This window comes from Salmo salar, chromosome 03 (assembly GCF_965601325.2).
Source record: "Salmo salar chromosome 03, fSalSal1, whole genome shotgun sequence".
Lineage (NCBI taxonomy): Eukaryota > Metazoa > Chordata > Actinopteri > Salmoniformes > Salmonidae > Salmo > Salmo salar.
Window position 1 is genome coordinate 102195023 of NC_138293.1, and position 72089 is coordinate 102267111.

General features: G+C 42.2%; 2 protein-coding genes across 2 annotated transcripts in view; both read left to right on the top strand.

Annotated features, from left to right (window-relative positions):
- The first annotated feature begins 7188 nt into the window (after positions 1-7188).
- Positions 7189-39750, top strand: LOC106591455 (NACHT, LRR and PYD domains-containing protein 3-like). Its single transcript, XM_045713995.2, has 13 exons — positions 7189-7323; positions 8196-8384; positions 13673-13789; positions 14468-14584; positions 17925-18041; positions 18828-18912; positions 19042-19270; positions 19650-21441; positions 21725-21898; positions 35560-35733; positions 36223-36396; positions 36728-36774; positions 37366-39750. Exons 2-13 carry the CDS (start codon positions 8212-8214, stop codon positions 37887-37889), a joined length of 3723 nt encoding a protein of 1240 aa, XP_045569951.2. The 5' UTR covers positions 7189-7323; positions 8196-8211; the 3' UTR covers positions 37890-39750.
- A 27426-nt stretch (positions 39751-67176) lies between these two features.
- Positions 67177-72089, top strand: part of LOC145877520 (NLR family CARD domain-containing protein 3-like) — a 17656-nt gene continuing 12743 nt past the window's right edge. The window contains exons 1-2 of the mRNA XM_082973143.1: positions 67177-67665; positions 68373-68489. The gene's annotated coding sequence lies outside the window, so the exon portion shown is untranslated. The remainder of the gene's footprint in view (positions 67666-68372; positions 68490-72089) is intronic.

Here is a 72089-nt window from a genome sequence, read left to right on the forward strand (position 1 = left end):
ATGTGACGTTCAGAACTAGCATACCCCCCGCAAACTTCCGGGGAATTCGCTAACATTTTACTAAATTACTCACGATAAACGTTCACAAAACGCATAACAATTATTTTAAGAATTATAGATACAGACCTCCTCTATGCACTCGATATGTCCGATTTTAAAATAGCTTTTTGGTGAAAGCACATTTTGCAATATTCTAAGTACATAGCCCAGGCATCACGGGCTCGCTATTTAGACACCCGGCAAGTTTAGCACTCACCATAATCATATTTACTATTATAAAAATGTCATTACCTTTTGTTGTCTTCGTCAGAATGCACACCCAGGACAGCTACTTCAATAACAAATGTTGGTTTGGTCCAAAATAATCCATCGTTATATCCGAATAGCGGCGTTTTGTTCGTGCGTTCCAGACACTATCCGAAATAGTAAAGAAGTGTCACGCGCTTGGCGCAATTCCTGACAATAAAATTCAAAGTATTCCATTACCGTACGTCGAAGCATGTCAACCGCTGTTTAAAATCAATTTTTACGTCATTTTTCTCGTAGAAAAGCGATAATATTCCGACAGGGAATCTCCTTTTCGGCAAACAGAGGAAAAAATCCCAAAGGCGGGGGCGGTCGGGGTCACGCGCATAAGCTAGTGTCTCTTGATGGGCCACTTGAGAAAGGCGATAATGTGTTTCAGCCTGGGGCTGGAATGACGACATTCTGTTTTTTCCCGGGCTCTGAGAGCCTATGGAAGACGTGGGAAGTGTCACGTTAGAGCTGAGATCCTTAGTAAATGATAGAGATGGAAAACAAGTTCAACAAATGGTCAGACAGGCCACTTCCTGTAAAGGAATCTCTCAGGTTTTGACCTGCCATTTGAGTTCTGTTATACTCACAGACACCATTCAAACAGTTTTAGAAAATTTAGGGTGTTTTCTATCCATATGTAATAAGTATATGCATATTCTAGTTACTGAGTAGGAGTGGTAACCAGATTAAATCGGGTATGTTTTTTATCCAGCCGTGTCAATGCTGCCCCCTAGCCCTAACAGGTTAATCTTCTCCTTTCCCCCTTCTGATAACCAGGTGGCGAATCGCATCTCTGCATGTCTGGTAGACATATCATTGTGGATGACGGATCACCACCTCAAGCTGAACCTCAGCAAGACGGAGCTGCTCTTCCTCCCGGGGAAGGACTGCCCTTTCCATGATCTCGCCATCACGGTTGACAACTCCATTGTGTCCTCCTCCCAGAGTGCTAAGAGCCCCCTACCTCTGCGGAAGCACAGTTCCCGCTCAGCCTAGTCAAAACTGTTCGCTGCTCTGGCACCCCAATGGTGGAACAAGCTCCCTCACGACGCCAGGACAGCGGAGTCAATCACCACCTTCTGGAGACACCTGAAACCCCACCTCTTTAAGGAATACCTGGGATAGGATAAAGTAATCCTTCTAACCCCCCCCCACCCCCCAAAAAAAGAAATAAAGAAATTGATGTACTATTGTAAAGTGGTTGTTCCACTGGATATCATAAGTTGATTGCACCAATTTGTAAGTCGCTCTGGATAAGAGCGTCTGCTAAATTACGTAAATGTAAATGTACCATAGTGTCCTCCCTGGTCCCATTGCATGTTGACAGGCTACAGTATACCATCTACCATTGTGTTCTCCCTGGTCCCATTGCATATTGACAGGCTACAGTATACCATCTACCATTGTGTCCTCCCTGGTCCCATTGCATATTGACAGGCTACAGTATACCATCTACCATTGTGTCCTCCCTGGTCCCATTGTATATTGACAGGCTACAGTATACCATCTACCATTGTATCATCCCTGGTCCCATTGTATATTGACAGGCTACAGTATACCATCTACCATTGTGTCCTCCCTGGTACCATTGCATATTGACAGGCTACAGTATACCATCTACCATTGTGTCCTCCCTGGTCCCATTGTATATTGACAGGCTACAGTATACCATCTACCATTGTATCATCCCTGGTCCCATTGCATATTGACAGGCTACAGTATACCATCTACCATTGTGTCCTCCTGGCTATGCTGACTGCTGTATCTGCTGCTTTCCTGATTCATTGAACAACTTGTAGATCTGTCATACTGCATGTACATGTTGATGCCATTAAACAATCATCTAGGATTATATTGGATCCTAATCATTCTGAACAATGTCTTCATAAAGCACAGACTACACATTGGAAACTGAAGAGGATTTATTATATGGAAATAAGTGGGGGGAGTAGATAGAGAGAGATCCTTCACATGTATTGGTAAAGGAGTGGGACATTTTCTGCCACTGCAATGAAACCAACAACAACAATAAAATGAACACACCACATCAAGACAGGTCAAATGGAAGAATTCAATAAATAACTTTAGTGTTTGATTTTCTTCCTGACTTACATAACTTAAACTCTGACATAGCAGCCTACTTACCAGGAGCATGTCTTCCATCTGATTAAATCTTCTCTCTGCCCCTTTATGTATTAAAACATGTTAGTATTTGAAATCTCTTGCTTTGTGGTTTTTTGTCATTTACAACAACTTTTACTGAATTCACAAATTTACTACATTGACGATGGAATTGACTATACTGACTGTACTTCCTTGAAAATAACTAGGTTCAGGTCAGATAGAGGTCATATGTTGTTACTGTTTACAGAACATCTATATTAACTAGGTTCAGGTCAGATAGAGGTCATATGTTGTTACTGTTTACAGAACATCTATAATAACTAGGTGCAGGTCAGATAGAGGTCATATGTTGTTACTGTTTACAGAACATCTATAATAACTAGGTTCAGGTCAGATAGAGGTCATATGTTGTTACTGTTTACAGAACATCTATAATAACTAGGTTCAGGTCAGATAGAGGTCATATGTTGTTACTGTTTACAGAACATCTATAATAACTAGGTTCAGGTCAGATAGAGGTCATATGTTGTTACTGTTTACAGAACATCTATAATAACTAGGTTCAGGTCAGATAGAGGTCATATGTTGTTACTGTTTACAGAACATCTATAATAACTAGGTGCAGGTCAGATAGAGAGTTAGGGTATGGGTTAGGTAGTGAACTGATTCACTATGGGTAAAGAGTTAGGTAGTGAACTGATTCTCTATGGGTAAAGAGTTAGGTAGTGAACTGATTCACTATGGGTAAATAGTTAGGTAGTGAACTGATTCTCTATGGGTAAAGAGGTAGGTAGTGAACTGATTCACTGTGAGTAAAGAGTTAGGTAGTGAAATGATTCTCTATGGGTAAAGAGTTAGGTAGTGAACTGATTCACTATGGGTAAAGAGTTAGGTAGTGAACTGATTCACTATGGGTAAAGAGTTAGGTAGTGAACTGATTCACTATGGGTAAAGCCCAAACCACATGTGAGCCTTTTTTATTTGTGTGTGAACAAGCATGCTTACACTGGAAATAGAATTCATGGGAGTCAATGAGAGAAGACAGACAGGCTGTGAGCGGCAACTAAAATAGACTGTTTCTGCATTGTTACCGAGTCTGGAATTGTGAAGTGCAGGTTAACATTTTACATCATGAGTCTTGTTCTGGAGGCAGCTCTGCAGAGTAGTGACTAGCTGGCACAAACACAAAGTCATAAAATATGATTTTAAACCCTAACCACAATGCTAACCCTAATGCCTAACCCAAGGTTCTCCAACTGGCGGCCCGTGGGCCAAATCTGGCCCGCCAACAATATTAATTATGAATATTTTTGTTCATTCAAAGAATCAATTAAAAATGTTTTATCTTGGACCTGAGTTGCAAAAAGTCCCAAATGCAATGTCCCAAGAAGGAAGTGACCCTACCTAAATAATGCAAAAGTTACGTTTTAACTTCATTCATGAGGAGAGAGAATGCAGGAGACAGTCAACTAATAAAGCAGGCAGCGGACCATTTAGTGGTGCTGAAATGTAAAGCTGCAACCAAAGCGTAATCAATAGGAGGTGAACAGCACCTGGTGCTGAAATGTATTGCTGCAACAGCAGTGTAATCAATAGGAGGTGAACAGCACCTGGTGCTGAAATGTAAAGCTGCAACCACAGCGTAATCAATAGGAGGTGAACAGCACCTGGTGCTGAAATGTAAAGCTGCAAACACAGTGTAATCAATAGGAGGTGAACAGCACCTGGTGCTGAAATGTAAAGCTGCAACCACAGCGTAATCAATAGGAGGTGAACAGCACCTGGTGCTGAAATGTAAAGCTGCAAACACAGTGTAATTAATAGGAGGTGAACAGCACCTGGTGCTGAAATGTAAAGCTGCAACCACAGCGTAATCAATAGGAGGTGAACAGCACCTGGTGCTGAAATGTAAAGCTGCAACCACAGTGTAATTAATAGGAGGTGAACAGCACCTGGTGCTGAAATGTAAAGCTGCAACCACAGCGTAATCAATAGGAGGTGAACAGCGCCTGGTACTGAAAATATAGATAACTTGTTATGCAGGTGTGGAGAAAACAGATGGAGAAAAACTACACCAGTCGAGTAATTCATTTCAACAATAATCTTCATTTTAATGTGACTTTACAAACAACAAGAGGGCTTAATTGGAGTCTGTGTCTTCAGAGTGAAGGCCCATATAAAATAACTTAACCATCTGAGCTAGGCTGTGTGGGGGCGCAGGCCCATATAAAATAACTTAACCATCTGAGCTAGGCTGTGTGGGGGCGCAGGCCCATATAAAATAACTTAACCATCTGAGCTAGGCTGTGTGGGGGCGCAGGCCCATATAAAATAACTTAACCATCTGAGCTAGGCTGTGTGGCTTAACAGCATCTTTCACAAGAAAACAACACGGCCTAATAGAAGAGGGATTTGTATTTATTTATTAGGCCTACTTACAACTGCAACATGGCCAAAAAGGCAGCATCCTACATAAAACAATCATTTAAAGAAAAAAAGGTGTTGTCTGAATGTCTGTAGTCCTGTATCGGGAGTCTGGGGATAACCTGGATAACCTCAGGATAACCTCCTGTACAGGTTAACCTGCTCCTCTAACGACAAAACAAACAGAAAATACTGGCGGCATGAGACCTAAAATAGTCATGGATAAGCACTAATAATCACAATAATAATAATAATAACAACAATAATAATAACAATAATAATAATAATAATAACAATAATAATAATAAGTCTCTGTTTGTTAAGGTAGTTCTAGACAGTACAGCAACAACAATAATAATAATAATAATAATGATCAAAATAATGTTAGCAGCCTATATGACTATTTATTAAAAACTAAGTTATTTACTTAATGGGAAAAATTGCATTTCCCCTCGGACACGATCTTGTGGATGTCAGGTGAGAGGGATGTGATGTTGATGAGCAGGCAGTCCTCCATTGACTAATGTGAAAGCCGGTTCCTGTCGTGAGTCTTGATTGCATTCATAGAGGAAAAGGAGGACTCTCAGGTGTAAGTCGATCCAAACTTTGTTAGCACATAAAAGGCAAGTATCTTTATTGTGCTGTATTCCTCTGAGCTGCCACCCAAAACGCACACGAGGACTCAGCACTCCTGAGCGCTTCCCTGATTTGGCTCCATGTTTGTAATTCAATCAGATCAGTTTGAATTGAGGCCTAATCCAGTGAGGGTATCATTTTGTTAGCAAGGGAGTTGAATTCTCCACTTGGGAGGACTGTGAAAGGATCACGTACAAACACACTGATATCCTGATGTCCTTGGGCATGCTGTAGTCTTCAGATCTGGTGGAGAAGTTGTCCCTCAGCTGCTTGATGAAATCTTCCAAATTGGCCTGGTACCTCTGCCTGTCGTTTCTTCAGTGTGCTGAAGAGCAGTAACCTTCCAGAGGACAAGTCCATATCAAACAACTCAAGCTTCCTAGTAAAGGCCTCAAGTCCACAACTGTTTTCCTCTTCCTTGTAACTGCAGATTTAAGTTACAGAATGTCGCCAAAAAAGCAACATTAGAGAGGAATTCCTCAGAATACAAAGGTGGTCAGCTACTGCCCTCATTGAGCTTTTTCTGACTAAATCCACAAACTGGTCATGCAGCTCACAGAATGTCTCTGGAGCTTTTCCTTTACTCAGCCAGCGCACGTTGTTGTGAAGCAGGAGATCATCCTGGATGGCCTCTTCTTTAAAGTCATTTCCATGAAAATAACGGACATATACACACAACTGTGCTACATGGGTGTTGTCAGTTCTCTCATCAATAGCCAGGGGAAAATGTTCAACCTGACTGAGCCCCTCCAGAACAATCCTATGTACATCATCCACCAGAGCACGGACACACCGTCCGGCTGTTGTCACAGACAGGGGCACCTGTTTGACAGACACAATTATTCTATCCATAGACTGGTCTGTAGCCAATTCCTCCAAAACTGTCATCATGTACTTTTTAAACAGCTCTGCGTCTGTAAAGGGCATGTTGTGTTTGGTTAGAACCCAGGATGCTTTTAGGAAGCACTTGGACCTTCTGTTGTTGGGTCAGGCCACGGAGGATTCTACTGCAGTGTTTGTAGGTTGTAGTTAATGCTTCAGTGTTTCTGCGTCTGGCCTCTGGGGCGGGAAGTCCACTTGGAAAGTACCATGCTTATATTCATAATGCCGTCTGAGATTGAATTATTTGCAAACAGTGACATTTTCATTGCAAACAAGACACACTGGCTTGGCTAAAGATAGTAAGATGAATGCTTATCTCTCTGTCCGTTCTTCCCTGAAACTTTGATTTTCATTATCCACCATTCTTTTGTTACTTTTTGAGAGCGACATGTTCTCTTGCTATCAAGCTAATTGTTTTGAATGAATGTTGACATTAATAAAGTAGTGTAGACTACAGTAACGTAGACCTGTTTTTCCCCACCAATCAACACACAGAGAAATAAACAAAAAATTCAAATTGAATAGAGATATTGATGATTTTCTGAACTTAATCAGATCTAAATTATTTTGTCACTGAATGTATTATGTACTAACCAAATGTATTAAAATGTTGTAATACTTGTAGTGTTGGCCTATTGATTGTGCTAATATATATGCTAATTATGTTCTGGCCTGCCAACTTTAACTCAGAAAGAAATTGTCCCAAAGCCAAACCTAGTTGACGAACCCTGTTTTATAGTATGCCATGGCCTTTACTGGCCGAAGGTTAAACTGCTGTTATGTTTATGATATACTATGGTGTTGTGTCACTAGACTTTGACCAGATATTATTGTATCCAAAGATCAACTGTACCTAGAACATAGATACAGAGCTACTTGTCATCAGGAAGATTCTCTCTCAGCACAACGGAAAATATCTCAATGACTTGACATGTTCTGGTTGTGAATTCAGGCTACAAGGTAAGAATCTTCCCAGGGATTATTGTAAAGTGTTTAGAGAAATTAAACGTATGGTTTTATTTTAGTATAGTGACTGACAGTAAAACACAGATCTAACAGTCCATTTCACCTGGGAAAGCTACGTAACAGTTCAATCATACAAAATGGTGCTAACTGGGCGTAGGCAAGTCAAATTCAATAACATATTGTTCACTTATCGTATTATACGATTTCTATATCGTGGTTATTTTACAATTTGTAAAAATGTTAATGTATCATAGTTCTAAATCATCTTTCAGAATATCAGAACATGTTGTTTTCTAAATTACAATGAGCTCCTGCTTCCTGTGTAATTTGGTATGAAACCACTGAACATACTTTTCTTAACATTGTTATTATGAACTGAATTCAGTAACAGCATAATAATATCATACCTGTTGAACAAAGCAACACACTAGAATGAGAGAAATTATTAAAAGAGAAAGTGAGACATTATTATTATTATTATTATTAGTTCCACTACATGGAGAAAAGGTGAAAAATATCAGTCACAACTACATGTTCATGTGATGCATTAAATCACCTGACTGTTTGGATGTGTCTGTTAGTAAATGTTTTATTGCTAAGAGATAATGAATAAAATAGAACAATTGACCTTCAATAATTAGTTGTCACTGTGTTAACCACAACCAACATGCTGGATCTCTGTTTAGTTGTCACTGTGTTAACCACAACCAACATGCTGGATCTCTGTTTAGTTGTCACTGTGTTAACCACAACCAACATGCTGGATCTCTGTTTAGTTGTCACTGTGTTAACCACAACCAACATGTTGGATCTCTGTTTAGTTGTCACTGTGTTAACCACAACCAACATGTTGGATCTCTGTTTAGGGGACAGTGCTCTAAAATGAGTCTCTCTGGGGAGAGAGAGGAGGGGGGCCCTGCCTCTAAAATGAGTCTCTCTGGGGAGAGAGAGGAGGGGGGCCCTGCCTCTAAAATGAGACTCTCTGGGGAGAGAGAGGAGGGAGGCCCTGCCTCTAAAATGAGTCTCTCTGAGGAACATGACACCAAAGTTAAGAGGTGAGCTGACAATTTGGTTTAAGAACATTGTTTCTAAAACGTTATATCTACAATTTTTTCACATTTGTTATTTTTCATCAGAAATGATTGCTTATGGGGACCTTCATGTTGTCTGTAAAATATTGTTGTTCTGTAGAATTTAGAGAATTTTTGCATGACACAAACATTTAGCCTCTTAATAACTGCCTAATATGTTGGCATGCATAACCTTTTGACTAATTCTGATCGTTGTTTCAAGCTGAATTCTGACAATATATCCGTTATATCAACACACTCTTCACTCCTGTTTAAACCAAAAAGGGTTCTATCTTGCTTAATATACAGAACCACTAAAGTTCTATATAGAACACTTTATAGGATGTTAGGAAGTGTCTGAGTATACAGTATATATAGAATATATATAGAACCCTTTATAGGAGGTTAGGAAGTGTCTGAGTATACAGTATATATAGAATATATATAGAACCCTTTATAGGAGGTTAGGAAGTGTCTGAGTATACAGTATATATAGAATATATATAGAACCCTTTATAGGAGGTTAGGAAGTGTCTGAGTATACAGTATATATAGAATATATATAGAACCCTTTATAGGAGGTTAGGAAGTGTCTGAGTATACAGTATATATAGAATATATATAGAACCCTTTATAGGAGGTTAGGAAGTGTCTGAGTATACAGTATATATAGAATATATATATAGAACCCTTTATAGGAGGTTAGGAAGTGTCTGAGTATACAGTATATATAGAATATATATAGAACCCTTTATAGGGCTCTTTGATCAGAACTCTAGAGGTTCTTCTTCACTGAATTGATCTTCATTATATCCAAACACACTGGTGGTCAGGGAGGCATCTCTTTGTTTGAATGATGGTCCACTTCAACTCTGGCTGACTTTTTTTTACAATACAATACAATACATACATTACAATACAACTTTGACCATTAGTTACAGCAAACAACAAAAATGTCTCTTCTGCTCCGTTCTTATCACCCCCACCCACCAGATCTCAACATAATTTTGTTTTACATAATAATAATACAAAATGAACATTACTAATGTAACCCACTGTAAATACTGTGTTTAGTTGTTTTGTGTTGCACTGCTCATGTCACGTTCTGGAACTCCCCGTGCCCACGTACGTTGTGGCGCCAAGCATATTGTCCGGTTACGCGCAGAGTGGGCTGAGGTGATCATGGGGAATAACGATGGAGTTCACTACAGTGTTGAAACGCCGAAGTTTATCGTTTAATTTGTGTTTTGCTTTATGGTCAGGGGCAGTATGAGTATAGCCAGATCGTTTTCACTCGCTATCCTCGTTTCATTTTGTGGTTCACCGGATTCGTCATCATCCTCGAGATGAGGAACAGACGAACGACCTGCTAGCTCGCCAAGCTAGTCGGTACAGCTAGGTAAGCTAGCTAGCTACTCTACCAGCAGCATCCTAGTTATCCTAGCTAGTCGGTACAGCTAGGTAAGCTAGCTAGCTACTCTACCAGCAGCATCCTAGTTATCCTAGCTAGTCGGTACAGCTAGGTAAGCTAGCTAGCTACTCTACCAGCAGCATCCTAGTTATCCTAGCTAGTCGGTAGAGCTAGGTAAGCTAGCTAGCTACTCTACCAGCAGCATCCTAGTTATCCTAGCTAGTCGGTACAGCTAGGTAAGCTAGCTAGCTACTCTACCAGCAGCATCCTAGTTATCCTAGCTAGTCGGTACAGCTCGGTAAGCTAGCTAGCTACTCTACCAGCAGCATCCTAGTTATCCTAGCTTCCACTACATCATCACTGGCTGCCTGCATTTCTTGTGGACCGATGGAGCTCCCCGGTTGTTTCTTCCACCTGTTAAATCCCGTGGAGGGCTTCTCCCTCTCTCGTTGATGGATGCTGTAATGCGTTGCGTGCTGGTGGCAGGGAAGTCAGGCGCAGGAGAATGAACTTGGTAAAAATGGAGCTGTTTAATAAACGTCAAAACCTCAGAAAACCAAAGTATACAAAATAACAAATAGAGGGTGCAAAACCCGTCGCACACCAGAATAACAATAAACACCTACATACAACAAACAATCTCCGACAAGGACATGAGGGGAAACAGAGGGTTAAATACACAACATGTCATTGATGGGATTGGAACCAGGTGTGTAGGAAGACAAGACAAAACCAATGGAAAATGAAAAATGGATCAATGATGGCTAGAAGGTCGGTAGTGTCGACCGCCGAACACCGCCGGGACAAGGAGAGGGACCGACTTCGGCAGAAGTTACCTCTGTCCGATTCTCCTCTCTTCACTAGATGGACTGTAACTTTAGTGTTTAACCCCTCTGTGTCCAAGGACCGAACTTTTGAATATTATTTTCGGGCGCCTCAAGTAGGCTGGACAGTTTTTCTGATGAAAACTAGTTCATTGCATCCTCCATGGAGCTCAGTTTCATAATTTTACGTTATGTTATGAAGTAATCGCTAAAAAACAGACCTTATTTTAGGTCATTTTTCACCCTGCCAGCTCCTACTAGTTCAATTGAGCACCGTGACGCCAACTCACCTTCTGAACGTTCTATTCCCAGCTCATTGTTCTGCATTAAAATGGCAGCTTCTCTATTGTTATCAATGAGACCTGTCGGCAATAACCGTGAACACCGACCTCGGGTAAATTACTATTAACCTTGTAGGCTGACCTCAATTATTATTATTATTATTATTATTATTATTATTATTATCAGGTAACTTATTATTATTAACAGGGTTCTGGCTACTTTGTGAGTGCTATCCCTGTTCGCTTGGGTACATATTGTGGTGGCCCACAGTCCTAAACGTTAACCATTTTCTGGTCATGGTTAACCATATTTGTTTTCAGAAAAGGGTATACCACCTAAACAAAACGCATGTCCCTGTCCTCTTTTTCAGATGTGGCCGATTTAAACATCCAGAATACATTTTTTTAATTAAGAAATAACACTTTTTTTGATGACTTGTTGTTTCTAAATGGCTGCTGGGTAATTTGATATGCATTGAAATCTTTGTTTGTAGGCATCGCAGGTTCACAGAGTTGCGCAGGTTCACAGAGTTGCAAACCAAATAGATAGGTCTAGCTCATTGATTTGTAGATCTGACGTAGTTGCTACCTCAGATTATGAGCCTAGCAGGTGTCGTGAATGAATTGTATAGTAACCACAGAAGGCCACAGGGGGGAGCAAGAGAGCTATAAACACATACTGTTCTTCGTCTTAAAAACCCTAAACCTAACAATCAATCAAATGTATTCATAAAGCCCTTTTTACATCAGCATCTAACCCTACGTATTACATACTTTAGCCTAAACCTAATTATTTTAGAAACTGTTTTAGTAATAATATTATGATAGTAAATACCATTATAGTACTAAATAGCATTTTGATTGTTTTGTTATTCAAAACCTGTCTAAGCATTTTGCTGTTTTTGTTTTGTTATTTTATTATATGCATTATTGCAAGGCAGAACACTTGATAAACAAGCCACATTCATTTTATTTTTTCAATGTGGTTTGAACTGGGGCGGCAGGTAGCCTAGTGTTTAGAGTGTTGGACTAGTAACCAAAAGGTTGCAAGATTGAATCCCCGAGCTGATGAGGTAAAAATCTGTCATTCTGCCCCTGAACAAAGCAGCTAACCCACTGTTCCTAGGCTGTCATTGAAAATAAGTATTTGTTCTTAAACTAACTTGCCTAGTTATATAAAGGTAAAATATATATTTTTTAAACTGGGGGACCTAGTAACCTCTATGTGAAAGTCCAGCAAATGAGGTTTGAGACTGATCTAAGGAATTAAGAAGAAAAATAGACTTTATTTCTCAACTGCCTCACCAATGTCTGTACGTGAATTAATAACTTTTAATTGCCAAATTTCCAATAGATGGCAGCATAAGACCACTAAGCGTTAGTTATAGGCTACAAGCAGCAATATGATTGACATAAAATAGCATGCAACCACATGTCCCATGATTTTCTAAAATGGTTACTCATTATTTTAGTTAGCTACATATCAGGACTGTGTTACATCATTTAGCAGACGCTCTTATCCAGAGCAATTTACATTAGTGAAAACATACATTTCATGCATTTTTTTTTTTTACTGGCCCCCCGTGGGAATCAAACCCACAACCCTGGCGTTGCACACACCATGCTCTACCAACTGAGCCACAGGGAAGGCTTTGGGGAGAGTAAGAAAGTAGTGACTATAGCAGGTATTGAACCCTGGTAAATAATCACTAGTCAGAACCTCAACCTCAGTATACATGCATTATAACACATCATCTTAATATCTGAGTAAACAACCTCGGAATAGAAAAGACAAGAGTGCGTCTTCCAGCCCATCAATAAATTACCTCATGTAACCCTCCCGGTTAGCAAATTTACCTAAACATGCCCCTCGCTTGTTTGAGAAGGCAGAGTGCTCGCTTCTGCTGACGACACAAGCTTATTGTCAGGGCTGAGTTGGCTACTTGTGAGAGAATTTGACAATGAATGTACTCGTATAATACGTTTTTATCGACTAAAGTAGGGGATCTTCTGAAATGTTATTTGTGGTCTTATGCTGCCATCTATTGGAATAATATATCAACTGCAGTAGTACTGAATAATGTGTAATTTATTACTAAAGTAGTATTTACTCAGAATTGCTAAATATAACATTTTCTAGTTCATTTTACCACTTAAAACCAAAAAATAACAATGTTTTTGCAAAACAAACAATGAAACTGACATTAACCATAAACATCACACATTTAGTTAATTATATATATAAAACTATTTATTTAGATGGGTGACATTATCTGCCAAAGTAACAGCCCTGTAGACCAAAGAAGAGCTCTCCAGCAGGTACCAAAACATTCAAAGGCCATTTTCTCAAAAGTGAGGTTACAAGTATATCATCTTCCAAAGCAGAAACACTTTTCCACTGTTCCTCAACTGTAGTGTATGATATACCATGTTCTAGCTCTGAGGCTCTACTATTATCAAATGTGAAAAACACAATTTCAAATTTTGCTACATAAGACCGAGCCGTTCGGTCACATTTGAGAGAAAGGCAGATATATAACATTTTGCAAAAAAACATTGTCTCTCTGAAATGAAACCACCAAGTGATAGATTTTAAACAAATACATGTCTGTCGTTGAACAATCCGATGCCATGATTAGATAGTGAAAAAACACACCAATGTCTTTCATAATGTCTTTAAACAATAAAATCTAATTTATGAACATTTCTGAAAATGAGTAGACGAGATATGTAATGTTTGTCTCTGTTGTGTTGAAGCCCAATCAAGCAGGAGAGACCAGCCTCCCCTGTACCCAGCTGTGTGTCCATGAAGAGTGACCGGTCTATGGGTCTTCCTATAGAGTTTAGACAGGGAGACTTTTCTACTGAACAAAGGTAAGAACTCATGGGTCATGGTCCGTGAGTTAAACAACACTGTCTCTAGTCATTTCTCCTCTCCCATTTTCCATTTCTTTGGTTGTTTTCATAATCCATAGGCTAATTATTTTTCCATTTACATAGTCCTAAAACAATATTAAACAAACACAACATTCCCTCCATGTGTGTGTGTGTGTGTGTGTGTGTGTGTGTGAGTGTGTGTGTGTGTGTGTGTGCACTCCCAGGATGAGGAGATGTAATCTCTAGTCACTTTTACCCCTACCTATATGTACATATTACCTCAATTATAGTTTCATTATTACCTCAACTACCTGGTACCCCTGGACATTGACTCAGTACTGGTACTCCTTATAGCCGCATTATTACCTCAACTACCTGGTACCCCTGCACATTGACTCAGTACTGGTACTCCTTATAGCCTCATTATTACCTCAACTACCTGGTACCCCTGCACATTGACAAAAAAACGTTATTTGTCTCTCTGAAATGAAACCATCAAGTGATAGATTTTAAACAAATACATGTCTGTCATTGAACAATCCGATGCCATGATTAAATAGTGAAAAAACACACCAATGTCTTTCATAATGTCTTTTAAACAATAAAATCTAATTTATGAACATTTCTGAAAATGAGTAGATGAGATATATAATGTTTGTCTCTGTTGTGTTGAAGCCCAATCAAGCAGGAGAGACCAGCCTCCCCTGTTCCCAGCTGTGTGTCCATGAAGAGTGACGAGTCTATGGGTCATCCTATAGAGTTTAGAGAGGGAGACTTTTCTACTGAACAAAGGTGAGAAGAACTCATGGGTCATGGTCAGTGAGTTAAACAACACTGTCTCTAGTCTCCTCTTGTCACGTCCTGACCAGTAGAGGGAGTATTTGTATTGTAGTTTGGTCAGGACGTGGCAGAAGGGTATTTGTTTCATATGGTTCGGGTTGTGTGTGTAGTATTAAAGGGGTGTTTGGTTTATGTATTCCGGGGTTTTAGTGTATGTTCTGGTTTTGGTTAGCTATGGTTTTCTGGTTTTTCTATTTCTTTGTTGTCTGTGTGGCTCCCGATCAGGAACAGCTGTACGTCGTTGTTCCTGATTGGGAGTCATATTAGGAGCTTGTTTTCACCTGGGGTTTTTGTGTTTAGTTGTATTTTGCACTGCTGCGTATAGCCTGTAAAACTGTCATCTGTCGTTCTTTTGTTTTGTTGGTTTTTCCGTGTTCTGTTTATTTAATAAATATAAAGATGAGCATCCACATTCCTGCTGCGTTTTGGTCCTCTCTACACAACGACACCCATGACACCTCTCCCATTTTCACATTTCTTTTTGTTGTTTTCACAAACCATAGGCAAATACATTTTCTCCATTTTCATAGTCCTAAAACAATATTAAACAAACGCAACATTCCCTGTGTGTGTGTTTGTGAGTGTTTGTGTGCACTCTCTGGATTAGGACATGAAAACCGTATCCTGATTGCCAAGTCACTTTTACCCCTACCTACATGTACATATTACCTCAGTTATAGTCTCATTATTACCTCAACTACCTGGTACCCCTGCACATTGACTCAGTACTGGCACTCCTTATATCCTCATTATTACCTCAACTACCTGGTACCCCTGCACATTGACTCAGTACTGGTACTCCTTATAGTCTCATTATTACCTCAACTACCTGGTACCCCTGCACATTGACTCAGTACTGGTACTCCTTATAGTCTCATTGTTACCTCAACTACCTGGTACCCCTGCACATTGACTCAGTACTGGTACTCCTTATATTCTCATTATTACCTCAACTACCTGGTCCCCCTGCACATTGACTCAGTACTGGTACTCCTTATTGTCATTATTGTTACTTTATTGTGTTACTATTGCCTTTGTTTATTTTTATTTACAAGATACAAGGACAAGGTATCACGTTTGGTGAACAGGTCAGAGTTCATATCCTCAGTCAGACCAGTAGAAACTGGATCAGCAGCACTACAAGGTATCACGTCTGGTGGAGCATGTATCAATACTAACAGGATGGAAAGAAGGGGAACGCTGCTCTCAGATCAGTTTTCTCCATTCAAATATTTCCTTAACATTATAAATATTGCACAATACTGATGACGGATCAGCACCTAGAGAAATATTATCACATTTGGCTGCAAATATTGACGAGGCTTATTCTAATGCCAATAAAAACGCACCAAAGAAAAAATGCATTAAATCACAGATTTGGCACATCATAGGGTTCATGTTAGGATACACATCATGAAATATATTGAGACAAATTACAGACAGTAGCCTACAAGTAACAAAATAGAACTTGATTGATTGATTGATTGAACATAAAACGTATTTCAATCTGATTGTAATAGGACTATAGACAACTGTTTATATTTTAATGCTCATCTCGGTTTTCATTTGAAGCATCATTTTATACGTCGCTTGTTTCAATCAACTTTAAAGACATTGGCAACTTTGTATTTGTAGTCAACTTTGTTCTGCAGTCGGCGGTCACAGAGAGACGGATAAACCATGTGATTCTATGTTGAGCAGAGATCTACTGTGTATAAAGTCACGCGGGAGGGTAAAAAGCATCTAACAACTCACTCAGCTGTTCTAGTGGTCTGAGGCAGGTGGTAGATTACTCAGCTGTTCTAGTGGTCTGAGGGAGGAGGTAGACTACTCAGCTGTTCTAGTGGTCTGAGGGAGGAGGTAGATTACTCAGCTGTTTTACAGTGGTCTGAGGGAGGAGGTAGATTACTCAGCTGTTCTAGTGGCCTGAGACAGGAGGTAGATTACTCAGCTGTTCTAGTGGTCTGAGACAGGAGGTAGATTACTCAGCTGTTCTAGTGGTCTGAGACAGGAGGTAGATTATTCAGCTGTTCTAGTGGTCTGAGACAGGAGGTAGATTACTCAGCAGTTCTAGTGGTCTGAGGGAGGAGGTAGATCACTCAGCTGTTCTAGTGGTCTGAGGGAGGAGGTAGATTACTCAGCTGTTCTAGTGGTCTGAGACAGGAGGTAGATTACTCAGCTGTTCTAGTGGCCTGAGACAGGAGGTAGATTACTCAGCTGTTCTAGTGGTCTGAGACAGGAGGTAGATGACTCAGCTGTTCTAGTGCTCTGAGACAGGAGGTAGATTACTCAGCTGTTCTAGTGGTCTGAGACAGGAGGTAGATTACTCAGCTGTTCTAGTGGTCTGAGACAGGAGGTAGATTACTCAGCTGTTCTAGTGGTCTGAGACAGGAGGTAGATTACTCAGCTGTTCTAGTGGTCTGAGACAGGAGGTAGATTATTCAGCTGTTCTAGTGGTCTGAGACAGGTGTTAGAGTACGAGCGTTTTCAAGTGGAACATTAATAACAATGATTTTTTGAAACAGCTCAGACATTTAACGATGCTCCTATGAAGATTCTAATGATGACCTTGGCTTTAAAATGCTTTTGGGAAACCGGACCCTGGATAAAAACATCTGATAAATGAATAAAATATCAAATGCAAATATTTTACATACAGATCTCATATTACTGTTGAATTATTATTTTTAAATATTTAAATATTGATGTCACAAGTGTATCATTTGTACAGTTCTTTATTAAAAATGTATTTATTTGTTACAATTGACTGTATAAAACCTAGCAGTACTACTGATTTCTCTGAGAGTGAGGCAGATATTATTACTGTGTAAAACCTAGCAGTACTACTGATTTCTCTGAGAGTGAGGCAGATATTATTACTGTGTAAAACCTAGCAGTACTACTGATTTCTCTGAGAGTGATGCAGATATATATTATTACTGTGTAAAACCTAGCAGTACTACTGATTTCTCTGAGAGTGAGACAGATATATATCATTAATGACAGATATAAAGCATTTAGAAAAAAAACATGATTATTTGTCTCTCTGACATGAAACCATCAAGTGATAGATTTTAAACAAATACATGTCTGTCATTGAACAAGCCCATGCCATGATTAGATAGTGAAAAAACACACCAGTCTCTTTCATAATCTTTTTAAACAATAAAAGGCAATTTACGAACATTTCTGAAAAGTGATATGTTGCGTTTTGGAATGAAAGTCTTCTTATGTTTCTCATCTGAGCTCAGAGTAGATGAGAGATGTAATGTTTGTCTCTGTTGTGTTGAAGCCCAATCAAGCAGGAGAGACCAGCCTCCCCTGTACCCAGCTGTGTGTCCATGAAGAGTGACCAGTCTATCGCTGAACCTATAGAGTTTAGAGAGGGAGACTTTTCTACTGAACAAAGGTAAGAAGAACTCATGGGTCATGGTCAGTGAGTTAAACAACACTGTCTCTAGTCATTTCTCCTCTCCCATTTTCCCATTTCTTTTTGTTGTTTTCATAATCCACCTTTTGTCCATTTCCATAGTCCTAAAACAATATTAAACAAAGACAACATACCCTCCCTCCCTCCCTCCTTCCCTCCTTCACTCTCTCCCTCCTTCCCTCTCTCCCTCCTTCCCTCTCTCCCTCCTTCCCTCTCTCCCTGTCTGTCTGTCTGTCTGTCTGTCTGTCTGTCTGTCTGTCTGTCTGTCTGTCTGTCTGTCTGTCTGTCTGTCTGTCTGTCTGTCTGTCTGTCTGTCTGTCTGTCTGTCTGTCTGTCTGTCTGTCTGTCTGTCTGTCTGTCTGTCTGTCTGTCTGTCTGTCTGTTTGCATCTGTGTCTGTCTCTGTGTATGTCTCTGTGTCTGTATGTCAGTCTCTGTATGTCTGTATCTTTCTGTCTTTGTATCTGTCTGTCTCTGTGTCTCTCTGTCTGTCAGTCTGTCTCTCTGTCTGTCTGTGTGTCTGTCTTTGTCTGTATGTCTGTGTCTGTCTCTGTTTCTGTATGCCTCTGTGTGTCTCTCTGTGTCTGTCTGTCTGTCTGTCTGTCTGTCTGTCTGTCTGTCTGTCTGTCTGTCTGTCTGTCTGTCTGTCTGTCTGTCTGTCTGTCTGTCTGTCTGTCTGTCTGTCTGTCTGTCTGTCTGTCTGTCTGTCCGTACTCACTCACTCACTCCCTGGATGAGGAGATGTAATATCATGTTTTGTCCACAGAAACCAACAGAAGAGATCAGAGTCAGAGATTCTCAGTGGTCAGTCTTCCCAGAGTCATCAAACAGACCTGGCCTCTATATTCAGTGTATGTGGTCCTGTTATGTACATTTGTTTTTGTTTACCTCAAGTAAAGTTGATCTGTCAATCATTCATTAATGTGTTAATGAGAAAAAATGTATTTTCTTGCTTAACTTAATTACTTCATTTATTTCAGATGCTTGAAGAGAAAATTATAACATTTGTGAAGAACGAGCTGAAGATGTTCAAGAGGATTCTTAGTCCAGAACTCCCAGAAGGCTTTGAGAGTCAGAAGCAGGACAAGGAAGTGGTGGATGCTGAAGATGAGAAGCAGGAGAGCAGTGCCAGAGAGGGGGCTCTGAAGATCACACTGCACGTCCTGAGGAAAATGAACCAGAAGGAGCTTGCTGACACACTGGAGAAAAGTAAGATCTGTCTGCCTCATGTTGAATGCTGTTGTATAACATTTAAAAGCTGTAGCTAAAGTACAGTTAAAATAGCTGTGTAACTCAATGATATTGTAGCAGCCTTAACACAACACCTAGTGACCTCATCAAGTAGCAGCAGGGATGTGTTGTGGTGATTCATTTAGAGAGAGAGACAACATTAATAATACCATCAATAATACCAATAATAATATAATCAGACATACCAGTGTGTAATGCATTATGAAAACATTTACACAATTATACAATCAGTTAAGAGAATAAATTATTTTAATTTAAACTTTATAACAGTCCTAGAATACAGTAGACATTAAAACAAACGTAATATTAATATCATATGTGTTATTTCTGGATTCAGATGAGCTTGCTGTGATTTGCCAACTTGAACTCAAATCTAATCTAAAGAAGAAGTTTCAATGTGTATTTGAGGGGATTGCTAAACAAGGAAACCCAACACTTCTCAATAAGATCTACACAGAGCTCTACATCACAGAGGGTGGAACAGGAGAGGTCAATAATGAACATGAGCTGAGACAGATTGAGACAACAACCAGGAAACAAGCAAGACCAGAGACTGCAATCAAATGTAACGACATCTTCAAACCCTTAACTGGACAAGACAAACTTATCAGAACTGTGCTGACAAAGGGAGTCGCTGGCATTGGAAAAACTGTCTCTGTGCAGAAGTTCATTCTGGACTGGGCTGAAGGAAAATCAAATCAGGATGTCCAATTTGTATTTTCATTCCCTTTTCGGGAGCTGAATTTGATGAAAGAGGACAAACACACTTTCATTGAATTTCTTAATTACTTCTCAATGGAAACCAAAGAATCAAGAATCTCCAACTACGACAAGTACAAAGTTCTGTTCATCTTTGATGGTCTGGATGAGTGCCGACTGCCCCTAGACTTCCAGAAGAACAAGATCTGTTGTGACATCACAGAGTCAACCTCAGTGGATGTTCTGCTGACAAATCTCATGAAGGGAAATCTGCTTCCCTCTGCTCTCCTCTGGATAACTACCCGACCTGCAGCAGCCAATAAGATCCCTTCAGGGTGTGTTGACCAGGTGACAGAAGTACGAGGGTTCAATGACCCACAGAAGGAGGAGTACTTCAGGAAGAGATTCAGTGATGAGGACCTGGCCAGCAGAATCATCTCACACATAAAGACATCAAGGAGCCTCCACATCATGTGCCACATTCCAGTCTTCTGTTGGATATCTGCAATAGTCCTTGAACCCATGCTGGAACATAAGAGAGAAGAGATGCCCAAGACTCTGACTGAGATGTACACACACCTTGTGGTTTTTCATACCAAACAGAAGAATGAAAAGTATCTTGGGAAAGAAGAGACAGCTCCACACTGGAATAAAGAGAGCATTCTGTCACTGGGAAAACTGGCTTTTCAACAGCTTGTGAAGGGCAATCTGATTTTCTATGAAGGAGACCTGAAAGAGGCTGGCATTGATGTCAATGAAGCCTCAGTGTACTCAGGATTGTGCACACAGCTCTTTAAAGAGGAATGTGGGCTGTACCAGGACAAGGTGTACTGCTTCGTACATCTGAGCATTCAGGAGTTTCTGGCTGCTGTATATGTGTTCCTCTCATTCATCAAAAACAATGAGAATCTAATGGCCGAACTGCAATCAACGTCCAGGAACTTTTCTGTGAGGATCAAACAAAGGCGTAAAGTTACTTTCTACAAGAGTGCTGTGGATAAAGCCTTACAAAGTGAGACAGGAAACCTGGACCTGTTCCTCCGCTTCCTTCTGGGCCTCTCACTGGAGTCCAATCAGAAGCACTTACAAGGTCTACTGACAAAGACAAGAAGCAGCTCACAGAGCCATGAAGAAACAGTCAAGTACATCAAGAAGAAGATCAGGGAGAATCCCTCTCCAGAGAGGAGCATCAATCTGTTCCACTGTCTGAATGAACTGAATGACCATTCTCTAGTGGGGGAGATCCAAAGCTTCCTGAGCTCAGGAAGTCTCTCTAGAGCCAAACTGTCACCTGCACAGTGGTCAGCTCTGGTCTTTGTGTTGCTGACTTCAGAAAAGGAGCTGGATGTGTTTGACCTGAAGAAATACTCCAGATCAGAGGAAGGTCTTCTGAGGCTGATGCCAGTGGTCAAAGCCTCCAGAGCTGTTCTGTGAGTACATCACATGACATATAAGAACTAATCATCAGGAAGAAATATTAAGTTTAGAGAAAATATGTATTATAATATGTATATAATATTATATTGAAAAACATATTTAATAAATGCATTGATTTTCACATTAGTAGAACATTATGACCATACAATTCTAGGAGACGGAAGATGAATCTATATGTTGTTTGAGAGAATAAACCAAATGCATCTGCCATTGTCCTTCTACACTACTCGTTAAATTAACAGTGTGTTTGTGAAGTCATGATGATCTCTCTGTCAGGCTGTCAGACTGTGGAGTCACAGAGGAAGGCTGTGCTTCTGTGGTCTCAGCTCTGACGTCAAACCCCTCACACCTGAGAGAGCTGGACCTGAGTAACAATGACCTGAAGGATTCAGGAGTGAAGCTGATCTCTGCTGGACTGGGGAATCCCCACTGTAAACTGGAGACTCTGAGGTCAGTATTCCTGTAGTTGGTCAACAAGTGATAACTGTTCACCAGATCCACATGTGTTTACCAGACACACATAGTCCACACCATATGTGTTTGGACAGTGAAGCTTACAGTTTTAAAGTTGGTGCTGTACTCCAGCGTTTTGGATTTGAGATATAATGTTTCATATTAGGTGACAGTACAGTCACCTTTTTATTTATTTGAGGTTAATGGTGAGAGGTTAGCATGTTTTGTTGTAGCCTCTGTAACTTTCTTACTCTTTATTGTTCATGATTCATTCATGATTTTTCTTAATCGTGGAATCATCAGGATTAATTTAGTGTGTTTAGAAACATGTTATCTACTTACTTACACAGAAATGTAATCCAGTCATTATCCACCATTTTCATATTGGGCAAAACACAACCAAAACAAACTTTGTCAATGTTACCAAATATGAAATATTTTATCTCAATTCCAAAATGTTGGAGTATAGAGCCTCATTAAAAATGTTAGCTTCACTGAGAAAATAGACATGGTGTGGACTGTATACTCGTTACAATCTAAATCTGATACCTCACTGTCTGTCTTTTGACTGATACTGCTTTTAAACTGGTCTGGTCAGTCTACTCAAATATTTGTACTATAGATTTTTCTATCCCAAAATAAAAAATGTTTAATCACATGCGCCAAACACAACAGGTGTAGACCTTACAGCGAAATGCTTACTTACTAGCCCCTAACCAACAGTGCAGTTTATAAAAATACGGATAACAGATAAAAGTTACAAGTAATTAAAGTAATTAAAGAGCAGCAGTAAAAAATAACAATATATACAGGGGGTGCGGGAACAGAGTGTCACGACTTCCGCCAAAGTCGGGTCCTCTCCTTGTTTGGGCGGCGCTCGGAGATCGGCATCGCCGGTCTTCTAGCCATCATCAATCCACTTTTCATTTTCCATGTGTTTTGTCTTGTTTTTCCTCACACCTGGTTTCAATTCCCTCAATTACTTGTTGTGTATTTAACACTCTGTTCCCACCATATCTTTGTGTGGGATTGTTTGTTGTAGTGCTTGTGCACGTTCCCCGTGAGCGCACGACGGATTATTTTTGTGCCCATTTATCTTGTTGGTCTGGATGCCGTTGGTTTTGCTTAATAAATCTCCGGTTATTTCCCAGTTTTGCTCTCCTGCGCCTGACTTCTCTGCCGCCAATTACGCACCCCTCTACACAGACTCAATGTGCTTGGGCACCGGTTAGTTGAGGTAGGATGTACATTTAGGTAGAGCTATTAACCTCTTAGTGACCCCTTAACACTCGGATCCCGTTAACAGGATCGATTTGACAACAGCCAGTGAAAAATCAGAGCGCCAAATTCAAAAAAACAAAAATCTCATAATTAACATTTCTCACACATACAAGTATTATCTACCATTTTAAAGATAAGATTCTCCTTAATCCAACCACATTGTCCGATTTCAAAAAGGGTTTACGGAGACAGCAAAACATTAGATTATTTTAGGACACCACCTAAACAAGAAAAGCCACACAGCCATTTTCCAAGAAAGGACAGGCGTCACAAAAACCAGAAATACAGGTAAAATTAAGCACTAACCTTTGATGATCTTCATCAGATGGCACTCATAGGACTTCATGTTACACAATACATGTATGTTTTGCTCGATAAAGTTCATATTTATATCCAAAAACCCCATTTTACATTGGCGCGTAATGTTCAGAAATGTTTTGCCTTCAAAACTTCCAGTGAATGAGCACAATGAGCACACATATTACAGAAATACTCATCATAAACTTTGATAAGATACAAGTGTTATGCACAGAATTATAGATACACTTCTCCTTTATGCAACCGCTGTGTCAGATTTCAAAATAGCTTCACGTCGAAAGCACACTTTGCAATAATCTGAGTACTGCGCTCAGGCACAAACAACAAGGCAAACAGAAACCCGCCATTTTTGAGTCAATAAAACTAAGAAATAGTATTAGAAATATTCACTTACCTTTGATGATCTTCATCAGAATGCCCTGACAGGAATCCCAGCTCCACAATAAACTTTCGATAAAGTTTAATGAATCTTTAGGTTGTTTTTAACATACATCTTCAATAAAATTCCAACCGGACAAATGCGTTCTCTTTAGGAATGAATATGAACTCAGCTCGCTCCCAAGGCTCTGCACGCCACTGACCTCATCCCTGGGACACCAGTTTACCACAGCTGGTATTCCTTTGCAATTCACTGTAAAAGCATGAAACAAGGTTCTAAAGACTGCTGACATCTACTGGAAGCCTTAGGAAGTGCAACATGACCACAATAACACTACAAATTCAATAGAGAATCATTAAAAAAAACTACAAGCCTCAGATTTCCACTTCCTGGTTGGATTTTTCTCAGGTTTTTGCCTGCCATATGAGTTCTGTTATACTCACAGACATCATTCAAACAATTTTAGAAACTTCAGAGTGTTTTATATCCAAATCTACTAATAAGACGCATATCCTAGTTTCTGGGCCCGAGTAGCAGGCAGTTTAATTTGGGTCCGTTTTTCATCCGGCCGTGAAAATACTGCCCCCTATCCCGAAGAGGTTTTAAAGTGACTATGCATAGATGACAACAGAGAATGGGGGTGGGGGGGAGGGGAATGCAAATTGTCTGGGTAGCCATTTGACTAGGTGTTCAGGAGTCTTAAGGCTTGGGGGGTAGAAAGTGTTTAGAAGCCTCTTGGACCTATACTTGGCGCTCCGGTACCACTTGCCATGCTGTAGCAGAGAGAACAGTCTATGACTAGGGTCTTTGACAATTTGTAGGGCCTTCCTCTGACATCGCCTGGTATAGAGGTCCTGGATGGCAGGAAGCTTGGCCCCAGTGATGCACTGGGCCATTCGCACTACCCTCTGTAGTGCCTTGCGGTCGGAGGTCAAGCTGTTGCCATACCGGGCAGTGATGCAACCGGGCAGTGATGCAACCAGTCAGGATGCTCTCGGTGGTGCAGCTGTAGAACCTTCTGAGGACCCATGCCAAATCTTTTCAGTCTCCTGAGGGGGAATAGGTTTTTTCATGCCCGCTTCACTACTGTCTCGGTGTGCTTGGACCATGTTAGTTGTTGGTGATGTGGACACTAAGGAACTTGAAGCTCTCAACCTGCTCCACTGCAGCTCTGTCGATGAGAATGGGGGCGTGCTCGGTCCTCTTTTTCCTGTAGTCTACAATCATCTCCTTTGTTTTGATCACTTTGAGGGAGAGGTTGTTGTCCTGGCATCACACGGCCAGGTCTCTGACCTCCTCTCTATAGGCTGTCTCATTGTTGTCGGAAAATGTAATGATGGTGTTGGAGTCGTGCCTGACCGTGCAGTCATGAGTGAACAGGGTGTACAGGAGGGGGCTGAGCACGCACCACTGAGGGGCCTCTGTGTTGAGGATCAGCGTGGCGGATGTGTTGTTACCTACTCTTACCACCTAGGGGCGGCCCGTCAGGAAGTCCAGGATCCAGGTGCGGAGGAAGGGGTTTAGTCCCTGGGTCCTTAGTTTATTGATGAGCTTTGAGGGCGCTATGGTGTTGAACGCTGAGCTGTAGTCAATGAATAGCATCCTCACATATGTGTTCCTTTTGTCCAGGTGGGAAAGGGCAGTGTGGAGTGCAATAGAGATTGCATCATCTGTGGATCTGTTGGGGCGGTGTGCAAATTGGAGTGGATCTAGTGTTTCTGGGATGATGGTGTTGATGTGAGACATAACCAGCCTTTCAAAGCAGGTCTGATCTGTAGTCGGGTCTGTACGGGTCTGTAGTCATTTAGATAGGTTACCTTAGGGTTCTTGCACACAGGCACTATGGTGGTCTGCTTAACTTCTCTAGGGCCGGCGGGACGAAATCGTCCCACCTACGTAACAGCCAGTGGAATCCTGTGGCGCGTTTTTCAAATACCTTAGAAATGCTATTACTTCAATTTCTCAAACATATGACTATTTTACACCATTTTAAAGACAAGACTCTCGTTAATCTAACCACACTGTCCGATTTCAAAAAGGCTTTACAACGAAAGCAAAACATTAGATTATGTCAGCAGAGTACCAAGCCAGAAATATTCAGACACCCATTTTTCAAGCTAGCATATAATGTCACAAAATCCCAGAAGACAGCTAAATGCAGCACTAACCTTTGATGATCTTCATCAGATGACACACCTAGGACATTATGTTATACAATACATGCATGTTTTGTTCAATCAAGTTCATATTTATATCAAAAACCAGCTTTTTACATTAGCATGTGACGTTCAGAACTAGCATACCCCCCGCAAACTTCCGGTGAATTTACTAAATTACTCACGATAAACGTTCACAAAAAGCATAACAATTATTTTAAGAATTATAGATACAGAACTACTCTATGCACTCGATATGTCCGATTTTAAAATAGCTTTTCGGTGAAAGCACATTTTGCAATATTCTAAGTAGATAGCCCGGCATCACAGGGCTAGCTATTTAGACACCCAGCAAGTTTAGCACTCACCAAATTCAGATTTACTATAAGAAAAATGTTATTACCTTTGGTGTTCTTCGTCAGAATGCACTCCCAGGACTTCTACTTCAATAACAAATGTTGGTTTGGTCCCAAATAATCCATTTTTATATCCAAATAGCGGCGTTTTGTTCGTGCGTTCAAGACACTATCCGAAAGGGTAAATAAGGGTGACGAGCATGGCGCATATCGTGACAAAGAAATTCTAAATATTCCATTACCGTACTTCGAAGCATGTCAACCGCTGTTTAAAATCCATTTTTATGCCATTTTTCTCGTAAAAAAGCGATAATATTCCGACCGGGAATCTGCATTTAGGTAAACAGACGAAAGAAAATAAAGCATGGGGTCGACTCGGGCACGCGCCTAAGCCCATTGTCCTCTGATCGGCCACTTGCCAAACGCCCTAATGTGTTTCAGCCTGGGGCTGCCTCGATATCGTTCAGCTTTTTCCCGGGCTCTGAGAGCCTATGGGAGCCGTAGGAAGTGTCACGTTACAGCAAAGATCCTCAGTCTTCAATAAAAAGAGCCAAGATGAACAACAACTTGTCAGACAGGCCACTTCCTGTTCAGAATCCTCTCAGGTTTTTGCCTGCCATATGAGTTCTGTTATACTCACAGACATCATTCAAACAATTTTAGAAACTTCAGAGTGTTTTATATCCAAATCTACTAATAAGACGCATATCCTAGTTTCTGGGCCCGAGTAGCAGGCAGTTTAATTTGGGTCCGTTTTTCATCCGGCCGTGAAAATACTGCCCCCTATCCCGAAGAGGTTTTAAAGTGACTATGCATAGATGACAACAGAGAATGGGGGTGGGGGGGAGGGGAATGCAAATTGTCTGGGTAGCCATTTGACTAGGTGTTCAGGAGTCTTAAGGCTTGGGGGGTAGAAAGTGTTTAGAAGCCTCTTGGACCTATACTTGGCGCTCCGGTACCACTTGCCATGCTGTAGCAGAGAGAACAGTCTATGACTAGGGTCTTTGACAATTTGTAGGGCCTTCCTCTGACATCGCCTGGTATAGAGGTCCTGGATGGCAGGAAGCTTGGCCCCAGTGATGCACTGGGCCATTCGCACTACCCTCTGTAGTGCCTTGCGGTCGGAGGTCAAGCTGTTGCCATACCGGGCAGTGATGCAACCGGGCAGTGATGCAACCAGTCAGGATGCTCTCGGTGGTGCAGCTGTAGAACCTTCTGAGGACCCATGCCAAATCTTTTCAGTCTCCTGAGGGGGAATAGGTTTTTTCATGCCCGCTTCACTACTGTCTCGGTGTGCTTGGACCATGTTAGTTGTTGGTGATGTGGACACTAAGGAACTTGAAGCTCTCAACCTGCTCCACTGCAGCTCTGTCGATGAGAATGGGGGCGTGCTCGGTCCTCTTTTTCCTGTAGTCTACAATCATCTCCTTTGTTTTGATCACTTTGAGGGAGAGGTTGTTGTCCTGGCATCACACGGCCAGGTCTCTGACCTCCTCTCTATAGGCTGTCTCATTGTTGTCGGAAAATGTAATGATGGTGTTGGAGTCGTGCCTGACCGTGCAGTCATGAGTGAACAGGGTGTACAGGAGGGGGCTGAGCACGCACCACTGAGGGGCCTCTGTGTTGAGGATCAGCGTGGCGGATGTGTTGTTACCTACTCTTACCACCTAGGGGCGGCCCGTCAGGAAGTCCAGGATCCAGGTGCGGAGGAAGGGGTTTAGTCCCTGGGTCCTTAGTTTATTGATGAGCTTTGAGGGCGCTATGGTGTTGAACGCTGAGCTGTAGTCAATGAATAGCATCCTCACATATGTGTTCCTTTTGTCCAGGTGGGAAAGGGCAGTGTGGAGTGCAATAGAGATTGCATCATCTGTGGATCTGTTGGGGCGGTGTGCAAATTGGAGTGGATCTAGTGTTTCTGGGATGATGGTGTTGATGTGAGACATAACCAGCCTTTCAAAGCAGGTCTGATCTGTAGTCGGGTCTGTACGGGTCTGTAGTCATTTAGATAGGTTACCTTAGGGTTCTTGCACACAGGCACTATGGTGGTCTGCTTAACTTCTCTAGGGCCGGCGGGACGAAATCGTCCCACCTACGTAACAGCCAGTGGAATCCTGTGGCGCGTTTTTCAAATACCTTAGAAATGCTATTACTTCAATTTCTCAAACATATGACTATTTTACACCATTTTAAAGACAAGACTCTCGTTAATCTAACCACACTGTCCGATTTCAAAAAGGCTTTACAACGAAAGCAAAACATTAGATTATGTCAGCAGAGTACCAAGCCAGAAATATTCAGACACCCATTTTTCAAGCTAGCATATAATGTCACAAAATCCCAGAAGACAGCTAAATGCAGCACTAACCTTTGATGATCTTCATCAGATGACACACCTAGGACATTATGTTATACAATACATGCATGTTTTGTTCAATCAAGTTCATATTTATATCAAAAACCAGCTTTTTACATTAGCATGTGACGTTCAGAACTAGCATACCCCCCGCAAACTTCCGGTGAATTTACTAAATTACTCACGATAAACGTTCACAAAAAGCATAACAATTATTTTAAGAATTATAGATACAGAACTACTCTATGCACTCGATATGTCCGATTTTAAAATAGCTTTTCGGTGAAAGCACATTTTGCAATATTCTAAGTAGATAGCCCGGCATCACAGGGCTAGCTATTTAGACACCCAGCAAGTTTAGCACTCACCAAATTCAGATTTACTATAAGAAAAATGTTATTACCTTTGGTGTTCTTCGTCAGAATGCACTCCCAGGACTTCTACTTCAATAACAAATGTTGGTTTGGTCCCAAATAATCCATTTTTATATCCAAATAGCGGCGTTTTGTTCGTGCGTTCAAGACACTATCCGAAAGGGTAAATAAGGGTGACGAGCATGGCGCATATCGTGACAAAGAAATTCTAAATATTCCATTACCGTACTTCGAAGCATGTCAACCGCTGTTTAAAATCCATTTTTATGCCATTTTTCTCGTAAAAAAGCGATAATATTCCGACCGGGAATCTGCATTTAGGTAAACAGACGAAAGAAAATAAAGCATGGGGTCGACTCGGGCACGCGCCTAAGCCCATTGTCCTCTGATCGGCCACTTGCCAAACGCCCTAATGTGTTTCAGCCTGGGGCTGCCTCGATATCGTTCAGCTTTTTCCCGGGCTCTGAGAGCCTATGGGAGCCGTAGGAAGTGTCACGTTACAGCAAAGATCCTCAGTCTTCAATAAAAAGAGCCAAGATGAACAACAACTTGTCAGACAGGCCACTTCCTGTTCAGAATCCTCTCAGGTTTTTGCCTGCCATATGAGTTCTGTTATACTCACAGACATCATTCAAACAATTTTAGAAACTTCAGAGTGTTTTATATCCAAATCTACTAATAAGACGCATATCCTAGTTTCTGGGCCCGAGTAGCAGGCAGTTTAATTTGGGTCCGTTTTTCATCCGGCCGTGAAAATACTGCCCCCTATCCCGAAGAGGTTTTAAAGTGACTATGCATAGATGACAACAGAGAATGGGGGTGGGGGGGAGGGGAATGCAAATTGTCTGGGTAGCCATTTGACTAGGTGTTCAGGAGTCTTAAGGCTTGGGGGGTAGAAAGTGTTTAGAAGCCTCTTGGACCTATACTTGGCGCTCCGGTACCACTTGCCATGCTGTAGCAGAGAGAACAGTCTATGACTAGGGTCTTTGACAATTTGTAGGGCCTTCCTCTGACATCGCCTGGTATAGAGGTCCTGGATGGCAGGAAGCTTGGCCCCAGTGATGCACTGGGCCATTCGCACTACCCTCTGTAGTGCCTTGCGGTCGGAGGTCAAGCTGTTGCCATACCGGGCAGTGATGCAACCGGGCAGTGATGCAACCAGTCAGGATGCTCTCGGTGGTGCAGCTGTAGAACCTTCTGAGGACCCATGCCAAATCTTTTCAGTCTCCTGAGGGGGAATAGGTTTTTTCATGCCCGCTTCACTACTGTCTCGGTGTGCTTGGACCATGTTAGTTGTTGGTGATGTGGACACTAAGGAACTTGAAGCTCTCAACCTGCTCCACTGCAGCTCTGTCGATGAGAATGGGGGCGTGCTCGGTCCTCTTTTTCCTGTAGTCTACAATCATCTCCTTTGTTTTGATCACTTTGAGGGAGAGGTTGTTGTCCTGGCATCACACGGCCAGGTCTCTGACCTCCTCTCTATAGGCTGTCTCATTGTTGTCGGAAAATGTAATGATGGTGTTGGAGTCGTGCCTGACCGTGCAGTCATGAGTGAACAGGGTGTACAGGAGGGGGCTGAGCACGCACCACTGAGGGGCCTCTGTGTTGAGGATCAGCGTGGCGGATGTGTTGTTACCTACTCTTACCACCTAGGGGCGGCCCGTCAGGAAGTCCAGGATCCAGGTGCGGAGGAAGGGGTTTAGTCCCTGGGTCCTTAGTTTATTGATGAGCTTTGAGGGCGCTATGGTGTTGAACGCTGAGCTGTAGTCAATGAATAGCATCCTCACATATGTGTTCCTTTTGTCCAGGTGGGAAAGGGCAGTGTGGAGTGCAATAGAGATTGCATCATCTGTGGATCTGTTGGGGCGGTGTGCAAATTGGAGTGGATCTAGTGTTTCTGGGATGATGGTGTTGATGTGAGACATAACCAGCCTTTCAAAGCAGGTCTGATCTGTAGTCGGGTCTGTACGGGTCTGTAGTCATTTAGATAGGTTACCTTAGGGTTCTTGCACACAGGCACTATGGTGGTCTGCTTAACTTCTCTAGGGCCGGCGGGACGAAATCGTCCCACCTACGTAACAGCCAGTGGAATCCTGTGGCGCGTTTTTCAAATACCTTAGAAATGCTATTACTTCAATTTCTCAAACATATGACTATTTTACACCATTTTAAAGACAAGACTCTCGTTAATCTAACCACACTGTCCGATTTCAAAAAGGCTTTACAACGAAAGCAAAACATTAGATTATGTCAGCAGAGTACCAAGCCAGAAATATTCAGACACCCATTTTTCAAGCTAGCATATAATGTCACAAAATCCCAGAAGACAGCTAAATGCAGCACTAACCTTTGATGATCTTCATCAGATGACACACCTAGGACATTATGTTATACAATACATGCATGTTTTGTTCAATCAAGTTCATATTTATATCAAAAACCAGCTTTTTACATTAGCATGTGACGTTCAGAACTAGCATACCCCCCGCAAACTTCCGGTGAATTTACTAAATTACTCACGATAAACGTTCACAAAAAGCATAACAATTATTTTAAGAATTATAGATACAGAACTACTCTATGCACTCGATATGTCCGATTTTAAAATAGCTTTTCGGTGAAAGCACATTTTGCAATATTCTAAGTAGATAGCCCGGCATCACAGGGCTAGCTATTTAGACACCCAGCAAGTTTAGCACTCACCAAATTCAGATTTACTATAAGAAAAATGTTATTACCTTTGGTGTTCTTCGTCAGAATGCACTCCCAGGACTTCTACTTCAATAACAAATGTTGGTTTGGTCCCAAATAATCCATTTTTATATCCAAATAGCGGCGTTTTGTTCGTGCGTTCAAGACACTATCCGAAAGGGTAAATAAGGGTGACGAGCATGGCGCATTTTGTGACAAAGAAATTCTAAATATTCCATTACCGTACTTCGAAGCATGTCAACCGCTGTTTAAAATCCATTTTTATGCCATTTTTCTCGTAAAAAAGCGATAATATTCCGACCGGGAATCTGCATTTAGGTAAACAGACGAAAGAAAATAAAGCATGGGGTCGACTCGGGCACGCGCCTAAGCCCATTGTCCTCTGATCGGCCACTTGCCAAACGCCCTAATGTGTTTCAGCCTGGGGCTGCCTCGATATCGTTCAGCTTTTTCCCGGGCTCTGAGAGCCTATGGGAGCCGTAGGAAGTGTCACGTTACAGCAAAGATCCTCAGTCTTCAATAAAAAGAGCCAAGATGAACAACAACTTGTCAGACAGGCCACTTCCTGTTCAGAATCCTCTCAGGTTTTTGCCTGCCATATGAGTTCTGTTATACTCACAGACACCATTCAAACAGTTTTAGAAACTTTAGGGTGTTTTCTATCCAAAGCCAATAAGTATATGCATATTCTAGTTACTGGGCAGGAGTAGTAACCAGATTAAATCGGGTACGTTTTTTATCCGGCCGTGTCAATACTGCCCCCTACCCCCAACAGGTTAAAACAGGTTGGTATTACAGACACGGACAGGGAGAGGTTGAAAATGTCAGTGAAGACACTTGCTAGTTGGTCAGCGTATGCTCACAGTACACGTCCTGGTAATCCGCCTGGCCCTGCGGCCTTGTGAATGTTGACCTGTCTTAAGGTCTTACTCACATCGGCTGCTGAGAGCGTGATCACACAGTCTTCCAGTACAGCTGGTGCTCTCATGCATGTTTCAGTGTTATTTGCCTCGAAGCGAGCATAGAAGTAGTTTAGCTCGTCTGGTAGGCTCGTGTCACTGGGCAGCTCGCAGCTGTGCTTCCCTTTGTAGTCTGTAATGGTTTGCATGCCCTGCCACATCCGATGATCGTCAGAGCCGGTGTAGTATGACTCGATCTTAGTCCTGTATTGATGCTTTGCCTGTTTGATGGTTCGTCGGAGGGCATAGCGGGATTTTTTATAAGCTTCCGGGTTAGAGTCCCTCACCTTGAAAGCGGCAGCTCAAGCCTTTAGCTCAGTGCGGCTACTGCCTGTAATCCATGGCTTCTGGTTGGGTTATGTACGTACGGTCACTGTGGGGACGACATCATCGATGCACCTATTGATGAACCAATGACGAATGTGGTGTACTCCTCAATGCCATCGGAGGAATCCTGGAACATATTACAGTCTGTGCAAAACCGTCCTGTAGATTAGCATCTGCTTCATCTGACCACTTTTGTTATTGATCTTGTCACTGGTGCTTCCTGAGAGAGCTTTGTATGCATCTCTGTGTGTGCAGTAAAGGTGGTCCAGAGTTCTTTTCACTCTGGTTGCACATTTAACATGCGGATAGAAATTTTGTAAAACTTATTTAAGATTCTCTGCATTAAAGTCCCCAGCTACTAGGAGCGCCACCTCTGGGTGTGCATTTTCTTGTTTGCTTATGGCTAAATACAGCTCATTCAATGCTGTCTTAGTGCCAACCTCTGACATGGTATGTAAACAGTTGCGACGAATACAAATGAAAACTCTCTCGGTAGGTATTGTGGCAGCTTATCATGAGAAACTCTACCTCAGGCGAGCAATAGCTTGAGACTTCCTTAGATATCATGCACCAGCAGCTGTTTACAAAAATACATAGACCACCGCCCCTTGTCTTACCAGACGCTGCTGTTCTAGACTGCCAGTACAGCATATAACCAGCCAGCTGTATGCTGATAATGTCGTCGTTCATCCAGGACTCCGTGAGCATAAGATGTTACAGTTTTTAAAACCTGTTGAGGACAGACGTTCCGCTAACGGAACCCCTAGCCAACAGCCAATGGAATAGCAGGGCGCGAAATACAAAACCACAAAAATCCCATAATTCAAATTTCTCAAACAATCAACTATTTTACACCATTTTAAAGATAAACTTCTCGTTAATCTAACCACATTGTCCGATTTCAAAAAGGCTTTACAGCGAAAGCATAGCATTAGATTATGTTAGGACATCACCTTGACAAGAAAAACCACACAGCCATTTTCCAAGCAAGGAGAGGCATCACAAAAACCAGAAATACAGCTAAAATTAATCACTAACCTTTGACGATCTTCATCAGATGACACTCCCAGGACTCAATGTTACACAATACATGTATGTTTTGTTCGATAAAGTTCATATTTATATTCCAAAACCCCATTTTACATTGGCGCGTGATGTTCAGAAAATATTTTGCCTCCAAAACTTCCGGTAAATGAGCACATCAATTTACAAAAATACTCATCATAAACGTTGATAAAATTTACAACAGTTATTGAAAGAATTATAGTTACACTTCTCCTTAATGCAACCGCTGTGTCAGATTTTAAAACAGCTTTACAGCGAAAGCACATTGTTCAATATTCTGAGTACAGAGCTCAGCCATCAAAGCAAGCTATACAGTTACCCGCCAAGTCATGGAGTCAGCAAAACTCAGAATTAGTATTATAAATCTTCACTTACCTTTGCTGATCTTTGTCGGAATGCACTCCCAGGACTCCCACTTCCACAAGAAATGTTCATTTGTTCGATAAAGTCCATCATTTATGTCCAAATACCTCTTTTGTTCACGCGTCCAGATCACAATTCCAAAGGCACGATGCGCGAGCGCAAAACCATAGACGAAAAGTCAAAAGGTTCCATTACCGTTTGTAGAAACATGTCAACCAATGTTTACAATCAATCCTTAGGGTCTTTTTATCATAAATCTTTGATAATATTCCAAACGGACAATAACGTATTCATTACAGAGGAAAAAGAAGGAACAGCGCACCTGTGTAACCGCGCAGTAAATAACTCATTGGTCTCAGCATAGTCCACTGGTTGAATGGCCTCTTATTCTCTCCCAATTCACAGTAGAAGCATGAAACAAGGTTCTAAAGACTGTTGACATCTAGTGGAAGCCTTAGGAAGTGCAAAATTACCCCACAGACCCTTTAGTTTGGATAGGCAATCAGTTGAAAAACTACAAGCCTTAGATTTCCCACTTCCTGGTTGGATTTTTCTCAGGTTTTTGCCTGCCATATGAGTTATGTTATACTCACAGACATCATTCAAACAGTTTTAGAAACTTCAGAGTGTTTTCTATCCAAATCTACTAATAATATACAAATATTTGACTCTGGGCCCTAGTAGCAGGCAGTTTAATCTGGCCTCGCTTTTCATCCGAACGTGAAAATACTGCCCCCTGTCCCAAACAAGTTAATGTCCCGTTGGTAGTTTAATCTTAAGCGTAACTTGTCGATTTTATTGTCCAAAGATTGCATATTTGCTAGCAGAATTGAGGTTCAAGTACAAGTAATACTTTGATAATTTGTCATATCTAATAATGAAACATCCATTAATGAATAGATATGAGGTTTCAGGACACTAATAAATCAGAAAATGTTTAAAACAAATACTGCCACCACTATTTTCACCACCAAAGAATAGCAGTGTGATTTTAATATGATTTGTCTCTTTGCAGGATGTCACGCTGTCTAGTCACAGAGGAAGGCTGTGCTTCTCTGGTCTCAGCTCTGAGGTCAAACCCCTCACACCTGAGAGAGCTGGATCTGAGTAACAATGACCTGAAGGATTCAGGAGTGAAGCTGCTCTCTGCTGGACTGGGGAATCCCCACTGTGAACTGGAGACTCTGAGGTCAGGATTCCTGTAGTTGGTCAACAAGTGATAACTGTTCACCAGATCCACATGTGTTTTTCAGGCACACATCATCCACACCATATGTGTTTGGACAGTGAAGCTTACAGCTTTTAAATGTAGTGCTATGCTCCAGCATTTTGAATTTGAGATACAATGTTTCATACTAGGTGACATTACAGAATGTCACCTTTTATTTGATGTTAATGGTGAGAGGTTGGTATGTTTTGTTGTAGCCTCTGTTATTGGTAATGGTGAGAGGTTAGCATGTTTTGTTGTAGCCTCTGTAACTCTCTCACTCATTATTATTCACGATTCATTCATGATCTTTATTCATCATGGCAGTCACAGGCTTGATGTAGTCATTACGTTCAAAGAATATGGGACCAAATACTACACTTTTTTAAACATTTTGAAAAAATTATGTAGCCACTATTTTCACCACCAAAGAATAGCAGTGTGATTTTAATATGATTTGACTCTTTGCAGGCTGTCACGCTGTCTAGTCACAGAGGAAGGCTGTGCTTCTCTGGTCTCAGCTCTGAGGTCAAACCCCTCACACCTGAGAGAGCTGGACCTGAGCTACAATCACCCAGGAGACTCAGGAGTCAGACTGCTCTCTGTTGGACTGGAGGATCCACACAGCAGACTGAAGAAACTCAAGTATGTCAATGTTCATATCAGACATGTTTGACTTGTCAGGCTAGTTAAGAAAACATTCTTACCACCACTTGGACAAAGTTATATGTTACTGTGTGTTTGTCTATTGTGTGTGTGTGTGTGTGTGTCCTGTGTGTGTGTCCTGTGTGTGTGTGTGTGTGTGTGTGTGTGTGTGTGTGTGTGTGTGTGTGTGTGTGTGTGTGTGTGTGTGTGTGTGTGTGTGTGTGTGTGTGTGTGTGTGTGTGTGTGTGTGTGTGTGTGTGTGTGTGTGTGTGTTTGTGGGAGTTCAGGTGTATCCCTCAATGACTGTCTGTTCTTCTGCTTACCTCTACAGTGTGGAACATGGTGGAGAGTACACAATGAAACCTGGGCTTAGAAAATGTGAGTGTTGACTGCTGTGAATAATATGACTAAGAATAAGTCTTAATTCAAGATAAGTCAAAGTCAAAGACCACCATCATTACTTACTTGGTCATATTAAATATCAGCTGTAGTTCTACAGAAGCAGAAATCAGGGACACCAAAGTTTACAAAGACTTGCTTTGACAATGTGTGTGTGTGTGTGTGTGTGTGGCGCATTCGTGTTACATAAGAAATGTGTGTTTGTATTCATGATGCATACAAGTGTGTGTGTTCATGCATGTGTACGTGTGTGTGTGTGTGTGTGTGTGTGTGTGTGTGTGTGTGTGTGTGTGTGTGTGTGTGTGTGTGTGTGTGTGTGTGTGTGTGTGTGTGTGTGTGTGTGTGTGTGTGTGTGTGTGTGTGTGTGTGTGTGTGTGTAATTAATGGGAATAAGTGTGTTTTATATTACCATACAGTATAACATATGATCATTCAACAAGTCTCAAGTTACCTTAACTTCTCATTTTGATACCTAGAAACATCTACATTAAATGAATTAGTGAAAAGTGAGTTAACATTCTAATGTGAATGATGATGATTTCTAATATTGTGTCTGGTTTCATCCATCAGATGTCTGTGATCTCACACTGGACCCAAACACAGTAAACAGACACCTCTCTCTGTCTGAGGAGAACAGAAAGGTGACATGTATGAGAGAGGAGCAGCCGTATCCTCATCACCCAGAGAGATTTGAGGTCTGGAGACAGGTTCTGTGTAGAGAGGGTCTGACTGGGCGCTGTTACTGGGAGGTAGAGTGGAGTGGTGAAGGGGCTGATATAGGAGTGACATATAAAGGAATCAGCAGGAGAGGAGGGGGTGATGACTGTGGTCTTGGATACAATGACAAGTCCTGGAGTCTGTCCTGCTCTGACAACCGTTACACTGCCAGGCACAATGATAATCCCACTACCATAAACGTCCCCTCCTCCAGCTCCCACAGAGTAGGAGTGTATCTGGACTGGTCAGCCGGCACTCTGTCCTTCTATAGAGCCTCCTCTGACACACTGACCCACCTGATCACATTCACCTCCACATTCACTGAGCCCCTCTATCCAGGGTTTAATGTTTATGATGACTCCTCAGTGTCCCTGTAAATAATAACCTGACACACACACACACACACACAAGCTGGACACACACACACACACACACACACACACACACACACACACACACACACACACACACACACTGGACACACAAACACATATACACACACTGGACACACACACAGACACACTGAACACACACACACACACACTGGACTCACACACACATTGGACTCAAATACAGACACACACCGTCACACACACACAGACAGACACACTGGACACACGCACACTGGACACACACACACTGGACACACACTTTCACACATACACACACACACACACACACACGTGTCTTCCTATAATTGTGAGAACCTTGACCCAGGACCTTCAAATGAGGACCATCATTTCTGATAGAACTGGGAACAAACAGACACCTCATTCCAGCACTAAGTGTTCCCACAAACACAGAGAAGAAAATATTACAGGAATATTCTGCAATTGTTGATGAAGACGTCACTCAATCCACCCAAAACAACATACAGTCTTTCCACAAGACTCCCATGAAGTTATAGTGTGACGTTATGAGTTGACGTTAAAGTAATATTCTCAGAACATACTGCACTTGTTTTATACTGTTTTAGATGTATCCTCTGTTTAAACATTTAAACTCTTACAATAACACCGTTAAAATACAAATGTGATCATTTGTTATATGTCTTTTATGTTGAAAAACAACTTGTACAATTATATATGGACATACACTCCATAGTTATACAAGTATACAAGTGTCATGACGTTGCCCTCTCTCTGTGAACAGCGAGCACAGTTTACCCCCTCCCCCTACCTACCTCTCCCTACCCAGGCCCTGTCAAGGCGGTCGTAACATTCTAAAGGAGAATGTCCTGCCGCCTGGCCCAGTTGAGACACAGAGGGGTTTCATAGAGGGACAAAGGAAACTCTTCCAACTCACAGAATTGGGGAACCGAACGACATTTATGTTCTGGAGATGGTATAAAAGATCGGTGAAGAATCCAGCTACGAACTGGTCCGCTTGGTACAATTTTGTGATACTCAGAAGAGACAATATAGCCATATTACCATAATACTGTTTATATAATAGCCTCAGCTATGGGACTTGCATCTAAATGGTTGTATAAAATGTATTAATAAGGATAAAGCTATTTGGAATACGTTGAGATGCTATGTACTGATGTTAATGTGATAGAATGTATTTCTGTTCAAAGCTTAAATCAGTCATCGGCACGCCCCCCAGGGACACAGACAGGACCAGGCGTCATGTGACAAGCCTGTTCTATGTTCACGTATAAAACCCCCACCCTGATTTACTTTCATCAGACCAGGCCTCCCCTCCATTACGAGTTAGCCAATAGGTTTGACCATCCAATTCCGCTACTGAAAGTTAACTACACCACGTGGTTAACTTTTAGACGATCGATATCGACAGAATAAGAACAAGTCTTTGATATTAATTAATAGTCTGCAGCTAGAAATTATATCATTGAATGCGAAGACCGACGAAACATCCATCTATACCGACATTAATGAATGTCGCTTTGAAAGATCCATTCTAACTGAGAGAGAGGGAACGCGGACAAAAATTCTCCAACAAGGATCCCGACGACACACTGAGCGTAAATATATATTGATTGCAATTGTTCCCGAATGAGTGAGCGTTCATGTGCAAAGGATTAGCATATCAATTGTTAATATTTATGAACTCTGTGCCTTCTCAGCTGCCCTTTATGACCCTTTGTTTTAACAAGACACCAGCCATGCCTGTTTAGCCCACTAGGGCACATTACTCTACCAATTCTTTGTGACGATAATTACTGTTTGTATGCTTTCTGTGAATTAATTAGTTTAGTAAATAAATGATTTTAACCTGTTGGGTCTAGGGGGCAGCATTTGCACGTCTGGATAAAAAAAATGTACCCGATTTAATCTGGTTACTAATCCTACCCAGTAACTAGAATATGCATATACTTATTATATATGGATAGAAAACACTCTAAAGTTTCCAAAACTGTTTGAATGGTGTCTGTGAGTATAACAGAACTCATTTGGCAGGCAAAACCCTGAGACATTTTCTGACAGGAAGTGGATACCTGATGTGTTGTATTGACTTTAAACCTATCCCATTGAAAAACACAGGGGTTTAGGAATATTTTGGCACTTCCTATTGCTTCCACTAGATGTCACCAGCCTTTACAAAGTGTTTTGAGTCTTCTGGAGGGAGATCTGACCGAACAAGAGCCATGGAACGGTGATGTCCCATTAGACACCTGGCGCGCTACTTCATGTTGGGTACCCTCGTTCCAATACGTTATAAAAGACTATGCATTCGTCCACCTTGAATATTATTCATGTTCTGGTTAAAAAAGGCCCTAATGATTTATGCTATACAACGTTTGACATGTTTGAACGAACGGAAATATATTTTTTCCCCTCGTTCATGACGAGAAGTCCGGCTCGCTTACATCATGTGCTAACGAGACGGAGATTTTTGGACATAAATGATGAGCTTTTTTGAACAAAACTACATTCGTTATGGACCTGTGATACCTGGAAGTGACATCTGATGAAGAGAATCAAAGGTAATGGATTATTTACATAGTATTTTCGATTTTAGATCTCCCCAACATGACGTCTAGTCTGTATCGCAACGCGTATTTTTCTGGGCACAGTGCTCAGATTATTGCAAAGTGTGATTTCCCAGTAAGGTTATTTTTAAATCTGGCAAGTTGATTGCGTTCAAAAGATGTAAATCTATAATTCTTTAAATGACAATATAATATTTTACCAATGTTTTCTAATTTTAATTATTTAATTTGTGACGCTGACTTGACTGCCGGTTATTGGAGGGAAACGATTTCCTCAACATCAATGCCATAGTAAAACGCTGTTTTTGGATATAAATATCAACTTGATAGAACTAACAATGCATGCATTGTCTAACATAATGTCCTAGGAGTGTCATCTGATGGAGATTGTAAAAGGTTAGTGTATCATTTTAGCTGGTTTTATGGTTTTGGTGACCCTGTCTTTGACTTGACAAAACATTACACACAACTCTTGTAAATGTACTGTCCTAACATACTCTAAATTTATGCTTTCGCCGTAAAACCTTTTTGAAATCGTAAAACGTGGTTAGATTAAGGAGATGTTTATCTTTCAAATGGTGTAACATAGTTGTATTTTTGAAAAATTTGAATTTTGACATTTATTTGGATTCAAATTTGCCGCTCTTGAAATGCACCTGCTGTTGATGGAGTGCACCACGGGTGGCACGCTAGCGTCCCACCTAGCCCCAAGAGGTTAAGACAATTGATGTATGGATGACTTTTAGTAAAGGCTGGATTCGTGCAGATACAACAATTTACGACGTTTGGAATGAGACTGGACGCGAGGTAAAATACACCATTTAAACCAGAAGATAATTGGCCTATACTATAATATAATATAATGTTATAATATAGGAAAGTTATATTCGGAAAATTATAACTTTGTAATCTGAATATTTTCCTTGGTGCCCCGATCTCCTAGTTAATTACAGTTAAATGATTGAATCAGTTTAATCGCGTGATAATAATTACAGGGAGTTATTTTGATAAACATGTCTTCAGTTAATGGTGCCCAAAGACACGACACAAGGATATATTGTACTTTTCATAATAAAACATACGTGAAACAAGAAAACCATGTTAATTGTGAAAACAATTACATTTTTGATTTTGCATTGCCTCTCCCAGTCACAGGTTGACGTTTGTCATGAATCTTGTTCTGGAGGCAGACTGCGAGATTTCCTCTAGATATGCCAGCTGCAAAGTCAAAATTGGCTATATTGTAATCATTTGTTGAAAATAATTGTGTTTTATGGTCTTAATTTAACTTCTCTAGGGTAGGGGGCAGTATTTTGACGTCCGGATGAAAGGCGTGCCCAAGTTAAACTGCCTGCTACTCAGACTCAGAAGGTAGGATATGCATATTATTAGTAGATTTTGATGGAAAACACTATGATGTTTCTAAAACTGTTTGAATGATGTCTGTGAGTATATCAGAACTCATATGGCAGGCAAAACCCTGAGACAAATCAACCAGGAAGTGGGAAATCTGAAGTTGTAGTTTTTTTCAAGTGATTGCCTATACAGTATACAGTGACTTAGGGTTCATTTTGCACTTCCTAATGCTTCCACTAGATGTCAACAGTCTTTACAAAGTTGTTTGAGGCTTCTATGGTGAACAGAGAGCGAACAAAGGAAGTTGGAAGTTGTTGACTCAGGAAAGGACATGACTTCATTGGCGCGCATTCACATGAGAGGGAGCTGTGTTCCATTACATTTTTCAAGACATTGGAATCGTCCGGTTGGAATATTATTAAAGTTTTATGTTAAAAAGGCCCTAAAGATTGATGCTATACATCGTTTGACATGTTTCTACGAACGTAAATATAACTTTTTTTTTTGTTTTCGTCGTGAAATTTTCAGAGCGCTTCCTACATTTGGAGTAGCTTACTGAATGTGCAAACAACAAGGACATAAATTTGGACGTAAATTATGAACTTTATCGAACAAAACAACATTTATTGTTGACTTAGGATTGCTGGGAGTGTATTCTGATGAAGATCATCAAAGGTAAGTGAATATTCATAATGCTATTTATGATTTTAGATGACTCCAAAATGGCAGGTATCTGTATTGCCTGCTGTTGTTTTCTGAGCACTGTACTCAGATTATTGCAAAGTGTGCTTTCCCCGTGAATCTTTTTTGAAATCTGTCACAGCGGTTGCATTAAGGAGATGTTTGTCTATAATTCTTTGAATAACAGTTTAATATTTTATCAACGTTTATGATGAGTATTTCTATAAATTGATGTGCTCATTTACCAGAAGTTTTTGAAGGAAAAACATTTCTGAACATTACGGTCCAATGTAAAATGGGTTTTTTGGATATAAATATGAACTTTATCGACCAAAACATACATGTATTGTGTAACATGAAGTCCTATGAGTGCCATCTGATGAAGATCATCAAAGGTTAGTGCTTAATTTTAGCTTTATTTCTGGTTTTTGTGACGCCTCTTCTTGCTTGGAAAATGGCTGTGTGGCTTTTCTTGTTTAGGTGGTCTCCTAACATAATCTAATGTTTTGCTTTCGCCGTAAAGCCTTTTTGAAATCGGACAATGTGGTTGGATTAACGAGAGTCTTATCTATAAAATGGTGTATAACACTTGTATGTGTGAGAAATTTGAATTATGAGATTTTGGTGGTTTTGAATTTGCCGCCCTGCTATTTCACTGGCTGTTGAATAGTGTGTCCCGCAGGTGGGACGGTCACGTCCCACATACCCAAGAGAGGTTAAGGTAAGGATTAGCAGTGTGGTTAAGGTTAGGATTAAAATCAGATTTTGTCAGCTAGTGACCACTTTTCACAACTGCCTCCAGAACAAGATTCATGACAATAAATGCCAGCCTGCCTCCAGAACAAGATTCATGACAATAAATGCCAACCTGCCTCCAGAACAAGATTCATGACAATAAATGCCAACATGCCTCCAGAACAAGATTCATGACAATAAATGCCAACCTGGCTCCAGAACAAGATTCATGACAATAAATGTTTCCGGTCACAACTTGCAGACTTGTTTACGCTGCTGTGCGTTTTGTTGCCGATCTTACTTTGCTACCTGACGGTTTTTTACTTTTTCATTACCGTATATTTTTACTTTTTCCCTCACTCAACTTTTTTCATTCAACTTTTTTACCCCGGAGGTTTTATCTGGACATGGTTCGTCAGGACTTCAAACAGCCGAAGCTAAGTAACATTAACCTGTTGGGGCTACAGGTTAGCAATGAACCCCGAGTCGGGATTGCTAACAAGGCTGGAAATTCAAAACATCAAAAATCTAATAATTTCAATTTCTCAAACAATCAACTATTTTACACAATTTAAAAGATAAACGTCTCCTTAATCTAACCACATTGTTCGATTTTCAAAGAGGCTTTATGGCAAAAGCATAAAGTTATAATATGTTAGGACAGTACATAGTCACAAAAGTACAAACATCCTTTTTCAATTCAAGGTCAGGTGTCACCAAAAGCAGAAACCAGCTAGAATTATGCACTAACCTTTGTCAATCTCCATCAGATGACACTCCTAGGACATTATGTTATACAATACATGCATTTTTTGTTCCATCAAGTTCATATTTATATCCAAAAACAGCATTTTACAGTAGCGTGAAATTCAGATTTTTTTCTTCTCTGAAATGCTTCCGGTGAACATAACAAAATTACTATTCGAAAACATTGGTAAATTATGATATTGTCATTCAAAGAATAATATATTATCATCTCATAATTAATACCGAATGGCCAGATCTCAAAATAACTTTACTGGGAAATCACATTTTGCAATAAACGGGGTCCTATGCTAAGAACAATAAGCTATGCTATACAGTTAGCATCATCTAATATCGATAATAACATTGTAAATATCCCCTTACCTTTGATTATCTCCATCAGAAGGCACTGCCAGGAATCGCAGGTCCAGAACAAATGTAGTTTCTTTTCACAAAGTTCAAAATGTATGTCCAAATAACACCAAGTAGTTAGCGTTTATTATGCTCCCACAAAACGTGGTGGGGGGGGGTGTAAAATCACGCCGAAAAGCTAAAAAAAAACTAGTAAATAATCTATTTACGTTCGTTCAAACATGTCAAACGTTGTTTAGCATTAATCTTTTGGTCCATTTTTAACGTTAAACATCAGTAATATTTTCACACAACCTATCCTATGTCTAGATAAACAATTATGACAAACTCACGCTTCTCAGATTTATGCGCAGGCGCAAAAAAATTAAGTGACGACATGTCAACTTCCTTGCATTCTAATTTGCTCTCTGTTTATCATAGACGCTTCAAACAACTTTATAAAGATCGTTGACATCTAGTGGAAGCCGTAGGAGTTGCGAAATGAATCCCTTCTCACTATGGTATCTATAAAACAATGACACTAAATAGTACAGTCACAAAATTCACATTTTTTTTTATCTATTTTTCAAGAGTTTTTGACTGCAATATGAGTTTTGTTATACTTACAGACACCATTCAAACTGTTTTAGAAAATTCAGAGTGTTTTCTATCCGAATGTGTTAATAATATGCATATCCTAGCTTCTGAGTTGGTGTAGGAGGCAGTTAAAAATGGGCACATATTTTTTTCAAAATTTCTCAATACTGCCCCCGAGCCCCAACAGGTTTTAACATGATGCCTTCTAATTGCAGTCGTTGTACTTATAATATACAGGAGAACGATCGCCTTACGGCAAGGATAGCTGTGCTGCAAGCCCAGCTTCAGACGCGATCGTTAGGCAAGGGTAATTTCAGTGTAGGAAAGGATGAAACAGCGTCTGTGCCACCAGTAAGTACAGATAGTAACGTTAGTATAAACCCCCTCGCACGGTCCCCGCAGCCGGACAACTTTCTCATGGCTTCTGGAGGGAAACGCTGTAGGAATGCTCAACCGGTGTCGCTTATTCAGCCGACAGAAACTTTCAACCGGTTCTCCCCATTAAGCGAGTCGGAGTCGGAGGCCGAGACTTCTCTGGTCTCTACTCCTCCCGTTGTGGGGTCTGAGACGCCGACGGCTCCCACCATTAGCTCTGACAAATTGAAAACCCAAGTCATTGGCGACTCCATTACCCGCAGTATTAGACTTAAAACTAATCATCCAGCGATCATACACTGTTTACCAGGGGGCAGGGCTACCGACGTTAAGGCTAATCTAAAGACGGTGCTGGCTAAATCTAAAACTGGCGAGTGTAGAGAGTATAGAGATATTGTTATCCACGTCGGCACCAACGATGTTAGGATGAAACAGTCAGAGGTCACCAAGCGCAACATAGCTTCAGCGTGTAAATCAGCTAGAAAGATGTGTCGGCATCGATTAATTGTCTCTGGCCCCCTCCCAGTTAGGGGGAGTGATGAGCTCTACAGCAGAGTCTCACAACTCAATCGCTGGTTGAAAACTGTTTTCTGCCCCTCCCAAAAGATAGAATTTGTAGATAATTGGCCCTCTTTCTGGGACTCACCCACAAACAGGACCAAGCCTGGCCTGTTGAGGAGTGACGGACTCCATCCTAGCTGGAGGGGTGCTCTCATCTTATCTACGAACATAGACAGGGCTCTAACTCCTCTAGCTCCACAATGAAATAGGGTGCAGGCCAGGCAGCAGGCTGTTAGCCAGCCTGCCAGCTTAGTGGAGTCTGCCACTAGCACAGTCAGCGTAGTCAGCTCAGCTTTCCCCATTGAGACCGTGTCTGTGCCTCGATCTAGGTTGGGCAAAATTAAAAATGGCGGTGTTCGCTTTAGCAATCTCACTAGTATAAAGACCTCCTCCATTCCTGCCATTATTGAAAGAGATTGTGATACCTCACATCTCAAAATTGGGTTACTTAATGTTAGATCCCTCACTTCCAAGGCAGTTATAGTCAATGAACTAATCACTGATAATAATCTTGATGTGATTGGCCTGACTGAAACATGGCTTAAGCCTGATGAATTTACTGTGTTAAATGAGGCCTCACCCCCTGGTTACACTAGTGACCATACCCCCCGTGCATCCGGCAAAGGCGGAGGTGTTGCTAACATTTACGATAGCAAATTTCAATTTACAAAAAAAAAACAATGACGTTTTCATCTTTTGAGCTTCTAGTCATGAAATCTATGCAGCCTACTCACTCACTTTTTATAGCTACTGTTTACAGGCCTCCTGGGCCATATGCAGTGTTCCTCACTGAGTTCCCTGAATTCTTATCGGATCTTGTAGTCATAGCAGATAATATTCTAATTTTTGGTGACTTTAACATTCACATGGAAAAGTCCACAGACCCACTCCAAAAGGCTTTCGGAGCCATCATCGACTCAGTGGGTTTTGTCCAACATGTCTCTGGACCTACTCACTGCCACAGTCATACTCTGGACCTAGTTTTGTCCCACGGAATAAATGTTGTGGATCTAAATGTTTTTCCTCATAATCCTGGACTATCGGACCACCATTTTATTACGTTTGCAATTGCAACAAATAATCTGCTCAGACCCCAACCAAGGAGCATTAAAAGTCGTGCTATAAATTCTCAGACAACCCAAAGATTCCTTGATGCCCTTCCATTCCAGACTGCCTCTGCCTACCCAAGGACGTCAGAGGACAAAAATCAGTTAACCACCTAACCGAGGAACTCAATTTAACCTTGCGCAATACCCTAGATGCAGTTGCACCCCTAAAAACTAAAAACATCTGTCATAAGAAACTAGCTCCCTGGTATACAGAAAATACACGAGCTCTGAAGCAAGCTTCCAGAAAATTGGAACGGAAATGGCAACACACCAAACTGGAAGTCTTCCGACTAGCTTGGAAAGACAGTACCGTGCAGTATCGAAGATCCCTTACTGCTGCTCGATCATCCTATTTTTCCAACTTAATTGAGGAAAATAAGAACAATCCGAAATTTCTTTTTGATACTGTAGCAAAGCTAACTAAAAAGCAGCCTTCGCAAATGGAGGATGGCTTTCACTTCAGCAGTAATACATTTATGAACTTCTTTGAGGAAAAGATCATGATCATTAGAAAGCAAATTACAGACTCCTCTTTAAATCTGGGTATTCCTCCAAAGCTCCATTGTCCTGAGTCTACACAACTCTGCCAGGACCTAGGATCAAGGGAGATACTAAAGTGTTTTAGTACTATATCTCTTGACGCAATGATGAAAATAATCATGGCCTCCAAACCCTCAAGCTGCATACTGGACCCTATTCCAACTAAACTACTGAAAGAGCTGCTTCCTGTGCTTGGCCCTCCTATGTTGAACATAATAAACGGCTCTCTATCCACCGGATGTGTACCAAGCTCACTAAAAGTGGCAGTAATAAAGCCTCTCTTGAAAAAGCCAAATCTTGATCCAGAAATTATAAAAAACTATCGGCCTATATCGAATCTTCCATTCCTCTCAAAAATTGTAGAAAAAGCTGTTGCACAGCAACTCACTGCCTTCCTGAAGACAAACAATGTATACGAAACGCTTCAGTCTGGTTTTAGACCCCATCATAGCACTGAGACTGCACTTGTGAAGGTGGTAAATGACCTTTTAATGACGTCAGACCGAGGCTCTGCATCTGTCCTCGTGCTCCTAGATCTTAGTGCCACTTTTGATACCATCGATCACCACATTCTTTTGGAGAGATTGGAAACCCAAATTGGTCTACATGGACAAGTTCTGGCCTGGTTTAGATCTTATCTGTCGGAAAGATATCAGTTTGTCTCTGTGAATGGTTTGTCTTCTGACAAATCAATTGTAAATTTCGGTGTTCCTCAAGGTTCCGTTTTAGGACCACTATTGTTTTCACTATATATTTTACCTCTTGGGGATGTCATTCGAAAACATAATGTTAAATTTCACTGCTATGCGGACGACACACAGCTGTACATTTCAATGAAACATGGTGAAGCCCCAAAATTGCCCTCGCTAGAAGCCTGTGTTTCAGACATAAAGAAGTGGATGGCTGCAAACTTTCTACTTTTAAACTCGGACAAAACAGAGATGCTTGTTCTAGGTCCCAAGAAACAAAGAGATCTTCTGTTGAATCTGACAATTAATCTGGATGGTTGTACAGTCGTCTCAAATAAAACTGTGAAGGACCTCGGCGTTACTCTGGACCCTGATCTCTCTTTTGAAGAACATACCAAGACTGTTTCAAGGACAGCTTTTTTCCATCTACGTAACATTGCAAAAATCAGAAATTTTCTGTCCAAAAATGACGCAGAAAAATTAATCCATGCTTTTGTTACTTCTAGGCTGGACTACTGCAATGCTCTACTTTCCGGCTACCCGGATAAAGCACTAAATAAACTTCAGTTAGTGCTAAATACGGCTGCTAGAATCCTGACTAGAACCAAAAAATTTGATCATATTACTCCAGTGCTAGCCTCCCTACACTGGCTTCCTGTTAAGGCAAGGGCTGATTTCAAGGTTTTACTGCTAACCTACAAAGCATTACATGGGCTTGCTCCTACCTATCTTTCCGATTTGGTCCTGCCGTACATACCTACACGTACGCTACGGTCACAAGACGCAGGCCTCCTAATTGTCCCTAGAATTTCTAAGCAAACGGCTGGAGGTAGGGCTTTCTCCTATAGAGCTCCATTTTTATGGAATGGTCTGCCTACCAATGTGAGAGACGCAGACTCAGTCTCAACCTTTAAGTCTTTACTGAAGACTTATCTCTTCAGTAGGTCCTATGATTAAGTATAGTCTGGCCCAGGAGTGTGAAGGTGAACGGAAAGGCTGGAGCAACGAACCGCCCTTGCTGTCTCTGCCTTGCCGGTTCCCCTCTTTCCACTGGGATTCTCTGCCTCTAACCCTTTTACAGGGGCTGAGTCACTGGCATACTGGTGTTCTTCCATGCCGTCCATGGGAGGGGTGCGTCACTTGAGTGGGTTGAGTCACTGACGTGGTCTTCCTGTCTGGGTTGGCGCCCCCCCCTTGGGTTGTGCCATGGCGGAGATCGTTGTGGGCTATACTCGGCCTTGTCTTAGGACGGTAAGTTGGTGGTTGGAGACATCCCTCTAGTGGTGTGGGGGCTGTGCTTTGGCAAAGTGGGTGGGGTTATATCCTGCCTGTTTGGCCCTGTCCGGGGGTATCATCAGATGGGGCCACAGTGTCTTCTGATCCCTCATGTCTCAGCCTCCAGTATTTATGCTGCAGTAGTTTATGTGTCGGGGGGCTAGGGTCAGTCTGTTACATCTGGAGTATTTCTCTTGTCTTATCCGGTGTCCTGTGTGTATTTAAATATGCTCTCTCTAATTCTCTCTTTCTCTCTTTCTGTCTTTCTCTCGGAGGACCTGAGCCTTAGGACCATGCCTCAGGACTACCTGGTATGATGACTCCTTGCTGTCCCCAGTCCACCTGGCCGTGCTGCTGCTCCAGTTTCAACTGTTCTGCCTGCGGCTATGGAACCCTGACCTGTTCACCGGACGTGCTTGTTGCACCATCGACAACTACTATGATTATTATTATTTGACCATGCTGGTCATTTATGAACATTTTAACATTTTAACATCTTGACTATGTTCTGTTATAATATCCACCCTGCACAGCCAGAAGAGGACTGGCCACCCCTCATAACCTGGTTCCTCTCTAGGTTTCTTCCTAGGTTTTTGGCCTTTCTAGGGAGTTTTTCCTAGGGAGTTTTTCCTAGCCACCGTGCTTCTTTCACATGCTTTGCTTGCTGTTTGGGGTTTTAGGCTGGGTTTCTGTACAGCACTTTGAGAATATCAGCTGATGTACGAAGGGCTATATAAAAATAAATTTGATTTGAAATGCCAACCTGCCTCCAGAACAAGATTCATGACAATAAATGCCAACCTGTTTCCAAAACAAGATTCATGACAATAAATGCCAACCTGTCTCTTAGTCATCCCCTCCTTATCTTTACAAGGCTGCAGAACATGCAAGCAAGTGATGTGGGGGTTCTCTCATAACCCTCAGTCCCCAGGTGGGTAGATGGCAGATTGAATAAAGAGAAGCTAATGATGTGGGGGTTCTCTCATAACCCTCAGTCCCCAGGTGGGTAGATGGCAGGTTGTATAAAGAGAAGCTAGTGATGTGGGGGTTCTCTCATAACCCTCAGGTTGAATAAAGAGAAAACAATAGGCTACATACAACAATACATAAATGTATAATTGTACAATTTACACAAACATTAAGGACACCTTTCTTTCCATGACAAACTGACCAGGCGTAACTCAATATTAGGAAGGTATCCTTAATATTTTGTCCACTCAGTGGCTCTGACCCTTTACATAACAGACACTCCTCTATTCCAGGAACCTTCTTTAAATGTTCCCAAATTCTTCCACACTGATGCTCTCTCACCGCTGCTCCAGGGCCTCTTGGGTTGAGGAGTCATTCTCTTCTAACCTAATCACAGCTGCTCCAGGGCCTCTTGGGTTGAGGAGTCATTCTCTTCTAACCTAATCACCGCTGCTCCAGGGCCTCTTGGGTTGAGGAGTCATTCTCTTCTAATCTGATCACAGCTGCTCCAGGACCTCTTGGGTTGAGGAGTCATTCTCTTCTAACCTGATCACAGCTGCTCCAGGGCCTCTTGGGTTGAGGAGTCATTATCTTCTAACCTAATCACAGCTGCTCCAGGACCACTTGGGTTGAGGAGTCATTCTCTTATAACCTAACCACAAACAAAGACAAGATTCAACCAAATAAAGAGGAGGGGGGGCATAGGGAAGGTAAGGAAGAGGAGAGCGGCATAGGGAAGGTAGGGCAGAGGAGGGGGGCATGGGGAAGGTAGGGGAGAGGAGGGGGCCATAGGGAAGGTAGGGGAGAGGAGGGGGGACATAGGGAAGGTAGGGGAGAGGAGGGGGACATAGGGAAGGTAGGGGAGAGGAGGGGGGCATAGGGAAGGTAGGGAAGAGGAGGGGGGGACATAGGGAAGGTAGGGGAGAGGAGGGGGCATAGGGAAGGTAGGGGAGAGGGGGGGTGCATAGGGAAGGTAGGGGAGAGGAGGGGGTCATAGGGAAGGTAGGGGAGAGGAGGGGGGACATATGGAAGGTAGGGGAGAGGAGGGGGACATAGGGAAGGTAGGGGAGAGGAGGGGGGGACATAGGGAAGGTAGGGGAGAGGAGGGGGACATAGGGAAGGTAGGGGAGAGGAGGGGGGGACATAGGGAAGGTAGGGGAGAGGAGGGGGGACATAGGGAAGGTAGGGGAGAGGAAGGGGGCATAGGGAAGGTAGGGGAGAGGAGGGAGGGCATAGGGAAGGTAGGGGAGAGGAGGGGGCCATAGGGAAGGTAGGGGAGAGGAGGGGGGACATAGGGAAGGTAGGGGAGAGGAGGGGGGGCATAGGGAAGGTAGGGAAGAGGAGGGGGGGACATAGGGAAGGTAGGGGAGAGGAGGGGGCATAGGGAAGGTAGGGGAGAGGAGGGAGGGCATAGGGAAGGTAGGGGAGAGGAGGGGGGCCATAGGGAAGGTAGGGGAGAGGAGGGGGGACATATGGAAGGTAGGGGAGAGGAGGGGGGCATAGGGAAGGTAGGGATGAGGAGGGGGGCATAGGGAAGGTAGGGGAGAGGAGGGGGGGACATAGGGAAGGTAGGGGAGATGAGGTGGGCATAGGGAAGGTAGGGGAGAGGAGGGGGCATAGGGAAGGTAGGGGAGAGGGGGGGTGCATAGGGAAGGTAGGGGAGAGGAGGGGGTCATAGGGAAGGTAGGGGAGAGGGGGGGGACATAGGGAAGGTAGGGGAGATGAGGTGGGCATAGGGAAAGTAGGGGAGAGGAGGGGGGCATAGGGAAGGTAGGGGAGAGGAGGGGGGGACATAGGGAAGGTAGGGGAGAGGAGGGGGACATAGGGAAGGTAGGGGAGAGGAGGGGGGCATAGGGAAGGTAGGGAAGAGGAGGGGGGGACATAGGGAAGGTAGGGGAGAGGAGGGGGCATAGGGAAGGTAGGGGAGAGGGGGGGTGCATAGGGAAGGTAGGGGAGAGGAGGGGGTCATAGGGAAGGTAGGGGAGAGGGGGGGGACATAGGGAAGGTAGGGGAGATGAGGTGGGCATAGGGAAAGTAGGGGAGAGGAGGGGGGCATAGGGAAGGTAGGGGAGAGGAGGGGGGGACATAGGGAAGGTAGGGGAGAGGAGGGGGACATAGGGAAGGTAGGGGAGAGGAGGGGGGACATAGGGAAGGTAGGGGAGAGGAGGGGGGGCATAGGGAAGGTAGGGAAGAGGAGGGGGGGACATAGGGAAGGTAGGGGAGAGGAGGGGGCATAGGGAAGGTAGGGGAGAGGAGGGAGGGCATAGGGAAGGTAGGGGAGAGGAGGGGGGCCATAGGGAAGGTAGGGGAGAGGAGGGGGGACATATGGAAGGTAGGGGAGAGGAGGGGGGCATAGGGAAGGTAGGGATGAGGAGGGGGGCATAGGGAAGGTAGGGGAGAGGAGGGGGGGACATAGGGAAGGTAGGGGAGAGGGGGGGCATAGGGAAGGTAGGGGAGAGGAGGGGGGGCATAGGGAAGGTAGGGGAGAGGAGGGGGGGACATAGGGAAGGTAGGGGAGAGGAGGGGGTATAGGGAAGGTAGGGGAGAGGAGGGGGGGCATAGGGAAGGTAGGGGAGAGGAGGGGGGGACATAGGGAAGGTAGGGGAGGGGAGGGGGACATAGGGAAGGTAGGGGAGAGGAGGGGGGGACATAGGGAAGGTAGTGGAGAGGAGGGGGGGATATAGGGAAGGTAGGGGAGAGGAGGGGGCATAGGGAAGGTAGCGGAGAGGGGGGAGGGCATAGGGAATGTAGGGGAGAGGAGGGGGGGCATAGGGAAGGTAGGGATGAGGAGGGGGGGCATAGGGAAAGTAGGGGAGAGGAGGGGGGCATAGGGAAGGTAGGGGAGAGGAGGGGGGGACATAGGGAAGGTAGGGGAGAGGGGGGGCATAGGGAAGGTAGGGGAGAGGAGGGGGGCATAGGGAAGGTAGGGGAGAGGAGGGGGGGCATAGGGAAGGTAGGGGAGAGGAGGGGGGGACATAGGGAAGCTAGGGGAGAGGAGGGGACATAGGGAAGGTAGGGGAGAGGAGGGGGGGACATAGGGAAGGTAGGGGAGAGGAGGGGGGGACATAGGGAAGGTAGGGGAGAGGAGGGGGGCATAGGGAAGGTAATGGAGAGGAGGGAGGGCATAGGGAAGGTAGGGGAGAGGAGAGGGGCCATAGGGAAGGTAGGGGAGAGGAGGGGGGACATAGGGAAGGTAGGGGAGAGGAGTGGGGGCATAGGGAAGGTAGGGAAGAGGAGGGGGGGACATAGGGAAGGTAGGGGAGAGGAGGGGGCATAGGGAAGGTAGGGGAGAGGGGGGGTGCATAGGGAAGGTAGGGGAGAGGAGGGGGGGCATAGGGAAGGTAGGGGAGAGGGGGGGGACATAGGGAAGGTAGGGGAGATGAGGTGGGCATAGGGAAAGTAGGGGAGAGGAGGGGGGCATAGGGAAGGTAGGGGAGAGGAGGGGGGGACATAGGGAAGGTAGGGGAGAGGGGGGGCATAGGGAAGGTAGGGGAGAGGAGGGGGCATAGGGAAGGGAGGGGAGAGGAGGGGGAGGATAGGGAAGGTAGGGGAGATTTTCCTCTAAAATCCGAAAACTTCCATTTTTCAAACATATGACTATTTTACAGCTATTTAAAGACAAGACTCTCGTTAATCTAACCACACTGTCCGATTTCAAAAAGGCTTTACAGCGAAAGCAAAACATTAGATTATGTCAGCAGACGACCCAGCCAGAAATAATCAGACATCCATTTTTCAAGCTAGCATATAATGTCACAAAAACCCAGAAGACAGCTAAATGCAGCACTAACCTTTGATGATCTTCATCAGATGACAACCCTAGGACATTATGTTATACAATGCATGCATGTTTTGTTCAATCGAGTTCATATTTATATAAAAAAACTGCTTTTTACATTAGCATGTGACGTTCAGAACTAGCATACCCGGGGAAACTTCCGGGGAATTTACTAACAATTTACTATATTACTCACGATAAACGTTTACAAAAAGCATAACAATTATTTTAAGAATTATAGATACAGAACTCCTCTATGCACTCGATATGTCCGATTTTAAAACAGCTTTTCGGATGAAGCACATTTTGCAATATTCTAAGTACATAGCCCAGCCATCACGGGCTAGCTATTTAGACACCCGGCAAGTTTAGCCTTCACCAAAATCTTGACACACCCCCTATATAACTCCTTCCCATTCACCTCATCCAAACCCACCTCTTCCAACCCTCTCAAATCCACTAATAAAGCCTTTCTGTCTGACTCTGGGATATTGGGTGTAATCAAATCAAATTTTATTGGACACGTAAACATGGTTAGCAGTGTAGTGACATGCTTGTGCTTCTAGTTCCAACAGCACAGTAATATCTAACAATTCCCAACAACTACCTAACACACACACATCTATAGGGGTGAATGAGAATATGTACATATAAAAATATGGATGAACGATGGCCGAGCGGCATAGGCATGGTGCAATAGATGTTATAAAATACAGTATATACTTGTGATATGAGTAACGTAAGATATGTAAACATTATTAAAGTGACATTATTTAAAGTGGCACTGTTTAAAGTGACTAGTAATCCATTTATTAAAGTGTCCAGTGATTGGGTCTCAGTGTAGGCAGCAGCTTCTCTGTGTTAGTGATGGCCTTGAGATAGAAGCTGTTTTTCAGTCTCTTGGTCCCAGCTTTGATGCACCTGTACTGACCTCGCCTTCTGGATGGTAGCGGGGTGAACAGGCAGTGGCTTGGGTGGTTGTTGTCCTTGATGAACTTTTTGGCCTTCCTGTGACATTGGGTGGTGTAGGTGTCCTGGAGGGCAGGTAGTTTACCCCCGGTAATGCGTTGTGCAGACCTCACTACCCTCTCAAGAGCCTTACGGTTGTGGGCGGAGCAGTTGCCGTACCAGGCGGTGATATGACCTCAAATGACAAAGGCAAAAAACCTTTTGAGAACAGGATGGCCACACCCCCACATTTTGAGTTTTTATGACTAAACACCACTGTCCCCCCCCCCACTCCTGTTGCCACATAACTTCATTTCCATATTACTATGCGTTTCTTGTAGAAAAATGATGTCACTTCCCTTTCCCTTTATTATCTCATACACTATGACTCTTTTTTTCCCATCTCTTGCCCCATTTACGTTTAATAAAGAAGAAATCTTAAAACTGCTCATGGCTGAAAAAAATACAGAGTAAGAAACAGAAAACACATCTCTTTACAGAGTTAAGGCTGAGACTGAACTCAGAAAACACATCTCTTTACAGAGTTAAGGCTGAGACTGAACTCAGAAAACACATCTCTTTACACAGTTAAGGCTGAGACTGAACTCAGAAAACACATCTCTTTACAGAGTTAAGGCTGAGACTGAACTCAGAAAACACATCTCTTTACAGAGTTAAGGCTGAGACTGAACTCAGAAAACACATCTCTTTACAGAGTTAAGGCTGAGACTGAACTCAGAAAACACATCTCTTTACAGAGTTAAGGCTGAGACTGAACTCAGAAAACACATCTCTTTACAGAGTTAAGGCTGAGACTAAACTCTTTCATTTCCTTTAGAATTTACCTCACTTGTCTCCTGACCACTTTCTTTAGTCTAGTGATTTCTGGGCTTGTCAAACCTCCACCCGTTTTGACATCAGAAACTTTGCTGATACAGTAAACATTTCACTTTCAGGAAAAAAATGTGTTACATTATAATTCTGCGTATATCTCTTCCCTTTTGTCAAATTCAGAAATTGACGTACCTTCTCAATCCCATACCACCCTTCCACCCCATTTCTCTCACTATTTTGTTGTGACGCATCAGATGACTCACTCTCACTATCCTCCCCAGAGGAAAACTCCACCATCTCTACAACCTGTTTATTTTTGTTAAATATTTGTATTTATTTAACTAGGCAAGTCAGTTAAGAACAAATCATTTTTTTCAATGATGGCCCACACCAGCCAAACAGACGATGCTGGGCCAATTCACCATATTTTGCCCCACTGTAGCTCAGTTGGTAGAGCATGGCGCTTGCAACGCCAGGGTTGTGGGTTCGATTCCCACGGGTGGCCAGTATTTAAAATGTAATAAAAGTGTATGCACTCTACTGTAAGTCGCTCTGGATAAGAGCGTCTGCTAAATGACTAAAATGTAAAATGAAAAAATGTCCTGACCGGATGCCCAAATATGGGCATGCACACATCATCCGGACAGAGGGTCATAAATCAAATGTTTAACGCGTGCCGTCTACTGTATTCTCTCTAAGGATACTTTTCTCATTCCGGAGTGAGAGCGCATATGAAGTGTCTATGTTGAGTATGAAAGTGGTCATTTGAAACAGTTATTTGGCAACTTTAGTTGTGATTGATACCAACCTCAGTAAAGCCAATTCTAAAGGGTAGTTTCACCAGGACATCTAACTGAGGCATTTCAACAGTGGTACAGTAACAGGTAGCCATGGAGACATGCACTTATTAAACACATCCCCTACATTCATCTAGAAATATAACAGACTTTATTATAGTTTCACCAGGACATCTAACTGAGGCATTTCAAAAGTGGTACAGCAACAGGTAGCCATGGAGACATGCACTTATTAAACACATCCCCTACATTCATCTAGAAATATAACAGACTTTATTATAGTTTCACCAGGACATCTAACTGAGGCATTTCAACAGTGGTACAGCAACAGGTAGTCAGGGAGACATGCACTTATTAAACACATCCCCTACATTCTTCTAGAAATATAACAGACTTTATTATAGTTTCACCAGGACATCTAACTGAGGCATTTCAACAGTGGTACAGCAACAGGTAGTCAGGGAGACATGCACTTAAACACATCCCCTACATTCAACTAGTAATATAACAAACTTTATTCTAAAAATTAAATGTACAGTTTATTCTCGCAATACTGACACATTATTCTCAAAGTATTGCCACAGAGACAGCAACAGAAGAATAGGATATGATGGAGAGAGACAGTTTGGCTCATTGGACAGATCAGAGTTTATGTTTGAAGTTCTTGAGTGGTTTTTGGCAGTACACTGGTGTTGTATTCATGGGTTTAGCAGTTGAAATTCCTTCCCTAATGGCTATGGGCTAAGCCACCAATGTCTTAAAATCCTAGGCGAGAGAGAGGAGCTGCTACCCCTGGGGAGAGACTGCCACCCTGCTCAGGAAGAGCTTAACGCTTGGTGTTTGTTGGGGCACGTTTGGCAGGAGCTTCAGTGATGAAGACTGCTGAACTTGCTGATGTTTCACAATATGCCATGGCCGTCTCAGTCACCAGGTCTCAACCGAGTTGAACACAACCATCAATAAAACACCAAATGATGGAATTTCTTGTGGAAGAACGGTGTCACATCCCTCCAATAGAGTTCCAGAAAGTTGTAGAATGTATGCCAAGGCACATTGTAAGAGCTGTAAAGAGAGAGGGAGTGGAGAGAGAACAGGCAGAACCTGATATGTAAATGAGCAGAGCAAATGAAAGTAACTTTCGACGACTGAATGATCATTCAGACTCTGTTTCTATTGAGAGATAAAAGGTAAGATGACGATTGTTATGTGTATTCATATAGTTGATGATATTGTTGTGTATTCATATAGATGATGATATTGTTATGTGTATTCATATAGTTGATGATATTGTTATGTGTATTAATATAGTTGATGATATGTGTATTAATATAGTTGATGATATTGTTATGTGTATTAATATAGCTGATGATATTGTTGTGTGTATTCATATAGTTGATGATATTGTTATGTGTATTCATATAGTTGATGATATTGTTATGTGTATTCATATAGTTGATGATATTTTTGGTGGACAGAGTTATAATAGTCCTACTCTCCTTAAAATGTTTTTGATATAAATTAGATGCGTGGGGTGAATTTGTTCTGTGCCCATCTGTGTGCCCCAGGGTGATCGCTCCTACACTATCTAGAATCTAAAAGGGTTGTTTGGCTGTCCCCATAGGAGAACCCTTTGTAGAACCCTTTTTGGTACTAGGTAGAACCATTTTGGGTTCCATGAAGAACCCTTTCCACAGAGGGTTCTACATGGAATCCAAAAGCGTTCTCCTACGGGGACAGGACGTTTGGAACCCTTTATTCTAAGTGTGTACTGTATAATAATAGGTCTATAGACTTGTCTTCTCAAAACAGGCTTAAAACACAACAAGCAACAAACAAACATGTTCTCTTTCTAATCTACTGTTAATGCTTTTCACTCAGGAAGGTATGTTGTGTGAAAGAGAGACAAATAAGTATTGTGGAGAGACTAACAACAACTTACACTTCCTCAAAACAGGTTGTGTGTATTCATTAGTGCCCCCTGTAGCAAAATGTTTGACAACAAAAACCGTTTAGGTAACGTTGTACAGCGTTTGGAGAAAATAGTTTATGCAACATTTTTAAACTGTTGGCTGTGGAGTAAACTAATGAATACAACCCAGGTTGTCGCCTACGACTCGGCTGTTTATACCTGCCTGATGCTAAAACCTGAACGTACCCTGGGGAGTATACTATGATGCAAGCTAGATATACTGGTTTTCTAAAGTTAGCCAGCTTTAGTTAGCTTCACATTCCAGCTCAGGCCTCATCCATCAGAATATACAGAGTGCTAGTTATCAGGAAGGTGCTCTCTCAGCAGAACGGAAAATATCTCAATGACTTGACATGTTCTGGTTGTGAGCCTTTTAAAACCTCAAATACACAAGTTTTACATTTCCTGCATTGCAGGAAAATTATTCTGCAGTGGGGGGTGATCAAATTAAGATCCTGCATCTGTACACATTATTTTACATGGTGATATGGTGCTGCTAGTGATAGACAACATTTAGAGACAGAATACAGACAGAAGAGTTTACACAACGTTTCCCTACAACATTATATACAACTAGATAGAGTGAGCATAGAGCTATAAGATAATGAACAGTGGATATACAAATATACAGTAGAGTGGATATACAGTTGATATACAGTACAGTGGATATGCAGTTGGTATACAGTACAGTGCATATACAGTTGGTTTACAGTACAGTGGATATACAGTTGATATACAGTACAGTGGATATACAGTTGGTTTACAGTACAGTGGATATACAGTTGATATACAGCACAGTGGCTATACAGTTGATATACAGTACAGTGGATACACAGTTGATAAACAGTACAGTGGATATACAGTTGATATACAGTACAGTGGATATACAGTTGATATACAGTACAGTGGATATACAGTACAGTGGATATACAGTTGATATACAGTACAGTGGCTATACAGTTGATATACAGTACAGTGGATACACAGTTGATAAACAGTACAGTGGATATACAGTTGGTATACAGTACAGTGGCTATACAGTTGATATACAGTACAGTGACTATACAGTTGATATACAGTACAGTGGCTATACAGTTGATATACTGTACAGTGGATACACAGTTGATAAACAGTACAGTGGATATACAGCTGATAAACAGTACAGTGGATATACAGTTGATATACAGTACAGTGGATATACAGTTGATATACAGTACAGTGGCTATACAGTTGATAAACAGTACAGTGGCTATACAGTTGATATACAGTACAGTGGCTATACAGTTGATAAACAGTACATGGGATATACAGTTGATATACAGTACGGTGGCTGAACAGTTTATATTCAGTACAGTGGATATACAGTTGATATATAGTACAGTGGATATACAGTTGATATACAGTACAGTGGCTATACAGTTATTATACAGTACAGTGGCTATACAGTTATTATACAGTACAGTGGATATACAGTTGATATACAGTTGATGAAACATTTCACGTGGATATACAGATGATATACAGTACGGTGGCTATACAGTTGATATACAGTACAGTGGATATACAGTTGATATACAGTACAGTGGATATACAGTTGATATGTAGTACAGTGGATATACAGTGGTTATACAGTTTATATACAGTACACTGGATACACAAATAACAGTACAGTAGATATACAGTTGATATACAGTACAGTGGCTATACAGTTGATATACAGTACAGTGGATATACGGTGGATATACAATTGATATACAGTACAGTGGCTGTACAGTTGAAGTTCAGTACAGTGGCTGTACAGTTGATATACAGTACAGTGGACATACAGTTGATAAACAGTGGATGTACACATTTACAGTATCAGATTAAATATTTTTAAGAGAGATGAACAGAGAGATAATGCAGTATAGTTCAGTTATTTAGTGTCCAGTTCAGAGATGGCTTGATGTGGTGTGCAGCGTAGTGTCGTGGAAATTCAGATCTGAGAGAGACTTGGTCTTGGTCATTTCTTCAAACATTAATTATTGCAATAATGAGACCGTCAGCCCACCAGTCTTGACTGACTGTTAGGCTGAGAGTCTAGCCTTTACAGATGATGCACAGTTTTTATATAGCTGATACTAAGATTGCTTAGTCAGTCATTTCCAAACTTCCCGTAAGCCACCTTGGTTATCTACACAGGATGGTATTTTACTTAGTTTCCCAGATGCCAGGAAGATGAGACAATGAGGCATTGTTCTCAACTCTTCCAGGCTCTCTCTATCTAGCTTTTAATCACCAACACTGTCAGGGATTTCTTCGTCGTCAGACGATATGGTGAAATCATCGTCGGAAAATGAGGACCAATATGCAGCAGAGTTGCGATAGTTCATTTTGAACTTTTAATAAACTCAAAACGAACATACAAAAATAACAAAATAAACTCACGATTTACAGACAGTCCTGTTAGGCTCACACACGCTAAACAAGAAACAATCTCCCACAAAAGACAAACACAAACACACCCTAATATATGGGACTCTCAATCAAAGGCAAATAGACAACACCTGCCTTCAATTGAGAGTCCCAACCCCAATTAACCTGTTGGGGATAGGGGGCAGTATTGACACGGCTGGATAAAAAACATACCTGATTTAATCTGGTTACTACTCCTGCCCAGTAACTAGAATATGCATATAATTATTGGCTTTGGATAGAAAACACCCTAAAGTTTCTAAAACTGTTTGAATGGTGTCTGTGAGTATAACAGAACTCATATGGCAGGCAAAAACCTGAGAAGATTTCATGCAGGAAGTGGCCTGTCTGACAAGGTGTCGTTCTTCTTGTCTCTGTTTATTGAAGAGTGAGGATCTTAGCTGTCCCGTGACACTTCCTACGGCTGCCATAGGTTCTCAGAAGGCGGTAAAATGCTGAATCGTGGCTTTGCAGGCTCTGGCTGAAAAAAAGTAGCGCGTTTGGGTAGTGGCTGGTTACAGTACTGTGAGACTCAGGCTCGTGCCCGCGTCGACCGAAAGCTGTGTTTTCTTTCCTCTGTTTAGCTAAATGGACATTCAGGGTCGGAATATTATCGCTTTTTTACGAGAAAAATGGCATAAAAATGGATTTTAAACTGCGGTTGACATGCTTCGAAGTACGGTAATGGAAAATTTAGATTTTTTTTGTCACAAATTGCGCCATGCGCGCGACCCTGATTTACCATTTCAGATAGTGTCTGGGACGCACGAACAAAACGCCGCTATTCGGATATAACGATGGATTATTTTGGACCAAACCAACATTTGTTATTGAAGTAGCAGTCCAGGGAGTGCATTCTGACGAAGACGACAAAAGGTAATCAAACTTTTATAATAGTAAATCTGATATTGGTGAGTGCTAAACTTGCCGGGTGTCTAAATAGCTAGCCCGTGATGGCTGGGCTATGTACTTAGAATATTGCAAAATGTGCTTTCACCAAAAAGCTATTTTAAAATCGGACATATCGAGTGCATAGAGGAGTTCTGTATCTATAATTCTTAAAATAATTGTTATGCTTTTTGTGAACGTTTATCGTGAGTAATTTAGTAAATTTTTAGCGAATTCCCCGGAAGTTTGCGGGGGGTATGCTAGTTCTGAACGTCACATGCTAATGTAAAAAGCTGGTTTTTTATATAAATATGAACTTGATTGAACAAAACATGCATGTATTGTATAACATAATGTCCTAGGGTTGTCATCTGATGAAGATCATCAAAGGTTAGTGCTGCATTTAGTTGTCTTCTGGGTTTTTGTGACATTATATGCTAGCTTGAAAAATGAGTGTCTGATTATTTCTGGCTTTGTACTCTGCTGACATAATCTAATGTTTTGTTTTCGTTGTAAAGCCTTTTTGAAATCGGACAGTGTGGTTAGATTAACGAGAGTCTTGTCTTTAAGACATTTAGCAGACGCTCTTATCCAGAGCAACTTACACATTGGTGCATTCACCTTATAATATCCAGTGGAACAACCACTTTACAATAGTGCATCTAAATCGTTTAAGGGGGGGGGGTTAGAAGGATTACTTTATCCTATCCCAGGTATTCCTTAAAGAAGTGGGGTTTCAGGTGTCTCCGGAAGGTGGTGATTGACTCTGCTGTCCTGGCGTTGTGAGGGAGCTTGTTCCACCATTGGGGTGCCAGAGCAGCTAACAGTTTTGACTGGGCTGAGCGGGAACTGTGCTTCCTCAGAGGTAGGGAGGCGAGCAGGCCAGAGGTGGATGAACGCAGTGCCCTTGTTTGGGTGTAGGGCCTGATCAGAGCCTGAAGGTACGGAGGTGCCGTTCCCCTCACAGCTCCGTAGGCAAGCACCATGGTCTTGTAGCGGATGCGAGCTTCAACTGGAAGCCAGTGGAGAGAGCAGAGGAGCGGGGTGACGTGAGAGAACTTGGGAAGGTTGAACACCAGACGGGCTGTGGCGTTCTGGATGAGTTGTAGGGGTTTAGTGGCACAGGCAGGGAGCCCAGCCAACAGCGAGTTGCAGTAATCCAGGCGGGAGATGACAAGTGCCTGGATTAGGACCTGCGCCGCTTCCTGTGTGAGGCAGGGTCGTACTCTGCGAATGTTGTAGAGCATGAACCTACAGGATCGGGTCACCGCCTTGATGTTAGTGGAGAACGACAGGGTGTTGTCCAGGGTCACGCCGAGGCTCTTAGCCTTCTGGGAGGAGGACACAAGGGAGTTGTCAACCGTGATGGCGAGATCATGGAACGGGCAGTCCTTCCCCGGGAGGAAGAGCAGCTCCGTCTTGCCGAGGTTCAGCTTGAGGTGGTGATCCGTCATCCACACTGATATGTCTGCCAGACATGCAGAGATGCGATTCGCCACCTGGTTGTCAGAAGGGGGAAAGGAGAAGATTAATTGTGTGTCGTCTGCATAGCAATGATAGGAGAGACCATGTGAGGATATGACAGTGCCAAGAGACTTGGTGTATAGCGAGAATAGGAGAGGGCCTAGAACAGAGCACTGGGGGACACCAGTGGTGAGAGCATGTGGTGCGAAGACAGATTCTCGCCACGCCACCTGGTAGGAGCGACCTGTCAGGTAGGACGCAATCCAAGCGTGGGCCGCGCCGGAGATGCCCTGCTCGGAGAGGGTGGAGAGGAGGATCTGATGGTTCACAGTATCAAAGGCAGCAGATAGGTCTAGAAGGATGAGAGCAGAGGAGAGAGAGTTAGCTTTAGCAGTGCGGAGAGCCTCCGTGACACAGAGAAGAGCAGTCTCAGTTGAATGCCCAGTCTTGAAACCTGACTGATTAGGATCAAGAAGGTCATTCTGAGAGAGATAGCAAGAGAGCTGGCCAAGGACGGCACGTTCAAGAGTTTTGGAGAGAAAAGAAAGAAGGGATACTGGTCTGTAGTTGTTGACATCGGAGGGATCGAGTGTAGGTTTTTTCAGAAGGGGTGCAACTCTCGCTCTCTTGAAGACGGAAGGGACGTAGCCAGCAGTCAAGGATGAGTTGATGAGCGAGGTGAGGTAGGGGAGAAGGTCTCCGGAAATGGTCTGGAGAAGAGAGGAGGGGATAGGGTCAAGTGGGCAGGTTGTTGGGCGGCCGGCCGTCACAAGACGCGAGTTTTCATCTGGAGAGAGAGGGGAGAAAGAGGTCAAAGCACAGGGTAGGGCAGTGTGAGCAGGACCAGCGGTGTCGTTTGACTTAGCAAACGAGGATCGGATGTCGTCAACCTTCTTTTCAAAATGGTTGACGAAGTCATCCGCAGAGAGGGAGGAGGGGGGGTAGAGGGAGGAGGATTCAGGAGGGAGGAGAAGGTAGCAAAGAGCTTCCTAGGGTTAGAGGCAGATGCTTGGAATTTAGAGTGGTAGAAAGTGGCTTTAGCAGCAGAGACAGAAGAGGAAAATGTAGAGAGGAGGGAGTGAAAGGATGCCAGGTCCGCAGGGAGGCGAGTTTTCCTCCATTTCCGCTCGGCTGCCCGGAGCCCTGTTCTGTGAGCTCGCAGTGAGTCGTCGAGCCACGGAGCAGGAGGGGAGGACCGAGCCGGTCTGGAGGATAGGGGACAGAGAAAATCAAAGGATGCAGAGAGGGAGGAGAGGAGGGTTGAGGAGGCAGAATCAGGAGATAGGTTGGAGAAGGTTTGAGCAGAGGGAAGAGATGATAGGATGGAAGAGGAGAGAGTAGCGGGAGAGAGAGAGCGAAGGTTGGGACGGCGCAATACCATCCGAGAGGGAAAAGGATACAAGGTAGTGGTCAGAGACTTGGAGGGGAGTTGCAATGAGATTAGTGGAAGAACAGCATCTAGTAAAGATGAGGTCAAGCGTATTGCCTGCCTTGTGAGTAGGGGGGGAAGGTGAGAGGGTGAGGTCAAAAGATGAGAGGAGTGGAAAGAAGGAGGCAGAGAGGAATGAGTCAAAGGTAGACGTGGGGAGGTTAAAGTCACCCAGAACTGTGAGAGGTGAGCCATCCTCAGGAAAGGAACTTATCAAGGCGTCAAGCTCATTGATGAACTCTCCAAGGGAACCTGGAGGGCGATAAATGATAAGGATGTTAAGCTTGAAAGGGCTGGTAACTGTGACAGCATGGAATTCAAATGAGGAGATAGACAGATGGGTCAGGGGAGAAAGAGAGAATGTCCACTTGGGAGAGATGAGGATTCCAGTGCCACCACCCCGCTGGCTCGATGCTCTAGGGGTATGCGAGAACACGTGGGCAGACGAGGAGAGAGCAGTAGGAGTAGCAGTGTTATCTGTGGTAATCCATGTTTCCGTCAGCGCCAGGAAGTCTAGGGACTGGAGGGTAGCATAGGCTGAGATGAACTCAGCCTTGTTGGCCGCAGACTGGCAGTTCCAGAGGCTGCCGGAGATCTGGAACTCCACGTGGGTCGTGCGCGCTGGGACCACCAGGTTAGAGTGGCAGCGGCCACGCGGTGTGCAGAGGGGAGAGAACAGGGATAGACAGACACATAGTTGACAAGCTACAGAAGAGGCTACGCTAATGCAAAGGAGATTGGAATGACAAGTGGACTACACGTCTCGAATGTTCAGAAAGTTAACCTTACGTTGCAAAAATCTTATTGACTAAAATGATGAAAATGATACAGTACTGCTGGCTGGTGGAATAGGCTAGCTAGCATTGGCTGCGTTGTTGACTTTGAACGTGTAGCTGGCTAGGTAACCTCGATAGTTTCAGTACTACGCCTTGTCATGATACAAAAGCAACTTTGTAGCTAGCGAACATAACACTAATCAAGACGTTCCTTTGTAATGTATTTAGTTTCTACAATGCTGCTCGTTGGTAATAGTTGGCTGGGTTTGGAAAAATGGCGTCGCGGGGGACGGAAATAGCTGGCTAGCTAACCTCGATAATTACTAAACTACACAATTATCAAGCTATGACAAAGACAACTATGTAGCTAGCTAGCTAACACTGCACTAGTCAAATCTTTCCGTTGTAAAGTATTAGTATCTACAGCGCTGCTAGTCGGTAACGGTTGGCTAGCTAGCAGTGGGTTTATGATGACTAGGTGTGTTGACTAAGTCTGGCATCGCGTCGCGGCTGGCTAGCTAGACTCGATAATTACTCTAAACTACACAATTATCTTAGATGCAAAGACAGCAAAGACAACTAAGTAGCTGGCTAACTAACACTAACACTACACTAATCAAGTCGTTCCTTTGTAATGTAATAGTTTCTACAGTGCTGCTAGTCGGTAGAAGTTGGCTGGTTGGCTAGCTAGCAGTGTTGACTAGCTAGCTAGCAGTGATGACTACGTTAGGAGGACGAAGATAGCTAACCTCGATAATTACTCGATAATTACTCTAGTTACTCTAAACTACACAATTATCTTTGATACAAAGACGGCTATGTAGCTAGCTAAGAAAAATTGCTCAGATCAAACAAATCAAACCGTTGTAATGTAATGAAGTGTAATATTACCTGTGGAGCGAAGCGTAGTGCGACTGCTCGCTCCAAACCGATCTGAACAGGTTAGGCTGGTCATCTATGATATGTATGATATTATATACAGTACATTCTCTGTCATGCTACTGGTAGGACTATAACATTATGTTGATCTGAACAGGTTTAGACTGGTCATCTATGATATGTAGGTTATATACAGTACATTCTCTGTCCTGCTACTGGCAGGACTATAACATTATGTGATCTGATCTGAACAGGTTTAGGCTGGTCATACATTTTAGGCCTTCAGTCTATATTCTCAGATACACTTTGAAAATAACAGATTGAAAGACAATAAATAGCCTACTTTTAATGAATACAAAATATTGTGAGACATGGCCTTGTGTTGCTGTACTGTCTATAACTACCTTAACAAACAGTGACTTATTATTATTATTATTATTATTATTGTTGCTGTACTGTCTAGGACTACCTTAACAAACAGTGACTTATTATTATTATTATTATTATTATTATTGTTGTTGCTGTCTGTCTAGAACTACCTTAACAAACAGTGACTTATTATTAATATTGACAGTTACCATGGAGATGACATGTCACAACAACATGTTCATGTGATGCATTAAATCACCTGACTGTTTCTATGTCTGTTAGTAAATGTTTTATTTCTAAGAGATAAATGTAAAATGTAAAATGTAAATGTAATGAATAAATGAGAATTAGTTGTCACTGTGTTAACCACAACCAACATGCTGGATCTCTGTTTAGGGGACAGTGATCTAAAATGAGTCTCTCTGGGGAGAGAGAGGAGGGGGGCCCTGCCTCTAAAATGAATCTCTCTGGGGAGAGAGAGGAGGGGGTCCCTGCCTCTAAAATTAGTCTCTCTGGGGAGAGAGAGGAGGGGGGCCCTGCCTCTAAAATGAATCTCTCTGGGGAGAGAGAGGAGGGGGTCCCTGCCTCTAAAATGAGTCTCTCTGGAGGACATGACACCAAAACTAAGAGGTGAGCTGACAATATTGTTTAAGAATGTATATTGTTTGCTTATGGGTACATTCTATATAACTGTTCTAGATTTTAGATGTGTATGGAAATGTTTTGCTAAATGCTATATATCCACCTAGATAGCTATATATCCACCTAGATATCTATATATCCACCTAGATATCTATATATCCACCTAGATATCTATATATGCACATAGATATCTATATATCCACCTAGATATCTATATATCTGTTTATCAGGAATGGAATGTTAGTATCCTGCATATCTGACTGTGATATGTGGTTGTCCCACCTAGCTACCTTAAGATGAATCAAATCAAATTGTATTGGTCACATACACATATTTAAAATATGTTATTGTTCACTAGATATCTAAAGATGAATGCACTTACAGATGCCATATATTAATTTGACCCAGTTTCTCATAGCAGGAAAATAACAGCAAACTTGCATTTTTATTTGGATTATAATATAGGGTCATTTTTTTGTAGTGGTTGATCCATGTTCCATTAGGGAAAATCAAGTGTGACACTTTAGAAGCCTTTATAAAGCCTTGTAGTGGTTTAATAATTTCTATAAACAATAAAATATAATTTACCAACATTTCTGAAAATAGATACATATCATTTTGGAATGAAACACTTGTTTCCCAATCTGAGCTCAGAGTAGATGAGAGATGCAATGTTTGTCTCTGTTGTGTTGAAGCCCAATCAAGCGGAAGAGAACAGCCTCCCCTGTACCCAGCAATGTGTCCATGAAGAGTGACCAGTCTATGAAAATTCCTACAGTGTTCAGAGAGGGAGACTGTTCTACTGAACAAAGGTAAGAATAACTCATTCCCACGGGGGGCAAGTACGAAAAAAAAATATATATGTATGAAATGAAATGTATGCATTCACTACTGTAAGTCGCTGTGGGTAAGAGCGTCTGCTAAATGACTAAAATGTAAATGTAAGGTCAGTGAGATAAACAACACTCTAGACATTTCTCCTCTCCCATTTTCCCATTTCTTTTTGCTGTTTTCATAATCCATAGGCTAATCCTTTTTTCCATTTTCATAGTCCTAAAACAATATTAAACAAACACAACATTCCCTCCCTGTTTGTGTGTGTGTGTGTGTGTGTGTGTGTGAGAGAGAGTGTGTGTGTGCTGTCCCTGGATGAGGAGATGCAATCTCTATCCTGATTGCCTAGTTACTTTTACCCCTACCTACTTGTACATATTACCTCAAATATAGCCTTATTATTACCTCAACTACCTGGTACCCCTGTACATTGACTCCGTACTGGTACTCCTTATAGTCTCATTATTACCTCAACTACCTGGTACCCCTGCACATTGACTCAGTACTAGTACTCCTTATAGTCTCATTATAACCTCAACTACCTAGTACCCCTGCACATTGACTCAGTACTGGTACTCCTTTTAAAGTCTCATTGTTACCTCAACTACCTGGTACCCCTGCACATTGACTCAGTACTGGTACTCCTTATTAGGGATGCACGATATTTCGGTGAACATATCAAAATCGGAAGATATTAGCAAAAAATTCCAACATCGATATCGGCCGATGTCTAGTTTAATGTGCAAAACCGATGTCAAAGCTGAACTATATAACGTAGGTAAATTACCTAATGATGCTGCGTAATATGTGAAAAAAGCATTCCTAAACTAGCCCACAATGTCTGCTGTGTGGATCTAGCATTAATTTGAAAGAGTAAGAAAATTTCAGCGAGACAACTCAAAGGCAAAATACATTCAAGCCAAGATAATGGATTTCATTTCCCTTGACAATTAACCTGTTATGGCTAGGGGGCAGTATTTTCACGGCCGGATAAAAAACGTACCCGATTTAATCTGATTATTACTCCTGCCCAGAAACTAGAACATGCATATAATTATTAGCTTTGGGTAGAAAACACTCCAAAGTTTCTAAAACTGTTTGAATGGTGTCTGTGAGTATAACAGAACTCATTTGGCAGGCCATAACCTGAGAAGATTCCTTACAGGAAGTGCCCTGTCTGACCATTTCTTGCCCGTCTTGACTATATCTATCCAATACAGGGGATCTCTGCTGTTACGTGACACTTCCTACGGCTCCCATGGGCTCTCAGAAGGCGGCAAAAAGCTGAATCGTGGCTTTGCAGGCCCTGGCTGAAAAAAAGTATCGCGTTTGGATAGTCGCCGGTCACAGTACTATGAAACTCAGGCTCGTGCACGAGGGGATCCCATGCTTTTATTTTCTCTCTCTTTGTACGTATACACGCTTTCCTGGTCGGAATATTATCGCTTTTTTATGAGAAAAATGGCATAAAAATTGATTTTAACCTGTTATGGCTAGGGGGCAGTATTTTCACGGCTGGATAAAAAACGTACCCGATTTAATCTGGTTACTACTCCTGCCCAGTAACTAGAATATGCATATAATTATTGGATTTGGATAGAAAACACTCCAAAGTTTCTAAAACTGTTTGAATGGTGTCTGTGAGTATAACAGAACTCAAATGGCAGGTCAAAACCTGAGAGATTCCTTTACAGGAAGTGGCCTGTCTGACCATTTCTTGAACTTCTTTGCCATCTCTATCTTTTACAAAGGATCTCTGCTCTAACGTGAAACTTCCTACGTCTTCCATGGGCGCCCAGAGCCCGGGAAAAAACAGAATGTCGTCATCCCAGCCCCAGGCTGAAACACATTATCGCCTTTCTCAAGTGGCCGATCAAGGGACTGTGGGCTTAGGCGCGTGCCCTGGGTGCCCCCGTCTTTGTGATTTTTCCTCTGTTTGCCGAAAAGGAGATTCCCGGTCGGAATATTATCGCTTTTTTACGAGATAAATTGCATAAAAGTTGATTTTAAACAGCGGTTGACATGCTTCGAAGTACGGTAATGGAATATTTAGATTTTTTTTGTCACGAATTGCACCATGCGCACGACCCTTCTTTACCATTCGGATAGTGTCTGGGACGCACGAACAAAACGCCGCTATTCGGATATAACGATGGATTATTTTGGACCAAACCAACATTTGTTATTGAAGTAGCAGTCCGCGGAGTGCATTCTGACGAAGACAACAAAAGGTAATCAAACTTTTATAATAGTAAATCTGATATTGGTGAGTGCTAAACTTGCCGGGTGTCTAAATAGCTAGCCCGTGATGGCTGGGCTATGTACTTAGAATATTGCAAAATGTGCTTTCACCAAAAAGCTATTTTAAAATCGGACATATCGAGTGCATAGAGGAGTTCTGTATCTATAATTCTTAAAATAATTGTTATGCTTTTTGTGAACGTTTATCGTGAGTAATTTAGTAAATTGTTAGCAAATTCCCCGGAAGTTTGCGGGGGGTATGCTAGTTCTGAACGTCACATGCTAATGTAAAAAGCAGTTTTTTTATATAAATATGAACTTGATTGAACAAAACATGCATGTATTGTATAACATAATGTCCTAGGTGTGTCATCTGATGAAGATCATCAAAGGTTAGTGCTGCATTTAGCTGTCTTCTGGGTTTTTGTGACATTATATGCTAGCTTGAAAAATGGGTGTCTGATTATTTCTGGCTTGGTACTCTGCTGACATAATCTAATGTTTTGCTTTCGCTGTAACAGCAAAAGCAAAACATTAGATTATGTTAGGAGAGTGCCCAGCCAGAAATAATCACACAGCCATTTTCAAAGCAACTAGATGCATCACAAATACCCAAAACACAGATAAATGCAGCACTAACCTTTGACAATCTTCATCAGATGACACTCCTAGGACATCATGTTACACAATACATGCATTTTTTGTTCGATAAATTTCATATTTATATATAAAAACAGCATTTTAAATCGGCGCGTGACGTTCAGAAAATCTTTTCCCTCAAATGCTTCTGGTGAATCATCGCTACAATTTACAAAATTACTATTCGAAAACATTGTTAAAATTTAATATTGTCATTCAAAGAATTATAGATTAACCTGTTAGGGCTAGGGGGCAGTATTGACATGGCTGGATAAAAAACGTACCCGATTTAATCTGGTTCCTACTCCTGCCCAGTAACTAGAATATGCATATAATTATTGGCTTTGGATAGAAAACACCCTAAAGTTTCTAAAACTGTTTGAATGGTGTCTGTGAGTATAGGGTGTTTTCTATCCAAATCTACTAATTATATGCATATTCTAGTTACTGGGCAGGAGTAGTAACCAGATTAAATCGGGTACGTTTTTTTATCCGGCCGTGCAAATACTGTCCCCTGTCCCCAACAGGTTAAGAACTTTTAATTGCTAAATATTTCCAATAGATGGCAGCATAAGACCACAGAGTATCAGTTATAGGCTACAAGCAGCAACATGATTGACATAAAAAAAGCATGCAACCACAGACTAACGTAATATGTCCCATGATGTTCTAAAACGGTCACTTACTACTTTAGTTAG

Coding starts and splice junctions, on each gene's coding strand:
- LOC106591455 (XM_045713995.2), top strand. CDS start 8,212: ATGAGTCTCTCTGGGGAGAGAGAGGAGGGGGGCCCTGCCTCTAAAATG. Junction 14,585..17,924: donor GACTTTTCTACTGAACAAAG/GTGAGAAGAACT, acceptor GTTGTGTTGAAG/CCCAATCAAGCAGGAGAGAC. Junction 18,042..18,827: donor GACTTTTCTACTGAACAAAG/GTAAGAAGAACT, acceptor TTTTGTCCACAG/AAACCAACAGAAGAGATCAG.